We start from the raw sequence: 72,089 nt of genomic DNA, 5'->3' as shown, positions 1-72,089 counted from the left end.
ACATACAGGGTGGGTAATTTATAGCCACTCAGATTCTATAAACGGCACCTAAGCTGCCTACATTGTACACACCGCTCTGCCCAGTTGTCAATCAACCGCTAGGCATCCTTTATATAATCCCACCTAGTGGCACCCAGGCATCCTAGAAGTATGCATTAAACCAGGATTTACTTGGCCTTATTTACTGGTGCCTAAGCCAGCCAAGTCTATTCACCATCCCTAACAACAACAACTTTTCAGGTAGGCATCGGAAGATGACTTGACTTAGGCATCGTTAGGCACCAATCTGAGTTCTGTGTAGACTACTTAATTTTTAAAAAATTTATCAATTAACTTCAATGGCGCAGTCAATTTCCATGCCATTTAAGCTATTTAAAACAATTTGGGTTGCGCACAGATTTTAGTTAGGTGTTGCTACATAGGTGACTACCATTAGGGCCCCTAGCAGTGCCTAATGTTGGTGTCCTTTATAGAATCTGGCCCTCAAAGAATAGTTAAGCTCTGTAACTCATTGCTGGAGGATGTGGTAACAGTGGTTAGCGTAGTTGGGTTAAAAAAAAAAAAGGTTTGTACAAGTTCCTGGAGGAAAAATCCAAAGTCTGCTATTGAGACAGACATAGGGGAAGCCAATGCTTACCCTGGGATCAATAGCATGGAATCTTGCTATTATAGACAGAATACATTCTGCCCCCACTCTTCAATCGGCTCCAGCTACCGCAAGGGAAGGAGTTGGCCAGGCGTGGGAGACCAACTCCACCCCCAACAACCCTTGCTGAGCCGCCTCATCCTTTTAAAATAAATAAATAAATAAACCAAACAGTTCCTTTCAGCAGGGCAGGTGTGGGAGACCAACTCCGCCCCCCAAAGTGACCTTGTGACGCTGCCTTTTCAAAGACTTCTTCCGCAAAGCTACTCCACTGCTAGACAAGCCTCAACACCATCTTTATCCTCCAGCACCACTACCACACATAACATGCCTCCAACATTCCGGGCCACCCCATTCCCCACCCCCCTTCCCACTACATCCCCAACCCTCCTCACAACACTATACCTCACTATTCCCATCATCACTGGCCAAGACAGACACGGTGATCTCGCCTACCAACACAAAAACAACCGTACCAGGAACCTTGCCAACCTCAACCTCATCCCCATCCTACCCTCCCCACCAGCCCCCACCAACAATACTCTCAAATTTGCACTCATCAATGCAAGATCAGTTAACAACAAGACCATCCTCCTCCACGACCTCATCTGTGACAACACTTGGGACGCCCTCATGATCACTGAAACCTGGCTTCAAGACAATGATGGGATTGCACTATGCGAATTATGCCCTCCTGGCTACCAGGCACTAACCTGCTCACGCACCTCTGGGAAATAAGGTGGAGTGACCACCATCGTCAAGACCACCACCACACCAAAACTGATAAGCTCTATTAACATTCCCACCCTAGAGGCTCTAGCCTTCACCATAGGCCACAAACACAAAGTCACCTTCATACTACTTTACAGAGCCCCCAACTCCCCAGCAGAAGCCCTAGAGTCCCTCCTCCAATTCATCACCGAATTATCCATCTCCTACAAACGCGTGACCATCCTGGGAGACTTCAACTTCCCATACTACCCCATTACCTCAGGACAGAGTGACAACTTCCTCTCCTCCCTCTCCGACCTGGGATTTCACCAAGCTGTAACTACCCCTACTCACTCAGCAGGTAACATCCTAGACTTAATCTTCACCCTAAAAGACCCGACTGCAGAGCCTCAACAACCAATCTGCACCACTACACCTGTCCCATGGTCATACTACCACCTCATTGAATTCCAACTCCCATACGAAACTACCCCAGTCCTGCGGAAAGACCCTATCCCACCCACACAATGTCAGCTCTCTAATTCAGTCAACCCTTCAGTCATGGCTGCAGACATTCGCAATCTAAATAAAACCTGCACCCAACATCCCCACTCCATTGACCAAGCAGCCTCCACCTGGCACTCCAGCATCCAAGCCCTCTATAACAGCCTTACTCAGACAAAAACAACACGAATAACCACTAACAAAACACCTGTTCCCTGGTATATCAGCGACCTCCGATACATAAAAAGATCACTGAGGAAAGCAGAAAGAAATTGGATCAAACACCCAAACTCAGAAACCAAAGCTCACTGGGAAAACACATTTGTAACCTACAAAGCTGCCATCCTAGAAGCAAAGAAAGCCTACTACTCTCACATTCTACAGATAGTCCCAGCTAGATCCAAACAACTGTTCGCCCTCACAAACCAACTCTTCACCAACGCCCAAGAAAAAAACCACAACAACCCAATAGAACTTGATAGTGAGATCCTCTCGGACTTCTTCCAATCCAAGGTACAAACAATTCACGATAATCTTGACGCCACCACCAGCACCAAACCCCCACCGGCACATCCCCAACCTAACCAAAATACCCCATCCTCTACCACTCTCCCCCAACTTCATCTGGCCACCCAAGCTGAGGTTCTCGACACCCTGAGAGAACTCAAGCCCTCCAACACCATCCTCGACCCCTGCCCATCCAGCATCCTACTGTCCACAGAAGACGCCATGGCAGAATCTATCCTCCCCATCATTAACTCTTCCCTCTCCACAGGGACAGTTCCTCTCAGCTGGAAGTTGGCTATTATCAAACCCACTCTCAAAAAAACCACCCTCGACCCTAATGAACCCAACAACTATCGCCCAGTCTCCAACCTCCCATTTGTCTTCAAGCTCCTAGAACAAATAATGTTCCGCCGACTACACCCTTTCATTGAAGAACAAGCTGCCCTGTCCCCTGCACAATCTGGCTTTCGAACAGGCCACAACACAGAGTCAGTACTCCTGGATATCATTGATGACAGCTGGTCGATACTCGACAAAGGCCCTACTAGTCCTACTTGACCTCAGCACTGCCTTTGACACTGTTGACCACCACCTCCTCCTATCCAGACTCTATGCCCCACAATGGTTCACCTCCTTCCTTCACCATAGAACCCAAACAGTCATACTAGGGCTGCACAAATCTAACCTGTAAATACAGCGTTCCCCAAGGCGCCCTTCTATCCCCCCTCCTATTTAACCTCTACATCAGATTTGTCATTGATATAGCCCAGAAATACAACATTAAAATCCACTCCTACATCGATGACATCCAGCTGCTCCTCCCACTAGGCGAAAACCGATCATCCCAAATCGCCAACCTCCAACACTGCCTCTCTGAAATGAAAACCTAGATGACTAACAACAAACTACAACTAAACACCCCCAAGACTGAACTTTTATGGATCAGGAAAAAAAGCCTAACACTATCATGGGTCTCAACCTTACTAACAGCAGCAGATCAGGTACGCAGCCTAGGAGTAACATTAGATGGCCACCTGTCCCTGTCCGCCCACATTTCGTAAGTAGTCTCCACCTCCTTCTACTACCTCCGCCAACTGAGAAGGATCAAACCCTACATCTCCACACCTGAACTGACCCAACTCCTCTACGCCTATGTCCTCTCCAGGATGGATTACTGCAACTCCCTATTTAATGGAGTAGCCAGAAAAGATCTCAAGCGCCTCCAGCGGGTACAAAATACAGCAATCCGCCTCCTGCACAGCCTCAACTACCATGACCCCATCTCCCCAGCCCTCCGCAAAGCGCACTGGCTTCCGATTAGCCAACGCTGCACATTCAAGGCCCTAGTAATAGCACATAAAATAATTTATGCCACCACTCCAGCCCATATAGAATCCAGGCTAACCCTGTACACTCCCACCCGCCCCCTCTGCTCAAAAACGGAGAAACGCTTATGCATCCTCCCCAGGAAGGTCTCGCCTGTCTACTCTAACATATCACTTACCAGCCATATCTCTCAAGTGGTCTCCTCTTCTTTCTACTATCGCCAACAACTCTGAAAAATAAGAAACTACTTCTCCAAACCTTTTTCTAATTTCTCTATACCTTTACCCTCTCCCGCTGAACTACTATAGTGCATTATTCAACAGACAACAAAAAATCTTCAGAATCTCCATATCCAAAATGCAGCAATTAGACTTCTGAAGAACCTTTGTGCCCTTGATCCAGTATCCCAAACACTAGCGTCAGCCCACTGGCTACCCATAGCCAAATGCTGCATCTTCAAAAGCTTAGTGCTTGCATTTGAATCCTTACACAACATGATGCCCTGCAACATATCAGCCAAACTCCCACTGTACATCCAGAACAGGCTCACAGGAGGAAACATGTCTACAATTACCCCCTGGTTGGAGCCTCTGACTAGAAACTGCCAAACACAGATCTTACTCCCACTTCTTACCAAAGTATTGGAACCAACTGCCTCCATACATCAAATCCCTCAAAGAACTTTTGAGCTTTAGGAAAGCAATAAAAACCTACCTCTTCTCCTAATTCCCTTAGCCAAGTATCCGTATGGTATAACAACTAGACTCCAACATCCTCCGCTCATCAGCATTGTTGAACTGTGTACCAGAGCATTCAACCCCTTTCCTCCTCCACCTGCCATACAGTACATTTTGTAACACACAAATTGTCTATATTCCGTGTTTAATTACTATGGGAGTCTTTTACTAAGGCATGCTAGCTAATTTAGCGCACTAAATGCTAACTCGCCCATTATATGCTATAGACGCGTTAGCATTTAGCGCATGCTAAATCGGCTAGCACGCCTTAGTAAAATACCCCCTATGTATTGTACATTGTTTGTATTTTATTTAATTATTATGTATGTTATATTGTAATCCGTTCTGTGCTCTCTGGGGAGGACAGGATATAAAACTAACTAAATAAATATTTGGGTTTCTTCCATGTACTTGTAATCTACATTGGTCAGTGTGGAAACACTGTGGGCTAGATGGACCATTGGTCTAACTCAGTATAACTATTCTTATGTTTTTATGTTTATTTCCATTAGTAAATGGCTGTGGAAAATTGCCTTCTAAAGACTGAAGACTCAGAAGTATGACTTTGGAAATTTTACTGGTGGTCATCAGAGCTATGAAAACAAATCTCTGTAGAAAACTTGATAGAATCATAGAAATAGAGAAAAATGAAGGCAGATAAAGACCATGTGGACTATCTAGGCTGCCCAATCATGCCATCCACTATCCCCTCCTCTTTCTTAGAGATCCAATGTTCATGTCCCAAGCTGTCTTGAATTCAGATATATTCTTCATCTCCACCATCTTCTCCGGGAGGCCGTTCCAAGCATTCACCACCCTTTCTGTGAAAAAAAATATTTTTTGAGGTTACTTCTGAATCTATCCCCTTTCACCTTCATCTTATGCCCCCTTATTCCAGAGCTTCCTCTCAATTGAGACTCACCTCATGCACATTTATGCCACATAGGTAGTTAAACATCTCTTTCATATCTCCCCTCTCCTGCCTTTACTCCAAAGTATACATATTGAGATCTTTTTTTTTTTTTTTTTTTTTTATTCTTTATTCATTTTCAAAATTACATAAAGTGTATATATATATTCAATCACATTAACAATAAATATATCACTTACAGTCTATCATTTGTACATTACATAAATTCTTATCCCTCCCCCTTCCCACCCCTCCCTACCATATATTCCATAATCATATAAATACATGTTAATAAAATATCCCCCACCCTACCCAATTGAACTGATACATTTAAGGGAAACAGTTTCAACTAATCCGTACAATATTTTGTTAATGGTTTCCACACATCCTGAAATTTCTTGAAATATCCCCTTTGCAATGCAATAAATCTTTCCATTTTATAGATATGGCATAAAGAGTTCCACCAAAAGTTGTAATTTAATCTTTAAGTCTGTCTCCATATACCTTATGTTGAAGACCACCAACCATTTTAATAGTCTTCCTTTGGACCAACCATCCTCTTTGAAGGTGCGGTTTCCAGAATTGTACACAATATTTTAAATGAGGTCTTTACCAGGGACAGAGTGAGTATTCAGGATTAGCTACAAAGGTTAACATTTTGGACCAGGAAGTACAAACAATTAAACAGCAGTCCAATTTTTTTAAAAAAGGTATCGCCTATCACAATTTTATTTAATAAACACAAAATGAAGAAGATAGTGGTGGTTCATGATTCGAAAACTTGCAGAGCTGCCAAGTTACCCAGTTGGCCAGTCCTAGTTTTTAATCTAGAGTATATTTATGTAATTGAGGCAGTGGAACTAAATTTATGTCCCAAAAGGAGTGAATCAGATTCTAACCACTGAAATCCATATTGCAGATCCCAGAACAGAGCTGTAAGAAACTCAAGTTTGATTTAAAATCTCTCCTGCAATTAGTTTGGCAGCTTTGAAATTGGAGGCACAACTTTCACCTCCATTTTCTCACCCAGTTCCCTTCTCGTGCCACCTAAAAAGTACTATTTTGGGTCAAATTAATAATCCATGAAACCCAATGATGTCTCCAACAGTGGGTAACCTTAGTCACATGGGAATTCCCAGCAAATCCTGAGACCAAATACGCCTTACTGCTTATTCCCAGCAGTAAACTGTAATAATTCCTAAATCTACCTTGACAATAACTATTAATGGGCCTGCCCTGTCCTCGTCTGCTTTCCTATTGTAAGTCATCTCCGTTACCTTGTAATCTCTTCATTTCTGATAGTGTAAGCCTGATCAGATTCAGAAAACTTTATTGGTAGGACAACTGCTATATGTGCTGCCATACATAAAATGATTGTCGGGAGAAGGAGGAGGTTCCTGTACCTAGATGCATGGACACATTGAGGGCTGCTGGGGAAGTCAATTTGTTCAGCGTTCCATCTTCTGCCCACTTTGCTGTGGTCATTGTGTAGGCTGTTTGTCCAGTTAAAAGCCAGCAGCTGCCTGCGGTGCAGCCACAGGGTGTGGGAGTTTCTTTGGAGCCACAGTGAGTCGGAGACGCTACCTCTCTAGGTACTATTTTTTAAGATATGGGAAAGCTATGAAGACAAGAATATAACTGTGACTTTAGGATCAATTGAAAAACATTTGGTCCCTTTGAAACAATTGGGGACCTCCCCTTCCTGTGTGGGTAATAATTTTGGTGCCTCCTTGAATTCAGGGGAAAGGCTTACCCCCTGTTCCACCCACAGCTTCCCTTCTTTCCCTTGTTGAGGGTTTGTCCCAAGTAGGTTTTTCCCTTGAAGGGGGAAGCACAACAAGTAATATGAGTAGCAGGTTTCCAAATAGGTTGTTTCAGCCCCTCCCTCCCCTGTCCCGATGAGACTGCCACCTAGGTTTTACGCCAGGGGTGCTCAACCTTTTGGCTTCCCTGGGCCGCATTGGCCCTCCCAAAATTTTCTGGGGCCGCACAAACGCTGCAGCAAGACAAAGGAGGGAGCCAGCAAGACGGTAAACACCCGGGGGCAGAAGAGGAAAACACTGCATTGCCCTCGACCTGGGCTGCACAAAATACTTCACAGGGCCACATGCGGCCCTCGAGCCGCAGGTTGGACACCCTTGTTTAACGCCTTGATGTTTGAAAGGTAGTACAGAGAACTGAGGTTATGCTACAAGGATCAATGTGATAGCTGTGTGATTCTTCTCAAGTGATGGTAAAAAAGAAATTGAAATAATGAAACAGGATATTAATTATTTGGCTGTAATTACAAAAAAGGTTGAATCTCAGGTTGGGACATTGCAGCAAGCTAATGCATTGGCTATTAAAGACAATTTTCATCTCTATACACAGTTTGAGTACCTGGAAAATGTGATTAGATCATCTAATTTAAGATTTTTTTTTTTTTTAATCTTTATTCATTTTTAAACTTATAATAAGTGTGATAACATATCCATACAAATAACCATAAATATATCACTTAATAATCAACAATGATACATATAATATTCTCTTATCTCCCCCCTCCCCACTCTTATCTATCATATAATCAATACTTATACAACATGTAACAATAAAAATACCCTCCCTCCCACCCCATAATTGAACTTGTAAATTTAAGGGAAACAAGATTTTTCTAATCATTACAATACTTTGTTAATGGCTCCCAAATATCTTGAAATTTCCTGAAACAACCCTGTTGTATTGCAATAAGTCTCTCCATTTTATAAATATGACATAATTTAAGATTTTTTAACTTTTCTGTATATTCATTACTTTCCCCAGAGATTTTGTTGAGAAAATATTAGAAGGAAGTATTATCTATAACTAATGCGGACTCAATTGGAATCTCTAATTGTTATTATTTGCCTAAAAAAAATCATATAGGCTGCCCAAGGAAGATCACCGGATTCCTATCCTCTAAGGATGAAGTTATGGCTAATCTGATGGCTTTTTAGAGACCATACAAGATGAGATAACTGAATGCTCAACTCTGTTGGCATCTTTTTCCTCAGAAGTTGACAAGGCTTTGCTTTGGAAAAACTATTTTAGAAAGAAGGATCTTTGGTTTTGCAGAGGAAAATTGAAGATATTTCCTGATGTTTCTAGGCCAATGCAAGCTAGATGTAAGAAGTTTTTACAGTTTAAGCCTGACTTGCTTGTGTTGGGGGGACCTTTTTCTTCAAATTCCCTGCTAAATGTATAATTACCTATAAAAATGTTCAGTATTTATTTTTTGAACCTGATCAGCTGGAAAGTTTTCTATTAGATAGGGAAGCTAAATAATATGTAATCATTTACATGGACTAATAATGTCTGAAAAGTCTTAGGATATTAGGCAGATATAATTTGTACTTGATTAATTTGTTTTCCTGTAAGCACTGTTTCTTCTCCCGTGATGTGAACTTGTTATTTCCTGAATGTAAGTGTATACATTTGCATGACGCTGAAATAAAAATAAAATGCAATGATTATAAAATGACAGAAGAATTCAAAGTACACTCTATAGAATGAAAGCTGGCCTGCGCTGTTCAGCTTTATAAAAGAAGTCCTCTCGAGCAGGGATTGTTTTCTTACTCTTTGTGACTCTGTACAGCACTGCGTGTGTCTGGTAGCGCAATAGAAATAATTAATAGTAGTATACACGAAAGTAACAAGCAACGAGCACCAAGGGCCATCAAGTATGGGACAATCAAAAAGGTTTTCTGTTGAACCCAATGCGGTCCCAAGCTGGAAGCTTTTCAAAACCCAAAGTGTCAGGTTTAGAAAAGTCATCTGGACGCCCTGACAGTCTCACGTCCAGGTAAATCTGGGCATCTGGTAACCCTACTTTTAGAGAGCAGATCTTTGTCGGCTTGACCGATACACATTGCTTGCACCGGCCCCACAACCTTCCCTCTGATGCAATTTCCTGTTCCGCACAGGTGGAGTATGTCAGAAGGAAGGCTATGTGGTTGGCATGCGTTTGTATCAGTCATACACTGGCAAAGATCAGCTAAAAGGTATGCAGCAGAGGGTTTGAGATACCAAAGTGCTCGGGGGAGGGCGAATTGCCCAGGTGGTATAGTGGCAGCTTGAGACACAGAGTGCCAGGGGCAAGAGCTGGATCGCCAGGGCAGGAGATATGCCCACCCAAATTGGGTCCGGACTCATCCAAAATTGTGCTAAATGCTAAAAGCCCATTTTATTCCTATGGGTTTCTTAGCATTTAGCATGGACTAATTGTTGTTTTTAGGTGCCATCGACTTGTGCTCGAATCCTAGTGACTTAATGAATTGCAGATCAAAAATAAGAAATCAGTTTTGTGCTTGGCTGGCCCGGACCTTCTCTCCGATGTCAGAATGGACGTCGGGGAAAAGGCTTGTGGGCCGGCGGCGTGCAATCGCACGCGCTGGTCCTTCCTGTAGTTGCGCCACCTGGGCTGTAATTTAGTGTAGCGGCGGGCAGCGGTCAGAAACCGTGTGTTAAAGCATGAGAAACATTTTATATCAGCTCTCAGCTACCGCGGGCTCTGAAGGAAGCCTTTCCCTCACAGCAGAGGAGGGAAGGCAGGACGGAGTCAGACCTGACAATTTTGGCGCTTTTTAAAAAAATTTGCTTCCCCTCCCCCGGGAGCGGAACAGATGAGAAATAGGAAACCTGTACGCTGGGGTTTTCGGATGCTGGAGTGTTTCTCGCCATGGCAGCTCCAGGGGAGAGGGAGAGGGGAAGGAGATGGTCTCAGTCTGCCCCCTCGGAAACGAAAAGGCCGCCAGAGGTTGTCAAGCTCAGCTCTCAGACGCAGGTACATCTGCAGTGACAGCAAGACCGGGAACATGCCTGCCCTGGACATTTTGCCCCTACCTCCCCCCCTCCCTCTCCAAATCCCGGAGCCTAGATGTTCCAAGTCACACGCATTGGATTTGGTTCCCTTCCCCCTTGTGGTATGGCAGCTCAGTCCAGCGCTCTTCCTCCCCCCCTTTCCTTTAAGCGTCTCATCCTAGAAAGATAATCGGCAGCAGTGCTGAAGATGGGCTACATCTTCTTGTTTCCAAAGGGGACAGATGGAAGGTGCAAGGGAAAGGAGAGTGGGTGCTACCTAATGCAATGGGAGCAGGAGTGGAAAAGGACTGATCTATCTACTACCGAAGGGAGGGGCCAAAAAATCCATTATTGGGGGCTCCCAAAAATGGACGGGGGATTCATACACAGTGACAAAATTCATCACTGTTCCCGTCCCCATTGATAACTGCGGGGAATCATCTCCATGTCATTCTTTAAGGAGAGAGGGAAGAATCAGAGTATGAATGAGCTCAGCCACTGACCCTCAAGCCATGCATTAAAGAATGCTGGTGTAGAAGGACCGAGATTTAAATAGTCACCAAAGAATGACAAGGGATGGTTTCCTACGGTTATCCGCGGGGGAAAGGAATGGTGATGAATCTTGTCATCATGTCATTCTCTATTAATTCTCCCCTTCTCCCCACTGCCCGCTTGCCCAGTGGTGTAGAAAGGGTGAGCGGCACCTGAGGTGGTGGCGCACCTTTTCCATCCCCCCCCCACTGCGTGTGCACCCCTTTCCTGTACCTTTTTAACTTTGGCAGGAGCAGCCACCAACTTATTGCCCACGTCAGCTTTGTGTTCTCTCTGCCGCCACTTCTTAGGCGTGAGACCCGGAAGTGACATCAGAGAGAGTGCCAAAGTCAACTTGGACAGCAAGTTGGAGGTTGCTCGCGCCAAAGTTAAAAAGGTACAGGGGAAGGGAAGGGGCATATGCGCGGCAGGGGGAGGAGTGGGAAGGGGGGCGGAGAGGAGGAGGGGCTTCTGCTAATAGTAGCTCTCCAAGGCTATGTTCTCTCTAAGCATGAGCAATTACTGATACATTCTAGGAGTGTCACTCATAGATTTTCCATGGTTGCTCACAAAAGTATTGCAAGTCTGGAAAATTGTTGGTTTTTAGAACTTGTGCTCACACAAAAAATTTTTTTTAGAACTTGACGCTCACATGAGAAAAAATATGCGCACACCTGGCCAGTCCTTAAAGGAGTATTGCTTAGTTAGACTGCCTTGAGAAAGTTGGCATTAGCAACTGAACTGCACCTAAGTGAAGGCAAGGGGATTCTGAATCTGAGCCCCCTGTGGCTATGCCACTGTACTAGGGGGAAGATTCTCAAAACTTAATGTTGCCTTTAACACGATAGCTAAAATGGTACCAACCAGTTTAGCGTGCATGTATTTTAGTGGCTCTGACTTGTTTATCCTTATAGGACATTTAAAATGCTGCTACATGCCTTAGCATTCAAGGAATAAATATAGGGATCTGAAAGAACAGTTTTTTTTAACGCTTTGGGGTAAGTTTGGCCATTCCAAGCTCTAATAATAACAAAGCATGAAGATGATTCCGCTATGCCCAGTAAGAAGGAGCCCTATCTCCAACCTATTGCAGTGAGCGTATTTCTTTCCCTCCCAATATTCCCATTTTCCTCATTAAAAAATGAGATCCCCGTGTAGGTAGATGGAAAGCCTCATATATATCTAGCAAGAGCCCTGCTACCGATAAAAGAATGGGGCACCGCAGGAGGTGTTCAACATATGTATGGACTTATAATATTGTTGAATTCTCACAGGACCAAAACGCATGAAAAAATGTATTTCCCGCTGAGAGCATTTATGGCAAATAGTAGTAGTAATATACCCCGATTTATAAAATAGACCTGATGGATCAGTCGAAATTGAAATTCCCTGAGATCTGCACTAACTGAGATCCCTTGTATTTCCGCTTGATCAAAGTGAGCAAAGGTCAGCATTTCTTTAAACCAGTATCTCTCAAACTGTGTGCCACAAAAAATTCCAGAATTTTTTTTTATTTTTTATTTAATTCCCTTCATAAGTATACTAAAATAGATGACATGTATGTCACGTACACAAGAATGTGAATGTTATGAGTGTCTGTGTGTAAGAACGGAACTACCCAGACAAGCATTATTCTTTGACGTGATTGGTCCTTGAAAACTAACAAGTAATTTTATTTTTTATGCAGTAGTTATTCTGACTTGAGCAATAAAGCAATCAAGGTTTTGTTACTCTTTGGATCTTCTTATCTTTGCAAACTTGGATTTTAAGCTCTGACAGAAATTAAATTGAAAAAAGAGAATGACTGCAGATGGATGATGAAATGTTTGCTTGTTGACTATCGAGCTGCGTTTTTGATTAGCAATTCTATGTTCTTTAGTTTCACCGTTGTTACAATTATATATACATAGCTTAAAGAATTTAAATAAATAACTCTCAAATTTAATATTTTGTTGGCTTTGGAATTTTATAATTTCAATAATAATATGCTGTGAAAAACATTTGCTCCGTTTAGTGTGCTACGCAACACATTTGCTCTTTTTAGTGTGCCGGAGCTAAAAAAGTTTGAGAGCTACTGCTTTAAACGTTGACTACTAGCTAAATTAGACCCAAATATTCCCTACCAGGTCTTATCCAGGCACCATCACTAAATATCTGGGTGTTTGGTAGCACCCAGAATATATTTACCCCCCCCCCCCCTTTTACAAAACCATAGAGCATGGAGCTCTTACCACTGCAGCCGATGCAAAAAAAACACACTACGGTTTTGTAAAATGGGGGGGGGGGAGGGGGTTAATGTTGTATCCACACAATCAGGCATAATTAGGACTACTTTTTTATGTGAACAAAGATACCCAGTTAGCTACGTGCACACAGTTACCTAACATTGCCTATGCCTGCAGAACTCTCAGCTCTGCCCTGATTCTACTCTCAGACTGGTCTGGCACTATTCAGAGAGTGCCACTGCCATCAAAGTGAATTTCATTGGCATTGTCTGGTTAAATGGCACTGAATTCACTGGACAACAAAGTTTTTGATTCTTCAACACTTTCGGGTGTATCTTACAGATTTTTGGCTGCTGATCATTAAAATTACGTATCAATTACCATTTTAACTAAAAAGTACATTTTTACAATTTCTTGTTATACTTTCAGGCTAATGCAGTTAATTCTTAGCCTAATTCTTAATAAGGAAACATGATGCAAATAAAGGCCAAATGGCTCATCTAGTCTGCCCATCTGCAGTAACCATTATCTCTTTCTCTCTCTCAGAGATACCACATGCCTATCCCAGGCCCTCTTGAATTCAGACACAGTCTCTGTCTCCACCACCTTGCTGGATATAGTGTGGTCATGTCCAGGAGTACATTCAGATTGCATAACATCCATGGAAATGATGCAGTCTGGGCATGCTTGTACATGGGCTTGACGGATGCTGCCTGAAAAGGCTATATAAAAGCAGTTCGCATACAGTGATAATCTTCATTACATGTCTGTCAGTTTGAGTGCATTTTGATACTTCAAGGCATAGTGTTGTCTATGTATGTAACTTAATTAGTAAGCCAGTTAATTATTAATTGCTATAGGACAATTTGTGACATCAGAAATGTCTTGCCGATGTTGCAACAGCTGTGATACATTCTGCTACCTTTGTGGCAAGTACACGCTTAAGCCTCAAAGACGCACAGTGACTAGACTTGTTAAGAAAGTATATGAGCTATACTTCAGTTGCAAGATTGATGATCAAGACAAACCATGGGCTCCTCACATTTGTGCAAGATGTGCCGTTCATCTTAAAGTTTGGCTCCAAGGTACTTGGAAGTCAATGCCATTTGCTATCCCAATGATATGGCGAGAACAGAAAGATCACTAGACAAACTGTTACTTCTGTCTGACAAATGTATCTGGTTTCTGTGGTAAAAATAAGAAATCAATTGAATGCCCCAATCTTCATTCAGCCATGAGATCAGAGCCTCATGATGACACTCTTCCAGTACTGAAGCCACCAGAGAAATGGAGCTTAAATGAAACCAACAAAGAATCTGCAATGCAGCAGCCAAGCACTGACAGTAACATTGATCCTGATTTTGAACCATGTATGTCTGATGAGCCTCATCTTATAACACAGTCAGAATTAAATGACCTAGTCAGGGACTTAGACTTGTCAAAAGCAAAAAGCAGACTTATTTGATTCAAGACTGCAGGGATGGTGTTTGCTCTCGCCAGGTATGAAAATTTCTGACTTTCAAAGCTGCCAAGACGATTTAACCAATTTATTTGCACAGGTTGAAAACCTCTGTATCTGCACTGACATTGAAAGGTTGTTCACAGCTTTGGGTTAAGAACATAAGAATTGCCGCTGCTGGGTCAGACCAGTGGTCCATCGTGCCCAGCAGTCTGCGCCCGTGGGGCCCTTAGGTCAAAGACCGTTGCCCTAAAAGACTAGCCTTACCTGTGTACGTTCAGGTTCACAGGAACTTGTCTAACTTTGTCTTGAATCCCTGTAGGGTGTTTTCCCCTATAACAGCATCCGGAAGAGCGTTCCAGTTTTCCATCACTCTGAATGAAGAAGAACTTCCTTACATTTGTATGGAATCTATCCCCTTTTAACTTTAGAGAACGCCCTCTCGTTCTCTCCACCTTGGAGAGGGTGAACAACCTGTCTCTATCTACTAAGTCTATTCCCTTCATTATCTTGAATGTTTCAGTCAGTCCCCTCTCAGTCTCCTCTTTTCAAGGGAGAAGAGGCCTAGTTTCTCTAACCTCTCACTGTACGGCAACTCCTCCAGCTCCTTAACCATTTTAGTCACTCTTCTCTGGACCCTTTCGAGTAGAACCGTGTCCTTTATATACAGTGATGCAGTATTCCATGTGGGGGGCGTACCATGGCCCGGTATAGCTGCATAATAACCTTTGATCTGTTTGTGATCCCCTTCTTAATCATTCCTAGCATTCTGTTCGTCTTTTTTGCCGCCGCATATTACGCAGACGGCTTCATTGACTTGTCAACCAGTACTACCAAGTCTCTTTCCTTGGGGTCTCTCCGAGTACTGCACCAGACATCCTGTATTTGTGTATAAGATTTTTCTTACCGACATGCATCACCGTACACTTAGCCACATTAAACCTCATTTGCTATGTTGTGGCCCATTTCTCGAGTGTGTTTATGTCACGTTGCAGGTCTTCTCAATCCTTCTGCATCTTCACTACTCTGAATAGCTTCGTATCGTCCATAAATTTAATCACCTTGCTCGTTGTACCAATTTTCAGGTCATTTATAAATATGTTGAAAAGCATGGGCCCAAGCACCAAACCCTGCGGCACTCCACTCGTGACTCTCCAGTCCGAGTATTGTTCATTTATCCCCACTCTCTGTTTCCTATCCGCCAACCAGTTTTAATCCACATGAGTATTTCACCTTCGATTCCTTGGCTCACAATTTTTCGAAGTAGTCGTTCATGTGGGACCTTGTCAAACGCCTTCTGAAAATCCAGATATACAATGTTGACCAGCTTTCCCTTGTCTATCTGCTTGTTTACTCCCTTGAAGAAGTGCAGTAAGTTCGTCAAGTAAGATCTTCCCTTGCTGAAGCCGTGCTGGCTGGTCCTCATCAGATTGTGTCCATCAAGGTGATCAATGATGCGGTCCTTTATCAGCGCCTCTACCATCTTTCCTGGTACCGAGGTCAGACTCACTGGTCTGTAGTTTTCTGGATCTCCCCTCGAACCTTTCTTGAAGATCGGCATAACATTCGCCACTTTACAGTCTTCCAGAATCCTTCCCAATTTGCTCGACAGATTGGCTATTAGTTGAAGCAGTTCAGCTATAGCCCCTTTCAGTTCCTTGATTACCCTTGGATGGATGCCATCCGGTCCTGGGGATTTATAATTTTTAAGCCTATCAATCTGCCTGCATACATCTTCTAGACTGACCATCAACCCTGTTAGTGTCCCGTCTTTTTATTGATTTGCCAGTGTTAAGCCTCAAGGCTGTTTTGTTACACAATGGCAATGTCTACCCATCGATACCTATTGTTATTCTTCACACATGAAAGAAACATATGAAAACATGGAACTGCTGTTAAAGCATATCCAAAGTTCAACTGGAACTTCTGCGGTGATCTTAAAGTAGTAGCTCTGCTACTTGGAATGTAGCTTGGATGTACTGTACCAAGTACTGTTGTTTTATTTGTGGATGGTAACTCCAAAAGTAGAGATGCAAAAAATACCAATCTCGAATAATCGCATCTGCAGTATTAGAAATATCATTAAACTGTAAACTATACACTATGGGGCTCATAATTGAAACTTAAGCATGTCTAAAAACCCGCCCAAGTCAGCACTTGGATGACCTAAAAGACAGGTCATCCAAGTACCAATAATCAAACCTATTTTTTGGTTGTATCCAGGGACTTTTTAGGCCTCTGAATGCCACTGTGTGCCCAAAGCTAAAAGGTGCATATCTGGAGGAGTGGTTAGGGCGGGATGTGGACCGACCTAGACTTAGTCATCATGCAGGGATAATCAAAGGTTTTACGAGACTTCCTGGACAGAACTTATATGTTATGACTTAGACAATATAAAAACAGGTACAAGTCCCCACAAGGTATCCAAAGTGACCAGATAACCACTTCAGAGACAAATTAAAGACCCCACACACTCCCCCAGTGTTCACTGATCCCCTCAATGATCGGAATAAAAATGTACATACCTGTCTCCAGAACATCAGCACCTGGTATAGGAAAGCCTAGTAGAGCTGCACACAGGTCTCTTAAATAGCCTGGGGAGTGGGCTAGTGAACCATAGAGAGGAGGACCCAGGCCCATAAGCCAATCTAACCACTACATTTATAGTGGAACATCTGCACCCACCAAACTCCCCCTAAACCCTACTGTACTGCCATTTAGGTGCCACCTGCAGCCATAAGGGCTATTGGGGTTGTAGAAAAGTGGGTTTGGGGGGTGTTCTGGAGGGGGGGGGGCTTAGGGAGTTCTGGTGAGATCTTTGTGTGGCACCCTTTTTGTGAAGTTCACAAGGTGTAAGGTGCCTCACTGCTATGTTGCCATGCCTGGGTGGCTTGTCCATCACAATGCTGGCCCCTTCGAGGCAAGCATTATCGATAATCTAATCTAGTCTTCGATTTATATACCGGGTCATCTCCCAACAGAGCTCGACTCAGTTTACAAGTAATTAAAGACCAAAAAAATAAGACTAAGGGCATAAGAGGAAAAAATGTTATAAAGCTATCAGTTCGGTTCGTTGAATCTTTAGGTATACTATTCAGGTATTGTGTAAATAATAAAGTTTTAAGACTTTATGAAATTGTTGTAACTGACCTATCAAAATGACAGAGTCAGGAAGCCCATTCCAAGTTTCTACCAGTTTGTAAGCGAAAGATTGAAAGGTAAAGGTCTGTGTTTGCGTTGAGGCCAGACCCACACCATTCCATCACTTTAGACGAAGCTTGATGTGATTGGTAATGGACTGAGGAATTAGTTTTGATACCAGTCTCCAGGTTTAAATACTGTCATGGATCCCCTGAAGAAGCCTAGAGTGAAATGAGTCCCATTGGGATCAGGACTTTTCCAACCAAGCTAAGGGGCTCCTTTTACTAAGCTGCGCTAGCGTTTTTAGCGCGCGCGCTAGACGCTAACGCCTCCATTGAGCTGGCATTAGTTTTTCCACGTAGCGCACGGGCAGTGCGTGCTAATCTTCAGCATGCACTAAAAACGCTACCGCAGCTTAGTAAAAGGAGCCTCAAGTCTTTTTGATTTTGAATGTATATTTCAATTTGTCATATACAGTAAAAAATGAAAAAGAGGATTTTTTGAGACCGATGATTAAATAGATGTCCCATTCAATTCATCAGCTTTTGCTGTTTGACATGATTTGAAGGGTGTCTGAGGTCCTTTTCCCTCTTTTTACACATAAACCTGCAACTGGTTTACAGCAGGGGTGTCCAACTTTTTGGCTTCCCTGGGCTGCATTAGCCGAAAAATATGTTTCTGGTGCCGCACAAACGCTGCAGCAAAACAGAGGAGGGAGCTGGCAAGACGGTAAACACCCGGAGGCAGCACAGGAAAACACTGCATCGCCCTCGACTGGGGCCGCACAAAATACTTCACGGGGCCGCATGCAGCCCTTGGGCCGTATTATAAATACAGTGGTGCCTCGCATAACGGACGCCTCGCACAGCGAACGCTGCGCACAACGAACTTCAGGTCTTGCTTCCCACAACGAACTTCGTTTCACACAACGAAGTCGCCCGAGCTGCATCGCTTAACTGCCCTCTCTCCGCCTGGCTCCCTGTGCAGTGGCGCTACATATTTTAAACCCCCCTGCCGCCGCTGCTGCATATTTTTAAGCCTCTGCCGCCACCGCATATTTTTAAACCTCCCCCCGCCGCCACATATTTTTTTTAAAAAGCCATCACTGCTGCAACTTTAATCTCACCCGCTCACTCGAACTGGTGGTCTAGCAAATTTCCCAGCCAGAAGCGCAGACAGAGATCAAGAGCAAGCCTTCTGTGCTACTGCCTGGGCCTGCGCTGATCTCTGAATGGCTGCAGTTAGCTCTCGCGGGACTCACAAGAACTAACTGCAGCCAGCTCTCACGGGACTCACAAGAACTAACTGCAGCCATTCGGAGATCGGCATGGGCCCACACAGGCGTGCAGAGGAATTGCTCCTGATCTCTGCGCTTCTGGCCTGTACGCCACTGGCTGGGAAAGATGGGAGGAATTAAAAAAGGTACTGGGGAGTATGTGGGGGGTGATTATAATACACAGCAAGGATCAACAAAACCCCTGTCTCCCCTCCCCTTCACATATATCCCCTCTATATCATGCTAACAGAATACCACAGTCACACATAGCAGGAATAGGGTTAGGGTAGTGCAACTAGGGCAACTGTCCCCCCTGGTCAAAGAGAGCCGTAAGCCTCTGCCTGGACTTTGCAGTCCCCAGTTGTGTCTAACACCAGCTCTAACAAGATAAATTTATCTTTTTTTATGTCATCTTAGCATATTTTATGCTACAGAACAAATTATTTTTTTTAACATGTATTGTTATGGGAAAACGCGTTTCACATAACGAACTTTTCGCATAACAAACTTGCTCCTGGAACGAATTAAGTTCGTTGTGTGAGGCACCACTGTATCAGTAAACTGGTTTACAGTTTACTGATATTTATAATACTGCAGATGTGATTATTTGACATTGGGATTTTTTGCAGCTCTACATATGGTATTATTTTTGTGAATGGGACAGCCGTGCTAAGACGTTGCATTACATTCAAAAGAACTGGTACATGAACCACTTGTTGACCTGACAAAGATATTTTTTTGCCTCCTCTTCACATAAAACTTGGACTGATAAAAAATTTCGTAAAAGCAATGAACAAGGAAGGCAAAGGTTTTCTTTATCTAAGACAGATGTTTCCAAGAATAACTGACGCCAAGATTAAGGAACTAACAAATTATTCAAATTATCCAACCCACAAAATATCATCAATCAAGAAAGAAGGGGGTAAAGAGGATAATTAATACAAAAAAATTTTTTCTTCTTTATTTAGTGCCTAACTTCCTGTTTATAAAAGCTATTATTACTAATAACCCACATATGAAAACTTATTTAGAGCACACACTTTTACCCTAATATAAATATTTTGATTTAAATTTTAGAGGCTGAAGTATCATAGAGGATGCATAATTCTCAGTAAAGAGACCTCTTATAACTTAGATGTTATTTCAAGTCCTCATCCTGAATGCATATGATGTAATCATTTACTTCAAACCTCCTTCCTACCTAAAAAATTTTTTTTATTTATTTGTTTATTTATCTAAATTAGTAAATTTATTTAAATAGAAACTATCAATTAACTTAACTAAGGATGCAAATTAGAGAATGACACGGTGACAAAATTCATCACCGTTCCCGTCCCCACGGATAACCGCAGTAAACCATCTTCATGTCATTCTTTAAGGAGAGAGGGAAGAATCAGAGTATGAATGGCCACAACCACTGACCCACAAGCTTTGCTTTGAAGAATGCTGGTGTAGAAGGACTGAGGCTGAAATAGACACTAAAAAATGACATGGGATTATTTCCCGCGGTTATCCGTGGGGACAGGAACGGTGATGAATTTTGTCACTGTGTCATTCTCTAATGCAAATTCTGAATCTGTTGACTAAAAAAACTTCATGAATTTATCAAAAATATGTGATATAGTGTAACAAGAAAAAAGGAAAAAAGAGAACAGCAACAATTATCTTAATGGCTTCCCAGCCAGGACCAACGTTGGTGGGTTGTGAACTGCCCAACGCTCAAATTATTTTAGAGCATTTCAGCTATTAAACTAGCCTTCATTGGGGGATAATGTAGTTGCTGTGCTACTGTGGAAACAAATCAAATGAAATAAATGAATAAATGTAAGTATCAAACATGGGTAACTTCAAATGATTATTTGTGAGACATTCTTGTAGTTAAAAATACTTGTTTGCATTTTAAACCAAAACTTAAATAAAGACCCTACCTATTTATTTGAGAAACATTATATTAAAAGCACCCTTATTACAAAAAAATAGCTACTACAAGGAAACGTGCTTTTAATATAAGGTTTCTTAAACAATATATAGAATTTTTATTAAGCTTTGGCTTAAAATGTGAACAAGTAATTTTGAACACAAGTATGTAATATGTTAAATTGTAACGTTTCCTTGTAGTAGAGCTCGGGGTCTTCCAAACCCGGACAAGCTTAGGGTGGGGGAAAAATATATGAGGTTAACACTCATTTTCAGCATTAGGGCCCTCTTTTATCAAGCCATGATAGCGAGTGCATGCGGTAAATGCACTAAAGCCTATTCACACGCCGTCCTGTGTTATTTTGCTTGATAAAAGACCTTAGGTTCATAAATATGGGCAAATGATTGGTAGGTCTAAATTTAAAATTTTAAGCTCCTACATGAAGATGAGTTTTTAGCTTTAAAATTATGTTCCTAAGTTTGGCTGAAATAAGGCACAAATTTGGGAGGCTAACCTAGGAGCATAAATTTAGGAGCTCAACTTTTTTTTTTAATATTTGGCCCTATATTTTCAAAAATTCCATTGCTAAAGCTTTTAATAAGAACATAAGAACATAAGAAGTTGCCTCCACTGTGTCAGACCAGAGGTCCATCCTGCCCAGCGGTCCGCTCCCGCGGCGGCCCATCAGGTCCGCGACCTGTGAAGTGGTTTCTGACCATTTCTTTAACCTACCTCAAGTTCTATCTGTACCCCTCTATCCCCTTTTCCTTCAGGAACCTATCCAAACCCTCCTTGAACCTCTGTACAGATTTCTGGCCTATCACATCCTCCGGAAGCGCGTTCCATGTGTCCACCACCCTCTGGGTAAAAAAGAACTTCCTAGCATTTGTTCTAAACCTATCCCCCTTCAATTTCTCCGAGTGGCCCCTAGTGTTTGTGGCTCCCCTCAGTTTGAAGAATCTGTCCCTATTCACTTTCTCTATGCCCTTTAGGATTTTGAAGGTTTCTATCATGTCCCCTCTAAGTCTCCTTTTCTCCAGGGAGAACAGCCCCAGCATTTTTAACCTGTCAGCGTATGAAAAATTTTCCATACCTTTTATCAGTTTAGTCGCTCTCCTCTGCACTCCCTCTAGTACCGCCATGTCCTTCTTTAGGTACGGCGACCAGTATTGAACACAGTACTCCAGGTGCGGGCGCACCATTGCGCGATACAGCGGCATGATGACTTCCTCCATCCTGGTTGTGATACCTTTTTTGATGATGCCCAGCATTCTGTTTGCCTTCTTTGAGGCTGTCGCACACTGCACCGATGGTTTCAGTGATGTGTCGACCATCACCCCCAGGTCCCTCTCAAGGTTACTCACCCCTAGAAGTGTTCCCCCCATTTTGTAGCTGAACATCGGGTTCTTTTTCCCTACATGCATGACCTTGCATTTCTCCACGTTAAAACTCATTTGCCACTTTTTTGCCCAGTCTTCCAGTCTCGTTAGGTCCCTTTGCAGGTCTTCACAGTCTTCCGTGTTTCTAACCCTGCTGCAGAGTTTGGTGTCATCAGCAAATTTGATAACCTCACATTTTGTCCCCGTCTCCAGATCGTTAATAAATATATTGAATAGTAGAGGTCCCAGCACCGACCCCTGTGGAACTCCGCTCGTGACCCATTGCCAGTCTGAGTATTGGCCCTTTACTCCAACCCTCTGTTTCCTGCCTGCCAACCAGTGTTTGATCCATCGGTGTCTGCTAATAATTTTGTACACAGAAAAGTTGCCAGTGAAATGGAAGCAAAATTTTATCTGATTGAAAATCCACACTTAGACTATCCCATTTTAGTGTCCATTTCAATAAAATTGTATCTATTGTAAACCTTGGCATTCTGGATTGCTTCTTTCAGATCTTTCTCCAAGGAAGCATTTACCTCAGCAGTATTTTTGAAAATGAACAAGTCTCCCTATTGCCGATTCAATCACATGCAGTCATTTGGTTATTTCTTACAAGATCTATTTATTTTTAAAGTCCAATACTCACTTGTGAGCAAAGGAGTAGGGTCAAGGCAGAATGACCAGGCCTCACAATTTGGTGGCACACTTCTCAAATGACAGAACAAATTTGGCTTTGAAGTTCTGTAATTTGTAATAGTAAAGGTGGCTCCTGAACCATGGCAGCAGGAAACCCTTTATAGTACAGTAACCAGCCTATTGTCTGTCCTTTTTGTGCTCAACTTCATCACTATTACCATGAGAAAGGCAGCACTGTTTTCCATTTCCTCTGGCATCCCAAGTTTCTGTCTGCTGCATTTCACTTTGGTCCTTTTTCACACCTTGCTCTTCTCCCAGACAGGATAATCACAATGGGCCAAATAAACTTTTTTTTCCTTATTATTCTTGATGAACCTTGTATCTATCTATTTATTTTTAAAGCATTTTGGAAGAACCCCATCTTGATTTAAGTTTTCTTAACTTGGCCTCTATCTGCAATTCAGAAAGCCATGAAATGGCCTGCAAGGAAAAGCATCCAACACCCACATTCAACTTGAAGTGAGAATGACCATACTAATAAAGGAAAGCCACCTCCTGACAGAGGTGAGAAACTAGCATGCAACATTATTTATAAAGTCCAATTATTTCCAAGGACCAAATGGTGAACAAAAAAGGTTTTTGCATGGCCATACTAAGGAAATGGTTATACTATAACCCTTCGTTTTCTGTTAATGTTTACACACTGAGAGCACTTGTATTTAACCTGAACTTCAGATGACATCTATGGCTTTGCAGGTTACATCACAGATCTAAAGAGATCAAAAACAAAGTTAACCTTTCCATGGATTTTTGAAGCTTGAATCCATTCCCATGTGGTCTGTGACATTCAAAGAACTGGTGCTGATTTAGGCTGATGCACTAAAGTCAGCGATCATCTAATGATCATCGCTAAACCAATTTTGACTAGTTTAGCGACAATCGGATTTACCGACCCAATGCACAAAATGGCTTACCGTGTGCTTTTGTGCTCAATCGCTCATTCTCCGAACCTACCATGCAAATAAGGTAATTAATACTGAAATGCATGTAAACTAGCAGAGCGATTGATGTTCTAACATGGCTCCCCAATGTATAAAAAAAGTGATCACTTTTAACGATCCTACTGATAGTTCAACCCTGAAATTAATATATTTATAACATACAATACTTTTTTTTTATGGGTACAGATATGTGTAGCTGCCCCTCCCCTTTTTGTGACCTGCCGCAAACCCCAATGACAACCACAGGTCCCCAAACTCCCAGATGATTATGGCCATGACAGTGATGCACCCAGAGAGGCAGTAGGGATGCCCACTCCCTCTTGCCACTGCGAAAAAACCCCATACTAACCAAAATTGGCAGGAGGGATGCCCATTCTATTCCATGAGGGATGCACCCCCTCATGCCAGGACCCCACTAGAGCCATTGCAAGCAACCAACAGCAATCCAGTGCTGGTATGGAATACCTCAGGATTTGTTGGATGCAACAAGAATAAATCACCATTGCACAAATCAACCAAGCAGATTATCTGAATATCACAGACTGGAAGCTGTATCAGATCATATAGAACACTGCAAGAGATAAGATCTTACATGTTCTGAAGTCTGTAGTTCTGGTTGGATGGTCAGACTCAAATCAGCTAAATTAGGGAATACTAAAACTTAGAAATATGACCAGTCTGCCCAGCCGCAGCATCCACTAGCTCCTCTTCTCCCTAAGAGATCCCAAGTTCCTGTCCTATGCTTTCTTGAATTCAGACACAGTCTTTGTCTCCACACCTCTACCAGGAGATTACTCCACACATTTACCACCCTTTCTTTAAAAAAAGTATTTCCTTAGATTACTCCTGAGTCTATCACCTCTTAATCTCATTCTATGTCCTCTGGAGTTTCCTTTCAATTGAAAGAAACTCACCTAGTGTATTTATGCCACATAGGTTTTTAAATGTCTCTATCATATCTCCCCTCATCTGCTTTTCCTCCAAAGTATACATATTGGCCTTTTTGCATTGATAGGATTTGAATTCAGTACTTCAACCTGCATTGTTTTATTTTTATTTTGTATATTTAGATTTCCAAAAAGCCTTTGACAAGGTACCCCATGACACCTACTTCGGAAACTGAAGAACCATGGAGTGGAAGGAGACGTACACAGATGGATCAGAAATTGGTTGGCGGATAGGAAACAGAGGGTAGGAGTGAAGGGCCACTACTCAGACTGGAGGAGGGTCACGAATGGTGTTCTACAGGGATTGGTGCTCGGACCGTTGCTATTCAATATATTTATAAATGATATAGAAACAGGGACGAAGTGCAAAATAATAAAATTTGCAGACGACACCAAACTATTTAGTGGGGCTTGGATTAAAGAGGACTGTGAAGAATTACAAAGGGACCTGAATGAGCTAGGAGAGTGGGCGATGAGATGGCAGATGAAGTTCAACGTAGAGAAATGTAAAGTATTGCATGTAGGAAGCAAAAACCCGAGGTACAGCTATACGATGGGAGGGAGGTTATTAAGTGAGAGTACCCAAGAAAGGGACTTGGGGGTAATAGTGGATAAGACAATGAAGCCGTCTGAAGTGCACAGCAGCCGCTAAGAGAGCGAATAGAATGCTAGGTATAATCAAGAAGGGTATTACAACCAGAATGAAAGAAGTTATCCTGCTGTTATATCGGGCGATGGTGCGTCCGCATCTAGAGTACTGCGTCCAATATTGGTTGCCGTACCTTAAGAAGGATATGGCGATACTCGAGAGGGTTCAGAGGACAGCGATGCGTTTGATAAAAGGTATAGAAAACCTTTCATACACCGAGAAATTGGAGAAACTGGGGCTCTTTTCCCTGGAGAAGAGAAGAATTAGAGGGGATATGATAGAGATTTACAAGATCATGAAGGACATAGAGAAAGTGGAGAGGGACAGATTCTTCAGACTTTCGAAAACTACAAGAACGAAAGGGCATTCGGAAAAGTTGAAAGGGGACAGATTCAAAACCAATGCTAGGAAGTTTTTCTTCACCCAACGGGTGGTGGACACCTGGAATGCGCTTCCAGAGGGCGTGATAGGGTTCAAGAAGGGATTGGACAATTTTCTGGAGGAAAAGGAGATAGAGGGGTATAGATAGAGGATACTACACAGGACCTGGACCTGTTGGGCCGCCACGCGAGTGGCCACTGGGCACGATGGACCTCTGGTCTGACCCAGCAGAGGCACTTCTTATGTTCTTATGTTCTTTTCTTTTCTATTTTCTTTACTTAGTTTTTTTTTTTAAGAATGTATTAAATATTTTGTATGTTAGATGTATGATACTAAACCCCTCTTTTACAAAACTGCAATAGCAGTTTCTAGCACAGGGAGCTGTGCTGAATGGCCCACGCTGCTCCCGACGCTCATAGGAACTCAATGAGCATCGGGAGTAGTGCAGGCCATTCAACGCGGCTCCCCGCGCTAGAAACTGCTATCGCAGTTTCGTAAAAGAAGGCCTTAGTTTATTTTGCTTTGTCTTTTCTATTTTTAAATGAAGCTCTTTTCATTACTTTGATTGGATTGGATTGTTAATCACTTTGATCCTTTTTGCAAATTGAGCGGTATATAAAGATTTTAATAAACATAAACATATACGCTTTATGATGTAGACCATTAACTATTTTAGTTGCCTTCCTCTGGACCAACACCATCCTGTTTATATCTTTTTGAAGGTATGGTCTCCAGAATTGTACACAATATTCTAAGTGAAGTCTCACCAGAGTTTTATACAGGGGCATCAATACCTCCTTTTCCTATTGGCCATTTCACTCCCTATGCACCCAGGCATTCTTCTAGCTTTCACTGTCATCTTTTCAACCTGTTTGGCCACCTTAAGATTATCACATAGGGCTCCTTTTACAAAGGTGAGTTAGGGCCTTAATGCGCGGAATAATGAGCGCTAAAATTCCATGTGCGCTAGCCGTTATCGCCTCCTTTTATGCAGGTGGTAATTTTTCAGCTAGCGTACGCTAATCTTGTGCATGCACTAAAAAATGCTAGTGCACCTTAGTAAAAGGAGCCCATAGTGTCACACCCTAGTCCTATTCCTCTTTCACGCACAAGTTCTCCACCTCCTAAACTTTACCACTCCTTTGGGTTTCTGCAGCCCAAATGCATAACCTTGCATTTCTTAGCATTAAATCTTAGCTGCCAAATTTCAGACCCATTCCTCAAGCTTTGCTGGGTCTTTCCTCATATTTTCCACACCATCAGGGGTGTCTACTCTTTTGCAGATTTTGGTATCATCCGCAGAGGCAAATCTTATCCGACAACCCTTCAGCAATATCGCTTACAAAAATGTTAAAAAGAATAAGCCCAAGAACAGGACCTTGAGGCACACCACTGGTAACATCCTTTACCTCAAAGCGATCTCCATTGACCACTACCCTCTGCGGTCTTCCACTCAACCAGTAATCCTAATCCTAATCCTAATTTACCAACTGGCATATTCTTTGTGACCTGGCAGCAAAATTGCTTCTGTTTGCAATCATTGTGCATTGAGCATGAGGTCAGAATGCTATCTTCCTCATTCTATAACTTGGCACCTATATTTATGCACCATGGACTAGATTCAGTAAAGGGCGCTAAAAATGCACGCTAAGTGCTATTCTATAAATGAGGCTCCAAATTGAGATCCGCGCCCAACTTTGGGTGTGAGGATTTATATCCACTGAAACCTAGGGCTCCTTTTACAAAGGTGCATTAGGGCCTTAACGTGCGGAATAGCGCACGCTAAATTGCCGTACACGCTAGACCTTAATGCCAGCATTGAGCTGGCATCAGTTCTAGACGTGAAGCGCGGGTTTAGCGCACGCTAAAATCCTACGTGCGTTAAAAACGCTAGCGCACCTTAGTAAAAGGAGCCCCTAGTGTAAGTCTTCACATGTAAATTAGGCATGGATCCCCCCCCCAAATTCTGTAATACTTTAGTGAATGCCCCTGATCCATCCATGCCCCCGTTTCAGCCTTACATGCTGAAAGATTTGCATGCTCATCTTGTTTGAACCCACAACCTTAAACTGCTGAGGCTGTAGCTTAACCACTATGCCACACTTTCCCCCATGTGCATTTTGCTAAGCCCTGTTGTAACACACACTGATCCTTGTGACCCTGGACAAATCACATAATCCCCCATTGCCCCAGGGAAATTAGATAGCTTCTGAGCTCACCAAGACAGACAGGGAAAAATGCTTGAATATCTAAATAAATTCGTGTAAATCATTGTGAGCTCCCCTGGGAGAACAATACAGAAAATTAAATAATTAAAAAACAATCCAAATTGTTACCAATAATTTCTAGCACCCAATTAAGAATTGCCCACTATGTTCATGTTTCTAAGTTTATTAAAAGTTTGATTTTAATGCATTATAAAAAGATTTCAAAGCGATGTACAATTAAAATATAAAATAGAATATGACAAAACAATACGTTTTGGTGGACAAAAAAACTTAACAATAGACAAACGCGCTCCCGGAGGCTGTGATAGGCCAGAGCACGTTACAGGGGTTCAAGGAGGGTCTAGATAGGTTCCTAAAAGAAAAGAGGATTGAGGGGTACAGATAGAAGTGGAAGTAGGTTACAGGAGTAGTCAGAAACCACTTCACAGGACATGGACCTGATGGGCCGCCGCGGGAGCGGACCGCTGGGCACGATGGACCTCTGGTCTGCCCCAGTGGAGGCAACTTCTTATGTTCTTAAACGAGATATAACATGAAATGATTGGGGTAGTGGGAGGAACTACAATATGTAAAGAAAAAGAAACATGGAGGGAAATAGCAATAGGAAAGGTCAAATCTAAAATTAATGGTCTCATAGCTTTTGTAAATCAAATGCATCCTTGAAGAGAAAACATTTTAGTTTTCCTTAAATATGTCAAGGTTGGTTTCCTCTCTTACATACATTGCCATGAGTTCCAAGTTTGAGGGGCTGTCACCAAGAAGATAGTGTCCCACCGAGTATTAATAGCTCTTAAGGAGGGAACTGAAAGAAGATGTTTATCCTCTGATCATAATGCTCTCGAGGGCACATAAGGAGTAAGTATTCTTTCAAGGAATAGAGGGACTTTGCACATTTTGATTTTAAAGGTTATTAAGGCTGTTTTGTAAGTTATTCTAGGTTTATTGGCAGCCAGTGGGTGTTCTTTAAGAGTGGTGTGACGTGATCAAATTTCTTCTTTTTTGGTGATGATTTTTATTACAGTATTTCGTATAATTTGAAGGTGTCTTAGTTCTTTAAGTGTAATTCCTTTGTATAATGAATTGCAGTAGTCAATTTTCGATATGATCAAAGAGTGGATTAGGGTATTTATAGAAGATTGGTCAAGAAAGTTAGTGAGTGATCGGATCATCCGCAACTTGCACCAGTCCTATCTGTTAGTTTCATGCAATTTTGCTCAGAATGAAGGAATATTCCTCTCAGCTTCGAGGTCAAATCTCATCTAATTGCACCTACTAAAGCACAATGGCACTTCAAACAGGGGAGATTGTGGCATAGTGGTTAAAGCTACAGTATCAGCACTCTTGTGATCATGGGCAAGTCACTCAATCCCCCCCATTTCTCCAGGTACATTAGATAGATTGTGAGCCCACCAGGACAGATGGGGAAAAATGCTTGAGTACCTCAATAAGTTCATATAAGCTATTCTGAGTTCCCCTGGGAGAACAATATAGAAAATTGAATAAATAAATAAAAGTCTGCCTCACTATATAGCATCTACAAAGCAGCTATGCTATCTTCCTTTTGGTAATGCCTTTGGTCAACTGGTACTGGTCTATCAATCCTAACAACTAAGAATTCTTGCAATCAGCTATGTGGGCTGATCTAAAGACTAATATAATATGAAACAGAGCAATCCTGTGCTTGGAAGTCACCTAATTGTGTGACTATGTTCTGCTTCTCAACACTTGCTAACCTGTAACGGATGTTTTTCACAGATAAGGCCCACAGATCCTCTCACCGCCCAAAGAGTGTTTTGAGCTTTGGAACTGATTGAAAAGCTGAGGAGACCACTGCCATATTAGTTGTTTGACCACTAGTGATAGTACCGCAAGACTACCTCTAGGGGTCACTGGTGCCATTTTGAAATGATGCCAACAGGTACAGCAGTCACTGAATACTGTTTCTTCTCCTTAACCTCTAGACCAGTGTATCGCAAACTGTGTACTGTGGCACACTAGTATGCTGCAGCGAGATTCAGGGTGTGCCACAAGATGTTGGCAAGGAGGAAAAGCACTGGCATCATAGTGAAAAGCACATCCTGTAGGCAGTCAGCCGGCACCTCTCCTCCTTGCCAGCATCTCTCCTCCTCTCCGCACCTCTCCTCCCAGGGTTAGCAAGCTCAGGGCTGCGGCTGGATGTCAATGTGATGATGTCACACATGCACGTGATGTCATTATGTCGACGTCCACATATGTCCGGATGTCCTCCAGCTGTGGCCCCGATATTAGTGTGTCTTGGCTTCAAAAAGTTTTTGACACTGTTCTAGACTCTAGTGATATCTTCAGGTAGGTTCAAGGAAGCCTTCAAGAGGATGGAGTCCTTAGTGGGGAGGGGGGAGGGATTTATGATGGAGGGTCTTCAGGAGGGAGGTTTGTGAAGGAGGGGTCTTCAGTAGAAAATTGTGATGGGGTTATGGTGAGGGGGTTTGTGAAGGGGTCTTTAGGGGGGAATTGTTATGAGCAGTCTTCATAAGGAGGGACGTGTATGCAGGAGGAGGACTTCAGAGGGAAAGACGTGATTATTGTATTAATGGCTAGCCCCTTTAAGTTGTGGCTGAGGAGTGCTGGCTGCTGATTAGTGGCCCAACACTCTCAGGCAATATGAATAATACAGCTTGTGAGGTTGATGGCAAGCTGCATTATTCATGCACAGTGAGAGTGACTAACCTGTGGTATACAGGTGCAATGAAAGTCTGAATTTGCCACACCTTTATAACTAGCCCCCTTAGTGTGCAGTTGGCCTTGGGCAGGGTCTCAAAGTCCCTCCTTGAGAGCCACAATCCAGTCGGGTTTTCAGGATTTCCCCAATGAATATGCATGAGATCTATGCGCATGCACTACTTTCAATGCATATTCATTGGGGAAATCCTGAAAACCCAACTGGATTGCGGCCCTCAAGGAGGGACTTTGAGATTCCTGGCCTAGGGCTACCAGATGTCCAGATTTACCCAGGCATGTCCTTTTTTTAGAGACCTGTCCAGATGTCCGGACGGCTTTTCAAAACCCGGCCCTTTGAGATCGGGGCCATGTCTGGAAGGCATGTGTGTATGTGACGCTGTGACCATCACATGCATGGATGCATGTCTTGTTATTGCATCGCATCTACACATGTGCAGATGCCCTCCAGATGCAGCCTCAAAGAGACAGGGTTTCTGTGGGGGTGGAATTGGGGGCAGAATGAAACAGAGCTGGGGGCAGAATGGGGTGGGGATTGAACAGGGTGGGGCCACACGTCCTCTTTTTCTCAACCAAAAGTTTGGTAACCCTAAATTAACCCGGTATGATTCATATGAGTTTTAAAACTACACAGGCAAGATATGCATTTAATATCTGCTGGCGAATGTATAACTTGCTCTGAATATTGGGTGGGGGAGGGAGGCAGGGTTCAGCTTTTTTAGACCCATAATTTAAATGTAGTCATAAATATTCTAAATTAATCTCTAAGGGCTCTGTTCTAATGATGTACTTTTTCATGTTTACAGAAAGATTACATTTTAAAAATTATCAGCAAGCTTTTAGAAAGACAAAGCTGCTTGATTTTTCACAATTGCAACACAAATTTGGTCGTAATAAATCACAAAATTATAGATGGTTGCAGCTGATGCAGGCCATTTAGGAGGGGTTCCCTGAATGGAAAAATCTAACTAATCAGCATAGTTTGCTGGTCTTATGTTTTCAGGTGGACTTCCTGGGACATCAGGCCGCTCAGTGGTATAAATTAATATCTGGATTTATGAATAAAAAATCAAAGACTGGTCTTCGGGACATTTGGAGCATTGAGATCAAGCATCAAATTATTGCATCTCAATGGCCACATATTTGGGCTTGGAGGATGAGATGTACAGTGTCTTCATCTATGAGACAAACTTGGTTTTTTTCTGTTACATAGCTCTAAATCTAATAGATGCTGGCACTGTCATCTTGAAGCTGGGACATTAGATCATTTGTTATTCTACTGTCCATTCATACTTGCTTTTTGGAAATCAATATGGGGGTCAAATAAATAGTTTGTTAGATAATCAGGTGGCATTATCCTATCACACCATATTGTTTGGCATGTCAATGAGGGCTAAAAGCCAAATATCCTCTAATAATAATAAGCTTCTACTCATTATGACAGGGGTTGCCATACAACAGATTACGAATAATTGGAAAAATTGGGATAGGCTGAATTATAGCTTTTGGTGGAACTCTTTGTGTCACATATTCAAAATGGAAAGGATAATTGCCATGCAGCAGGGAAATTTAAATAAATTTCAGGTTATTTGAAATTACTGCATAGAATAAATATAAATTTTTTCCCTTTTGTTCATACACGTCCAGGGTGGGGTGGGAATATGTTATGATTTATTTTGCTTATGAATAACTGTTGGGTATAAGGGAGGGGAATATTTGATGCGAGTTAGAATTTGAAGATTTATTAAGTGACGTTAAAGTATAAATGATTGTATTATTTGTTACACTTATTGTGAACTTTAAAAATGAATAAAGATTAACAAAAAAAAAGAAAGAAAGACAAAGGCTGCTTTTACTAAGGAGTGCTAATGGATTTAGCGTGCACTAACAATTAATACACACTGAACACTAAAAGATCCTTTTACTAAGCTGCACTAATCAGTCAGCCAATGCTCACGTTAATCAATTAATGCAGAGCACTCCTACTTTCTGCCCCTCAATCATGCTCCCACATTAAAATATAACATGTATGGCACATAGGAAGCATGCACCAAGCCCGTAGTTAGCACATGGCTCCTGAGAGTGTGCCACTTGCGCCATGTTTGGTGGTGGTAAACACACATTAGTACTAATATTGCTTAGTAAAAGGGCCTCTAAGAAGCCCAAAGTATAAAATGGGCTTCTTAACATTCAGGCCTAGGTTCTATATTATTCAGGCCTAACATAATTATTCAATTAGGCTTAAACGACAGTGATAACTGAAAAGCACCATTAAAAGTAATCAAAAAATAATTTGAAATAAATAATTAGCTGGTAGGCATATTACTCGGTGTATGCCTACCACTTCAAGGTAGACATGGTTAGGGGCGAATTCTGGGTAGATTTTGGGTGTAGTTTGACTTAGGCACACTCATTTAGGCCAATAAAACCCTGGCCTAAATGGGAGTACGCCTGAGGTTTCTAAGATTGCTTAGGTGCTGCTGCTAAGTGCAATTCTATAAATGGTGCATAGTGGATGATTGACAATTGTGTTCAAAGGCACCTACAAGACAGGCGTCATTTATAGAAGCAGGGCCTTAGTGCATGCTAATTGTTAACTTGCTAAATCCATTAGTACACCTTAGTAAAAGGAGCCCAAAGTCAAATAAAAGTTGATAGCAAGTGAAGCACCTTTTTCAAAGCTGCGGTAGAGGATTCTACTGCAGGCCGACAAGGTAAATGCTCCGATGCTCATAGGAATTCTATGAGCGTCGGAGCATTTACCTCGCCAGCCTGTGGTAGGGTAGAAACTTCTACCGCAGCTTTGTAAAAGCCAGCATTAATAAACCATAATATATAAATACAAGTGCACAGAATATATTGTTTTTATTTATTAGGATTTATTTACTAACTTTTTGAAGAAATTCACCTAAGGTGGTGTATAGCAATATTTATTTTTAATATTTATATGCCAATTATAGCCTAAGTGGTTATACACTCAGGTACTGAAACATTTTTCCCTATCTGTCCTGATAGGCTCATACTCTACCTCAGGGTTCTTCAACCGCCGGTCCATGGACCGGTGCTGGTCCGCAGAAATTTCCTGCCAGTTCACAGGCACGTGCATTGGGCCCCAGACAGTGCTCTTCAGCCGTCGGTCCACGGTGCGATCAATGTGGCGTTGTTTTCGGGCGACTACCTCTTCCTTAGTACTGCAGTGCACAAAGCCGTGGGTAGAGGCTCCTACGCGCATCCTGTGCCTGAATCGGAAGCCTTCTCTCTGACATCGTGCCTCTCATCCTTTCTTGATAAACTCATTATCCTTTATTGCTCTTCCCAGACCCTTAGACCAGAATTTATTGACCATACCTTCTATCAAGGAATTCTACTTCACTAGAAATACTAATTTTTCCGTTGTAGCTCCAACTTTATGGAACGCCATGCCACCTCAACTCCGCCACGAAAACTCACTCGACAAATTCAAGACTAAACTAAAAACATTCTTAATCCAAGACGCATACCATAGCATCTAAATATTTCCTTTTCTAACAGCATAACAGTATATTATACGAACCGCTTTTAAAAAGCGACCCCCCTTCCTGGTGTCTTATCCTGTCCCCCCCTCTTCCCCTTAATTAATTTGTTTTAACAATGTAATTATTAACTTTCCTCCCTCTTTACCCTCAAACTCATGTTTGTATTTGTAATCTGTCTATTTAATGTTCACATTTCCTCCTCCCCTATTCTAAAATTTATTTTAACATTTTTTTTTAGCTTTGTAAACCGGCCAGGTGCAATTCGATGGTTGGTATATCAAAATTTAATTAAACTTGAAACTTGATCTCAGCTAGAGTAAGAGCGGGTAAGCAAGTCCTGCTTCACTAGCTGAAACATGGGCCCTGACAGGTCAGTTCAATAAACCTCCAACAAGTTGGTCCTCTTTAGGTCAATCGTGCTGTTTGGTTTGGTTTGCTGCATTCTGTGCTTTTGAATCCCTTTCACTGATATTCTGTACCTGGTGTTAGAGATGTATGACAAAATTGCTGAGGTATTACATGACATATTCAAGGCTTTAATTCTTGCCTTTGTTTCATTCATTATGGTGATTTTCAGTTAAAAATGTACTGTTAAACACCTGTATTTGATCATTTTACTCAATTTTAGCATGGGTTATAATTAATTTTTTGGTTTGTTATATTAGTTTTTATATAAGTGGTGTCATATTACCTCAATGTACCTGTGTATCTCTTTGGAAAATACAAAGGAAATGGTCACAGTCCTATTTTTTATTTGCTTGGATTTTTTTTTTTTTTTTATAAACTTCAAAGGTGATCCCTTTCATCTTCCTTTTTTCCATTTTACTGTCTGAAGGGCTGTGCTAGTCTGCAGCTGTTGGCTGGCCCTGTGTTTCAGGGCGTCAAACCTGCCTCCTCACACTCCATAAAGTTGCAGTGGGGACTGGTGATATGCAGGTGTGGAAAATGGAAAAGTGCAGGATAGGGCTGTTTAAAGAGATTTCTGTCACCCCATGCTGAGCTTCTGAAAAAGACAACAGCCTTCTGGAAGGTAAATCTGCTTTGTTTGCAAAGGTGCTCTGAGGCATGGTACTGCTCCACCGCCAAGGTGTTAGTTTATTCCTTTAAAGGGGGCTACTTACTGAAAGGATACCCTTTTAGGCAGCTCTTAAAAAATGCTTGGAGGCTTTAATTACAAAAAGAAAGCACTTACACTAATATGGAGTCTTTCTTCTTTCTGGGTAAGTTTCCATAAGTTCCTTATGCAATGATAAATGGGAGAGAATTTGCACAGGCCACTTGGGCACGCAAAGCACAGGATAATGTACATTATCAATGACCTCAGACTACAAATTGCCCTTCCTGAAAAAAAGCATAGTTCAAGGGTAAGACCATTATATAAGAATCCATCCATTGGCATAAATAATAACATGCTTCATGATCAATTCCAAAGTATCATCAGTGCAGCTTAATTGCAGTCTATTTTTTCATCTAATATACATTATTTATTCAAGAAGTCTTCACTTATCAATTATCTCAAAAAAGAAATCATATCACAAAGACAATAAGGTTAATTTTTAAAGGGGTCTTTTTACTAAGCTGGGTTAAGTCCTTGCGTGCACTTACCACAGATTAAAATGGCTTACAACAAGACACATTCAGGAATCCTATAGTAGTTTTGTGATCTGCATGTGAAAACCATGCACTAAAAAATATTTTTTATTTTATCGCAGAGGGGATGTGTCTGAGGGAGGTTGCTGCATTAATCAGTTAGTGCAGTTACATTGTTGTTGTTAGCTGCCGTCGACTCGTGTTTGAGTCCTAGCGACTTGATGAATTCTGGATATAAAAAGAAATTGGTTTTGTGCTTGTCCGGAAAGGTCCCCCAGCGTCATCCCCATGGTTGTCTTCAATGTGTCCAGCCATCTGATTGCAGGTTGCCCTCATCGCCTGGTTCCTTCGATCTTCCCAAAAATGATGTCCTTCTCCAATGATCTTTCTCTTCTCACAGTTTGACAGTAAGACAGTCGTAACTTCATCATTTGGGCTTCAAGTGACATAGCCAGTTTGATCTCGTTCAGAATCAATTTGTTAGTTCTTCTGGCGGTCCACAGCATGCCTAAAATCCTTCTCCAGTACTAAAGCTCAAATGAGTCAATCTTCTTTCTGTCTTTTTTCCATAGTGTCCAGCTTTTGCATCCGTAACTGACCACTGAAAAAATGAGTGTGTTGGCAAGTCTGATCTTCATTTGGAGTGTTACCTCCTTGCCTTTGAATTCTTTGTCAAGAGCCTTCATTGAAGAGCAACCAAGTGCTATTCTGCAGAGTATTTCTTCCCTGCTAGTTGTTTCTTTGTATAAAAAGAGCCCAGAATATTGAAATCCTTTACAACTTCTATTCTATCACCTTCAAGCTCAGAATCTTCATCATTTTCCGTGTTCATGATATTTGTCTTGTTTATGTTTAGTTAGATTACCGCATGATAAATAATTAACACAGGATCAGTGTATGAGCGCCTACAGGCAAAGGCCTGGATTCTATAAACGGCGTCCCGATTGTGGGTGGCCAACTACAATCGAAAGAGTTGGCGTTCATGAAATATAAAAAAACCCAAGAAGAGGAGAGCAGAAAGGACTACAGGGTGAAACTGAAAGAAGCCAAGAGAGAGATACGTTTGGCGAAGGCACAGGCGGAAGAACAAATGGTTAAAAATGTAAAAAAGGGAGATAAAAATTTTTTCAGATATATTAGTGAAAGGAGGAAGATAAAAAATGGAATTGCTAGGCTAAAAGATGCTGGGAACAAATATGTGGAGAATGATGAAGAGAAAGCAAATGTGCTAAACAAATACTTCTGTTCTGTGTTCACAGAAGAAAATCCTGGAGAAGGACCGAGATTGTCTGGCAAAGTTACACGAGAAAATGGAGTAGATTCTGCGCCGTTCACGGAGGAGGGTGTTTATGAGCAACTTGAAAAACTGAAGGTGGACAAAGCGATGGGACCAGACGGGATCCATCCCAGGATACTAAGGGAGCTCAGAGAGGTTCTGGCGAGTCCTATTAAAGACTTGTTCAACAAATCTCTGGAGACGGGAGTGATTCCTGGGGATTGGAGGAGAGCAGATGTGGTCCCTATTCATAAAAGTGGTCACAGGGATGAAGCAGGAAACTACAGGCCGGTGAGCCTCACTTCAGTTGTTGGAAAAATAATGGAAGTGTTGCTAAAAGAAAGGATAGTGTACTTCCTTGAATCTAATGGGTTACAGGATCCGAGGCAGCATGGCTTTACAAAAGGTAAATCGTGCCAAATGAACCTGATTGAATTTTTTGATTGGGTGACCAGAGAGCTGGATCGAGGACATATGCTAGATGTAATTTACTTGGATTTCAGCAAAGCCTTTGATACAGTTCCTCATAGGAGGCTGTTGAACAAACTTGAAGGGCTGAAGTTAGGACCCAAAGTGGTGAACTGGGTCAGAAACTGGCTGTCGGACAGACGCCAGAGGGTGGTGGTTAATGGAAGTCGCTCGAAGGAAGGAAAGGTGACTAGTGGAGTCCCTCAGGGTTCGGTGCTGGGGCCAATCCTGTTCAATATGTATGTGAGTGACATTGCTGAAGGGTTAGAAGGAAAAGTGTGCCTTTTTGCAGATGATACCAAGATTTGTAACAGAGTAGACACCGAAGAGGGAGTGGAAAATATGAAAAAGGATCTGCAAAAGTTAGAGGAATGGTCTAATGCCTGGCAACTAAAATTCAATGCAAAGAAATGCAGAGTAATGCATTTGGGGATTAATAATAGGAAGGAACCATATATGCTGGGAGGAGAGAAGCTGATATGCACGGACGGGGAGAGGGACCTTGGGGTGATAGTGTCCGAAGATCTAAAGGCGAAAAAACAGTGTGACAAGGCAGTGGCTGCTGCCAGAAGGATGCTGGGCTGTATAAAGAGAGGCGTAGTCAGTAGAAGGAAGAAGGTGTTGATGCCCCTGTACAGGTCATTGGTGAGGCCCCACTTGGAGTATTGTGTTCAGTTTTGGAGACCGTATCTGGCGAAAGACGTAAGAAGACTTGAGGCGGTCCAGAGGAGGGCAACGAAAATGATAGGAGGCTTGCGCCAGAAGACGTATGAGGAGAGACTGGAAGCCCTGAATATGTATACCCTAGAGGAAAGGAGAGAAAGGGGAGATATGATTCAGACGTTCAAATACTTAAAGGGTATTAACGTAGAACAAAATCTTTTCCAGAGAAAGGAAAATGGTAAAACCAGAGGACATAATTTGAGGTTGAGAGGTGGTAGATTCAGGGGCAATGTTAGGAAATTCTACTTTACGGAGAGGGTAGTGGATGCCTGGAATGCGCTCCCGAGAGAGGTGGTGGAGAGTAAAACTGTGACTGAGTTCAAAGAAGCGTGGGATGAACACAGAAGATTTAGAATCAGAAAATAATATTAAATATTGAACTAGGCCAGTTACTGGGCAGACTTGCACGGTCTGTGTCTGTGTATGGCCGTTTGGTGGAGGATGGGCAGGGGAGGGCTTCAATGGCTGGGAGGGTGTAGATGGGCTGGAGTAAGTCTTAACAGAGATTTTGGCAGTTGGAACCCAAGCACAGTACCAGGTAAAGCTTTGGATTCTTGCCCAGAAATAGCTAAGTAGAAAAAATAAAAAAAATAAAAAAAAATTTAAATTGAATCAGATTGGGCAGACTGGATGGACCATTCGGGTCTTTATCTGCCGTCATCTACTATGTTACTAACCAGCCAATCGGGACACATGTTTCCTAAAAAAAAAAAAACCTCCTGAGTCAGGCTGCCTACATTGGAGGTGCCTCCGTGAGCCTAGGGAGGTGTGCGAACGCACCTAAGCTCGCCTAAGGCTAGATGTAGGCGTGGTTTGGCCCAGAAGTAGCCTTAGGTGGACCTAGGCGGCTGTACGCATCTCCCTAGGCCAGTGGGAGATGCATACAATGTAAGCTCAGTGGCCGCATCTACTTACAAGGTAAGTCAGCATTTTGCTGGCCAATCGTGGCAAGGGATCTCCTTGCCACAATATGTTTAGCGGCCGCCCATACACCCTGAACGATCGTGGCAGGCGGGATACCCAGTTCCTCCTGCCCAGCACCCCCCTAACGATCCTGCCGGAAACCCTCCCCCACACACACACACACCGTAGATCACCGGCAGTAGGGATGCCCAGTCCCTCCTGCCAGACCCTCCAGCCCACCTCCCGGGCGATAGGCACCTATCTTCTTAGGCGTGATTCTACAAAAGATAGACATTTAGGCCTGGATTCTCTATATGGCGTGATTGTCGGCAGCTGCCTTAAAACCGTTTAGAGAATCGCGCCTGCATCAAAGGTAGGTGCTGGAAATGTAGGTCAGGGTTTTCAAGGCCTACATTTCTAGCGCCTACCTTTGAGGTAAATCGCGCCTCCATAGGTGAGCTAAATTTGAGGGAGCTTAGACGGATGTTTGAACTACAAACGATGGCCCCTAATGGACTGAATGAAACCTCGGACTGGATGGCGCAGGTGGATTATTGATAGTGATGGTTTTCTAACTTTTAATTTGCAGTGTATGTGAGTGGTTGCTAGGTGCTATGACACTGGTTGACGTCAGGGGAGGGGTCTATTTAAATGCTCTGTGGAAACGCCGCAGCCATCTTTGGATCGCCAGCAGCAGATACAGATGGGAAAATTTAACTTTTAGTAAAGGTAAGTCAGAATAAATTTTAAATGAATGAATATATGGAATGGTTTTTTAGGAAAGAGGATCAATTGATTTCTTCTGCTTTGTTTTGTAGTTCCCCTGACCTTGAGAAAGATAGGCGAAACGCGTCGGGAAGGGGAACCAGCAATGACAAAAGCTAAGTTATATTGAAATAATAAGTTATTCTGTAATAATAAGTTAAAAAGAAAATATATATATTAAAAAAACTGACAAAAATATGAAATAAATAGCAGCAAAGCTATTAAGGGAATAATGAAGAATACCACCGTTACCAATTTCCGGAGCAGGTGGCCAAGGCCAACAGCGTGCTTGACTTTAAGAATAAATGGGACATCTACGTGGGATCCCTACAGAGGCCTAGTAAGACACTCAGACTTGATAGGGCGGGTCAGTAGAGTGGGCAGACTTGGTGGGCTATAGCCCTTTTCTGCCGTCACCTTTCTATGTTTCTATGTTTCTATGTTTCTAATCTGAACTCCAGTATAGCTTCTTAAAGCTGACTTTGAGCATTGTTTGATTGGATAATAATTTTGTAATACAAGTGAGTTAGAAAAGTTTGGAAGACATCTGGCATTAGCCATGCATAATTAACATTAAGCGCCAGTTTTTTAGGTGCTGGTAGATGTCTTGAAAATCAGTTTAAAACACCATTTAAACAGCATTTTTCACTTAGCTTGGTCATCTGCTGGTGCCTAAAATACCAGCACATTTTATAGAATATGGACCTTATTGCAAGTTTCTAAGTTTATTGGTTAAACAGTTTACAATAAGTTTCATAAAATATCACTTAAAATAAGCATAAAATTAAGGGGTCCTTTTACTAAGGCACAATAACTGATTTAGTGTTGCGCTAAATGCTAATTCGCCCATTATATTCTATGGGTGCATTAGCATTTAGCGCACACTAAATTGAATAGCGTGTGCTAAATTGATTAGCTCGCCTTAGTAAAAGGACCCCTAAATGCATCCTCTATAATAAAACCCTAAGCGCGCATGCGCACTTAGGAGGCCGTGATCTCTGCCGCTGTGATGTGTGCCTCCGTGCCGAATTCCATTTGCGGCGCAGATTGAGCGGCGGTTTGTCTCTACAAAGGCAGGAGTATGTCGTGTGGGTGCTGCAAGGTGTCTCATGCTGGTAAGAAGTGGAGGGGGAGAGGGAAAAGGAGCTGCTTTGGGGGGAGGAGTGTGCTGGGGCAGACAGCAATCATGCTTTGCTCTGGGAGAGGGGGGAAACAGAAGGGGGCCATGGAGAGACAGGCAGGCAGGGGGCCAGGGAGAGAGACAGACAGACAGGGGGCCAGGTTAAATGAAGGGAGAAAGGCTGCTGCTGGACAGGGGGAGCAGGCAAGGGGTGGTGGTGGACAGTCAAGGAAAGAGAGAGAGAAAAAAAAAGAAAGACACAGCGGCCAAGGAGAGAGAGAGAAAGAAAGAAAGACAGACACATACATCTATTCTAGCACCTGTTAATGTAACGGGCTTAAAGACTAGTTGTATTATAAGACCCCTAAATGCATTGTGTTATAAGACAGACATAATGCACGTGAGTAATGTGGAAGAACAATAAGGAGCAAAAATTACATCGAGATGGAAAATAAAAGTGGGTGGAGCGGGAGATACAAAAAAAGAGGGGGGGGGTCGCTTCTTAGGAAGTATTTGTGGTTCTCTGCCAAAATGTTTATGCATATCAGAAGAAGAAAAAGTTTTCAGGTGTTGAAGGTGTCCTCGAATAGAAATGCTTTAACTTTGGACTGGAATTTGCATAGTGCCTAGCGACACCTAACGACAAAGAAGGAGAAGGGTGGAGAAGGAGTTAGGTGCCATTAGGCACAATTCTCTAAAGCAGTGTTCTTCAACCTTTTTACACCTGTGGACTGGCGGAAATAAAATAATTATTTCGTGGACCGGCAAACTACTAAGACTGAAATTTTTTTTAAAAACCATCGCCGCCCCATCCCCGCGAGCTCGGTCCCACAAACCATCTGATCCCATCTGCACAAGCCTCAAATAGTTATGATTTTATATTGAATATATTTTATTAAAGTATAAAAAGAAACAATATTCTATGCAATTGTCATTTTATAAATACAAATAATACAGTGCAAAGATCAACAAAACCCCTGTCTCCCCTCCCCTTCACATATATCCCCTCTACTATCAAGAAAACTGAATAAGCTAAATTATTACAGAATGCTACACAAATATCATGTAACAGAATACCACAGTCACACATGACAGGAATGGTGTTAGGGGAGTGGAACTAGGGCAACTGCCCCCTGGTCAGAGAGAGCCCTAAGCCAGCTGGAAGCTAAAGAAGCAGTGCCTGGGCTTTGCACTCCCCAGTTATGTCTAGCAAGATACATACTTCAAATCTGATATATTTGATTCACAAGATAGAAATAAAATTATTTTTTTCTAACTTTTGTCGTCTCTGGTTTCTGCTTTCATTGCCTTATCACTCTCTTCCATCCAGCGTCTGCCCTAAGAACATGAGAACATAAGAATTGCCACTGCTGGGTCAGACCAGTGGTCTATCATGCCCAGCAGTCTGCTCACGCGGCGGTCCTCTGGTCTAAGACCAGCACCCTAACTGAGACTAGCCCTACCAGCGCACGTTCTTGTTCAGCAGGAACTTGTCTAACTTTGTCTTGAATCCTTGGAGGGTGTTTTCCCCTATAACAGCCTCTGGAAGAGCATTCCAGCTTTCTACCACTCTCTGGGTGAAGAAGAACTTCCTTACGTTTGTACGTAATCTACCCCCTTTCAACTTTAGAGAGTGCCCTCTCGTTCTCCCTACCTTGGAGAGGGTGAATAGTGTTTTTCTCTACTAAGTCTATTCCCTTCAGTATCTTGAATGTTTCGATCATGTCCCCTCTTAATCTCCTCTGTTCGAGGGAGAAGAGGCTCAGTTTCTCTAATCTTTCGCTGTACGGCAGCTCCTCCAACTCCTTAACCATCTTAGTCGCTCTTCTCTGGACCCTTTCGAGTAGTACCGTGTCCTTCTTCATGTACGGTGGCCAGTGCTGGACACAGTACTCCAGATGAGGGCATACCATGGCCCGGTACAGCGGCATGATAACCTTCTCTGTCTCTTCAGTCCAGCATCTGCCCCTTCCATCTCTCCTCCTGCCCCCCCCCCCCATTTGGTCTGGTATCCATCATCTTCCTTCTGTTCCCCTCATGGTCTGGCATCTCTGTCCTTCCCTCCCCCCTGTGGTTTTTAGCATCTCTCTCTTCTCATTTCCTCCACTCAGATCTGATATCGTTCTCTGCTCTCTCTTCCCTTTTCTTCTCTGGTCTTCATTCTCTATTTTCTGCCTCCATCTAAATTAAATTCTTTCTTACTATTTAGTCCTGTTTCCCTGTTTTCACTGTGTCTACCCACAGCTTGTCACCCCTTTCCCTCACCCCTCCATTATCTTACTATTTTCTTCCCCCTTTATTTATCTCCTCCTTCCATCCAGTATGTGTTCTTTCCCCACTTCCATTCAGCATCTGCTCTCCCCTCTCAACTGACATCCATCTGCCTTCTGCTCTCTCTCCCTTCTTCTCACTTCCATCATCTGCCCTTTCTCTCTCCCCCCCTCCAACTTCCATCATCTTCCCCCCTTCCCCTCACCTTTGCAGGTCACTTTCTTTCCCCTGAGGGTGGCTCATGTCAGAGGGGAAGCTTTGGCCGAGCAGAACCGCTTGCAAGGAACAGTTGAACTTACTTGATTGATGTCGATGCTGGGGCCCGTTGCCGTTTGAAGAAGAAAAAAAAAAAAAGGTGGAAAAAAGGGACCTGCAAAGGCGAGAGGAAGGGAAACCTCCAGGACAGCTGCTCTTTGCCCTCCTTCAGAGGCCCAAGAGTCCAGACCAACAGCGGCAGCTCTGTGTACTTTTAACTTCGGCACAGAACTGCCCCTAAGCACTAGTTTAGCGCGGTTTCATGAGGCAGCCTCGGGGCCTTTGCTAGGCCGGCCCGCTTCGATGATACGATGTGGGCCGGCTTAGCAAAGGCCCCGAGGCTGCCTCATGAAACCGCGCTAAACTACTGCTTAGGGGCAGCTCTGTGCCGAAGTTAAAAATACACAGAGCTGCCGCTGCTGGTCTGGAGGTGCGGAGACAAGGCAGGAGGCAATCGCGGTGGAAGGCAGGAGTCCCGGCACAGCGACTGCAACAGGAAGTTGCAAGTCAGCTGACGCCGGCCTTTCGTTGCGGCGGGGACCGAATCCTTTGCGGACCGGCAAGATTTTTTTGCGGACCGGCGGTTGAAGAACTGTGCTCTAAAGGACTTAGGTGCCTATAATGTAGGTCTTTAAAATCCTGGCCTGCGATTCTGTAAATGGCACATAAGCATGATTGACCATCGATAGGCGCCTACATTATAGGCACCTATCTTTGTAGGCGTCATTTACAGAATTTGCTCCTTAATGTTTACCAAACAGATGTCGATAAATGCTCACATACTAGGTTTGTTTGGTTTTTAATGGCCACACACTAATAGCAACATTAGCAACTACTGCTACTACTTATCACTTATATAGCGCTGAAAGGCATACGCAGCACTGTATATTTTGACATTTATAGACAGTCCCTTCTCGGAAGAGCTTACAATCTAACTTGGACAGACAGACATGACATATAGGGTTGGGGATGCAGAACCCAAGGTGAAAGGAGTTAGGAGTCAAAAGCACTCTCACAGAGGTGGGCTTTTAAATGGGCCTTCCTTGAACACTCAGAGATGGAGCCCGCCATAGGGATTTGGGTAGCTTGTTCCAAGCATATGGCACAACAAGGCAGAAGGGATGGAGTCTGGAGTTGGCAGTTGAAGAAAAGGGCACAGATAAGAGGGACTTACCAACTGAGTGGAGATCATGGGGGGGGGGAAGCATAGGGGGAGATAAGCGAAGAGAGATAGGGAGGGGCAGCTGAGTGAGTGCATTTTTAGGTCAGTAAGAGGAGTTTGAATTGTATTCGGAAATGGATGGGAAGCCAATGAAGTGACTTTAAGAGAGGGGTAATGTGAGTATATAGGCTCTCACAGAATGTTATGAAGCTGAATTCTGGATGGCACATGGGCACATGACCATTAATTTGAAAAATAGAAAATCAGCCATCTTATTGCTGTGATAAATATTATCTTAGTACACAAGTACACAACCATTTTAGTTACAGATCCACATAATTGGTGTCTCTGTGCTTTGGTCCTGCTCATTGTCCAGACTCTTGTCAGTGCTGCTCTACACTTGAGTACCTGATTGTAAAACCGCTTAGAAAACCTTGATAGGCGGTATATAAAATCCTAATAAACTTAAACTTAAACTTCAAAAAATGTAGTTGAAGGTTAGACAGCTCCAGTTCGAAAAACATTTTGGATCGCCAAAAGAAATATTAAGGTTGTCCTCTACCTCCGATGCCAAGCCACTAAAACCATCTTCAGCATTGAAGCTGGCTCCGACATCAACATTTCGGTTGATGTTGATGTCCTTGCTGTTGCCACCATCAGGAACACCTGGTAAATAGGCTAAGAAGCCTAAATATTCTCCTTCCAGGCATGCATTGGTATCGTCTCAAGCATCCACACCATCAATGCATTCTAAATGTCAGTGCACAAGATGCTCACTATTTATAAGTGGTATCTCATCATGCCTCATCATGCTTCATCATTGAGGTCACTAATGCCTAGACACCCTATAGCGTCTTCTGTACCGATGACATCCATGGTACTGGTGTCCTCTCTTCAGGAGCAGAGAGCTTGTACAAAGGGAGTTAGCTAGCATGCTGCAAACCCAGACAGCTCAAGTCCCTGCTGTGACACAACCAGTACTTGCCCAGTCCAAACAAAACTCTAAGCAGTCCTCAAGAGCCAGGTCTCACACTCCACCGACATCACTCGTAGTCGAGAAGAGGAACATCATCTAGGCATTGAAATACTTCTCATTCTATGTCGGATTGACATCATAGTCAATACTAATCCCTGCCTTGACATCACATGTCTTGACATTCCCCACCTCCAAGACAGGGCATTGAAGAATATAACTCTGATCTGTCTAATCATTCTTCCACTGAATGTCCAGAGCTTTCAGCTAAGGAATCATATGGGATCTCCTCATACCCATCTCCTCTACCACCTCACAGGAGATCACTACCAGAGAATCTGTCATTTATAAAATTTAATCTACAGATAAGTCAAACCCTGCCGATCAAGATGGGAGTCAACCTAGGACAGAACTCTTTGATGCATTGGCCTACGAACAGATACCAAAAGATTATCTAAAGCTCCCTTTTCACAACCTGATGAAGGATACCATGTTTAAGAATTGGGAAGCATCATTGTTGGTTCCTGTTGCCCTAAGGAAGTTGGATTCTTTATAAAGGGTTCAATAATGCCCAGGATTTGACAAACTGCAGCTCCAGTATCAATCACTTCTGGTAGAGTCTACATTGATAAAAGCTAGCAGCTTCGGAACCTAAGCTAGCACCCCTCCAGGCAGAGAGGGAAGGACATTGGATAAATTTAGTTGCAGACTGTTTCAAAACTCAATGCTGAACAGCAGGATTTTGAGTTACAATTTTTATGTGATTTTATACATGAATGTATTTATTTATTCAGTTTTCTATACTTTTCTCCCCAGGGAGCTCAGAACAGTTTACATAAATGTATTCAAGTACTCAAGCATTTCTCCCAGTGGGCTCCCAATCTATCTAATATACCTGGGGCTTTGAGGGGATTAAGTGACTTACCCAGGGTCACAAGAAGCAGAGTGAGTTTGAACCCACAACCTCAGGGTGCTGAGACTGTAGCTCTAACCACTGTCAAGTTTAAGTTTATTCGTTATTTGATTAATCGCCTATCACAATTACTAAGCGATTTACATATACAAGAAATACATGATAAAATAATAACAATAATATAAAAAAATAAAAATCATTTAAAAACTAGACAAATTACAACAGGAAACACTGGGATAGAGGGGAAAGAAATACAATTTATAATAGGAAAGGAGGAACCGCTAAGGGTAAAATACAAGAGGAAAGGGAAAACAAAATAATTTTTGGAAATAGTATACATAGCTGACTAGAATGAAAGGGAGTTATAAAGAGCAATTGGCATTTCAATTAAATATTGAAAGCGTCTTTAAAAAGAAAGCTCTTAAGTTGGCTTTTGAATTTATCAAGATTTTTCTCCTCCCTTAAATAAAGTGGGAGAGAGTTCCATGTTTGTGGCGCTGTAACAGTGAAGATATATTGTCTTCGGGTATTTATGAATTTGAGAGTGGGGATGACCAATAAAAGTTGTGCCACACTCAGTTCAAAAACTAACCTTAAATGAACAGTACATTCCAGATGACCAGCTAAATAATTTTCAACATATCACCAATGACCTTCTGAAAACAAGAAAGTAGCATAACATAATAACATATTCACTTATATACCACAGTAACCTTTCAGTTAAACATGATTAGCAACAATCAAGAGACTATACAAGCACTGCTTTTTTACTTCAAAGCTACTTCTCTCTTAAGAAATCCTCTCAATTATTTGTGTTTTACATGTGGTCATCCTGCAACTAAGAGAGCGCTTTCAGCTTGGATCTCATGTTGCATACATTTTTGCTACACAAGAGCTCATCTACAGCCTTCTGATTCCATTGGGGCCCATAGACTGCATGCTGCAGCAACTTTCATTGCAAACTTGAGGTCCATACAAATCCAGGACATTTGCAGAGCAGCTACCTGGTCATCTGTACATACTTTTACCAAGCATTATTGCTTAGACCAAGGCTTGGCTCAAGATGTTAGCTTTGGATAATCAGTTTTCATAACTTCTTCGCATTATAACCTGTTTCCACCTCCCTTATGCTTCTTCAGCTTGGGACTCACCAATCAAGTGGGGCTGCATATCCCCTGCCTGTCTCTGGAGAATGCAAAGTTGCTTACCTGTAACAGGTGTCCTCCGTAGACAGCAGGGGAATGCAACCACACTTGCCCTCCCACCATCCCCTCATCTCTTTTTCTAGAGAATAAACTGACAGTTGGAGGGGAAGGGGCTCGAGAAGTAGGCAATCCTGCACATGCTCAGTAAGCTCAAAAGCTTACTATAGCTATAGGAGAGAGTACCAACATCATTGGCTTAGTCAGAGACTTCACCAATCAAATGTGTCTGCATTCCCCTGCTGTCTACGGAGAACACCTGTTAAAGGTAAGCAACTTTGCTATCTTCCTCTCTTAAACATCTCACCTGGAAAATTGTTTTCTTAATTTGAATCACATCTGCACGCCGAATCAGTGAACTTCAAGTGCTTGTGTCAGACCCTCCTTATACAACATTCTACCACGATAAGGTAGTTCTTTGCACATATCCCAAGTTCCTTCTGAAAGTCGTCTCAGAATTTCATTTGAACCAGTTCTATTTACCTGTCTTTTTTCCAAGACCATATTCTCACCCTGGAGAGGCTGCACTCCACACATTGGACTATACACGTGCAGTGGCTTACTACCTGGATCGAGCCAAGCCTCACAGAACTTCCACTCAATTGTTCCTCTCATTCGATCCTAACAGACTTGGAACTCCTGTCACCAAAAGAACCATCTCCAATTGGCTGGTAGACTGTATCACTTTTTGCTATGGTCGGGCTGGGCTGCTGCTGGAAGATCAAGTCACAGCATATAAAGTTAGAGCAATAGCAACCTCAGTAGCTTATCTACGTTCCACTCCCATTGAGGACATTTGTAAAGCAGTCACCTGGTCCTCATTTCATACCTTCACGTCCCACTACTATTTGGAGAATCATTCCAGATGGGATAGTCAGTTCAGCAAAGCAGTTCTACAAAATTTATTCTCTATTTAGATGCCAACTACCCTCCAACCTTTTCAGTTTCAGTTAGGAAGACCCCTTGTGAGAATATGCTGCTTGCTTGTCCTGGGATAAAGCACAGTTATTTACCTGTAATAGGTGTTATCCAGGTTTGGCAGGAAGATATTTTCACATCCCTCCCACTTCCCACTTATTAGCTTTTTTACTGAACTGATGGCTTCGCAAGCTGACGTCGGGCAGGTGGGCACCGGCGCATATACAGTAGTCAGTCTCGAGACCTTCAAAAGATTTAAAGTTACAGTACACTTTTTGCACTGGGCTCCATGGATGATGTCATCCACATCTGAGAATATCTGCCTGCTGTCTCTGGATAACACCTTTTACAGGTTGGTAACTGTGCTTTAGGCTGTCTTACCTTCTTTTGTTCACATCCATTCCATATTAAATTTGCGCTCTATCCCTGTTTATAACAGGGATGATTAATGATGTTGTTTAGACATGTCTAAATGTGATAATCGTAGGGAAACAAATTTTTTAATAAATAAATATCTCAAAACTAGAATATCTGATTCCACAATTATCATCGTCTGCAGCACAATTTGGTATGTTTTATGGAATTTGAATTATAGTGGCTCACCCCCAAATTCTGTATGTGGCACCTTAAGTTGTGCACACAAATTGGTGCACACAGCTGATTTGCACACCCAACTTAATTGATTGATTGGCCTAATTGATGCTGATAAATAATTAACACCTCATAATTGGCACTAATTGCCAGTAATTAGACGTTACATGCACAGCTTGGTAAGCGCAATTCTGTAAAAAGTTTGCACCAGTTCTAGTGCACAAATTATAAAAGGGAGCATTGTCAGGGGAGGGGAATAGGCGGATCGTGGGTGTTTGTAAAGGTGTATGCTTTGTTATAGAATATGCCCAACCTGTGCACAGCTTAGGTGTAGACATTTAGACCTGGTTGTAGCTGGCCTAAATGAGTCCATTAGAAGAACTACCAAATCGATTGTGGAAGAGATCAAACCGGCTATGTTACTTGAAGCCCAAATGATGAAGGAATTTTTGAAATTATCATTGATACAGAACACAGCAGTTAGATTGATTTACGTATTGAAGAAATACGATCATGTTACGTTATTTTATTGCGAATTGCATTGGTTGCCTGTGGAAGCTTGGATATTGTTCAAGTTGGGCTGTTTTTGTTACAAGGTTTTATATGGTGCAGCCCCTACTTATCTGGCTCTGTTCAATTTCCCTTCTGTAAAAGGTTGTAAAAGCAAGAAATTCCTAAATCACTCTTTAGCATCTCAGGCAGCTTCTCATGAAAAAGAATTTCGATCATTGTTGCTCACAGCTGTTTCTTACAAATATTTTAGAAAACAGCTAAAAACCTGTTTATGTTTAATATTTATAATCTTTTATAAACCGCGTAGAACTTTATGGTAAAGCGGTCTATAAGTATAATGTTATGTTATGTTATCTTTGGAGAAGGACATCATGTTTGGGAAGGTCGAAGGAACCAGGCGAAGAGGGCAACCTGCAATCAGATGGCTGGACACAATGAAAATTACCATGGGGATGACCTTACCAGACTAGCACAAAGCTGATTTCTCTTTAGATCTATAATTCATCAAGTCGCTAGGACTTGAACACAAGTCAATGGCACCTAACAAAAAGTTATGCAATGCTTAGGTGCTTAATGCGATTCTATAAAAAGTACGCACACATTGTAGAATCATGCTAAGCACCATTCTAGTCAGTGCCAATCTTTTGGGTACTACAGGGAAACTCACAGGGGTTATGTTCTTGGAGTGACCACGAATGTTGAAAAACCGTGAATATCAGAAGAGTACTGTAATCAGCACTCCCCCTCCTCCTCCTCTCTTGCTCTGGCCCCGCCCACTTACCAGCACCAGAACACAGACCCAACGGTACCCTCAAGTCACAGCAGCAATAGCCTTTTCACCCCAGCCCCCTCACCTCCCTCTTCCCTGCGCCAGCCTCTGGCGTGAAACCAAAAACTCCTCTTTCCGCAGTGCATGTGCCCCGCCTCTTCCTTCACACCTGTGCAGTTTAGTGAAATGCTGTTGGAACCGCATGAGCTCAAAACCTCACTGTCCGGAAGAGTTTGACTTCAAAGTGTGCCTGCATCATGGAAGGAGCACCGGCTGGAGACGAGCGTCAGATAGACAGGCGGAGGGAGGAGGGTTTTAAAGGAAAAAAAATGCAAATTACTTAATCCGTGATTTCGGAACTGTGAATCCAAGCGAGGGTATACTGTATATATAGAATTAGACCCTCACTGTTTAGGATAGCTTAAGTATCAGAAAATAATATATATATCTAACCTGGAGCAAACAGTTTTCACAAAAATACATAATAATATGTATATTCTGAGCATTAAGACAACCACTGAAACATGTAATCATCGCACATCCATTTAAAAAAAGAACACCAAAAACATAAAGCCAACAAATATCCAAACTAGGATATTTTAAGCCCAGTTTTGCATAGGTTGGCCATCTTTTGTAAAGAACCTATGAGGCAACAGGAAATACACCTGTTGTTCGTAGCACTTACAGCAGGAGCAGTCATTTTACAAAGAAACACATAAAAAAGAGTGTCGTGGCTCAGGGGGCTTTGAATGTGTAAGTAGCTACACTTACACTTGTAAGTGGCTGGTTTAGCAGCCTACACTTGTAGGTGCTAGATTTTGCACATGGATATCCACGGGGAGCCAGTTAAGAAGTCGAGCTCTATTACCCAATGCCACAATATATATATATATATATATATTTTTTATAAACCTTTATTCATTTTCAAACTTACAATAAGTGTGTCAATATGTTAAAACAGATTAACCATAAATATATCACTTAATAATCATCAATAGTACAAATGATATGCTGTTATCTCCCACCTTTCCCACCCCTTCCTATTATATAATCAAATACCTTGTACAATGTATAATAATAAAATTACCCCCTCATAATTGAACCTGTAAAATTTAAGGGAAAAAATGTCATCTAATCAGTACAATACTTTGTTAATGGCTCCCACACATCTTGAAATTTCCTGAAACATCCTCGCTGTATTGAAATACATCTTTCCATTTTATAAATATGACATAAGGAATTCCACCAGAAATTATAATTTAATCTACTCCAATTTTTCCAATTATACGTAATTTGTTGAATGGCAACCCCAGTCATTATAAGTAATAATTTGTTATTATTTGAAGAAATCTGACTTTTTGCTCTCATTGCCATACCATACAGCACAGTATCATATGATAATGCCACTAGGTTTTCTAATAAACAATTAATTTGGTCCCAAATTGAATTCCAAAAGTTCATAATAAATGGACAATAGAATAATAAATGATCTAAATTCCCTGTTTCGAGATGACAGCGCCAACATTTATTAGACTTAGAGCTATCCAATTTTTGTAAACGAACAGGGGTCCATAATGTTCTATGGAACAGAAAAAAACAAGTTTGTCTCATAGATGCTGACACTGTGCATCTCATTTTTTTAGAAAACTATTTATGCTGCTAAATTAGGGGTCCTTTTACTAAGGCACGCTAACTGATTTATTCTATGGGCGCATTAGCATTTAGCGCACGCTACATTGGTTTGCATGCCTTAGTAAATGGACCCCTTAGGTTGTTATATTTGTGCCCTAGTCTCAGTGAAACCAGAGAACCTAACTTTTCTGCCATGCGCCTCATCTTTGGCCTAAAGAAATGGGAACACATCACCCCATTCTACCACCAACTTCACTGGCTGCCATTCGAGTCTAGAGTCCTTTTCAAATTCGCATGCTTCTGCTACAAGGCTGTAAATGGTTCCTCACCAAGTTACATCAACCCCCACTTCAACCTCTATCGCACCAACAAGAAATTCCGTTGTATTCAGTTGTTCGCCTTCCCTTCGCTCAAACTTTGTCACCTCAAAAGATTCCTGGACAAAACTTTCGCCTTCCAAGCAGCTAAGCTGAACCCATGGCTAGCACAAATGATACTCGAGGCCCCCACTTACCTCGGCTTTAGAAAATTACTTAAAACCTACCTATTCAGCAAACAAGACCCGAAGTGACCCTCCCCCTGACAATAACTCCCCCCCTCCCCACTCCGCCTCCCTCATGAGGCCTTCCCCTTTTCCCCTACTTTCCACATCCTCTGTGTAGTTCGATTAAAGCTGTAATTCTGATAAATAATTGTAAATCTGCCTGTCTATGCAGATCCTAATCTAATTCGATGTAAACCGCCTTGAACTCGCTGGGTATGGCGGTATATAAGAATAAACTATTATTATTATTATTATTATTATTAATTTAGGAGCTTAAAATTGTTTGTTTATTGGGATTTATTAACCCACCTAAGTTGGCACTTAGACATCCTAATTGCCAGGACATCCAAGTGCCAATAATTAAAACCATTTTCCTGGACATCTAATGAGACACTTCACCCACTGTGCATCCAGAGTTCCAGGGAGCGTGCTGGAGGGCATGTTATGGGCGTGTTTTAGACGGGCTTAACGTGGACTTCTTGCAGCGATTACTGAACCTTTTCCAAGATGGCCTGGACAGAATTTAGACATTCAGAGTTAGACCTGTTTTAGAAACATCTAAGTGCCAAAAAGGTACCCAAACTGATCAGATGACCACTGGATACATTAAGGTATGACCCCCTCCCTTTATGAAGAAATTCACCCAAGGTGGTGTACAGCAGATATAATTCAACATAAAACTTACAATTTTGTTAGCAACATAACAGTGGTAAAAAGACCAAATATAAACATATATACAATGAACAAGGTAAAGTTAAACTCAGTAAACTGAAACTTAATAATAAGACTACTATGAAATATTTTTAAAAATACACTTAACAGCAATGAAGTTCAAATGAGAGAGATATAATACATACTAAAAGGGAGACAATACTTATGCAGCATCTAATAAGCACAAATCAAAGCATTCAAATACTGTGTTTCCCCAAAAATAAGACAGTGTCTTATATTCATTTGGGGCCCAAAAAAGGCACTAGGTCTTATTTTTGGGTAGGGCTTATTTTTTTCATGCACATGATCATCTCTCCCTTCCTCTCCCTCACCCCAATTCTTCTTTACTTTCCCCCACATATGCAACATCTTTCCTCCCTCTCACCCATCCCCTTGTGCCTTCCCTCTGCAGCAACTTTCTATCCCTCCCATCCCCCTGTGCAGCAGAACCCTTGCCCAGCTTCCATCCATCTCTCACTCCCATCCCCATGTGCAGCAGAACCCTTGCCCAGCTTCCATCCTTCCCTCCCTCCCTCACATCCACCTGTGCAGAACCCTTGCCCAGTTTCCATCCTTCCTTCCCTCCCTCACATCCACCTGTGCAGAACCCTTGCCCAGCTTCCATCCATCTCTCACTCCCATCCCCATGTGCAGCAGAACCCTTTGCCCAGCTTCCACCCCTCCCATTCCTCATGAAGCAGAACTCTTGAGCACCTGCTGCCGCACCCGCTGCGCAGCCAAACCGCCGATGACCCTTCATCCTTCCCTCCCAACCAATCCCCGCTGACCGTGACCATAAATACCTTGCTGCAGAGGATCGTCGGGCCAGGAGCACTCACAGGCTGCTTCGAAGCCTTCTCGCTGGGGCCATCTGTGCACTGATGATGGTCGTGGTCAGCGGGGATCGGTTGGGAGGGAAGGATGGAGGGTCAGCGGGGGTTCAGCTGCTCGGTGGGGGGCAGGGGAAGCACGGCTGCCTACAACTAGGGTTTATTTTCAGGGGTAGGGTTTTTATTAAGACCTATCCCTGAAAATCATGCTAGGGCTTATTTTCGGGGTAGGTCTTATTTTCGGGGAAACACGGTAGCATAGATATGATGCTAATGCTTTTCTATAATAAAAAGGTATGCTTAGAAATTTAGACCTGCCATTCAATTGGCTAGATTTTTAAGCCTTATGCTGAAAATCACTAAGCTCATAAGTTTTTCCCCATCCTAAGTCTACCCTTGTCGCACCTACTTGTTATGTTCCTAAATTTAGGTGTTTAGGGAAATTTTGAACATAAATTTAGGCACCCAGCCTTAGAAAATTTCCCAAGAGGCCAATTTAGGGGCATAACTCTCTTATATCTTTTGAACATCAGACCCAAATTATTAGCTTTTACGAGGTGTTTTTCTGAGGTGTTTTTAAACACCAGAAAAGTAACCATGTTTGCCCCATCAGGCGCACTTCCAAAACCTAATTTATTTATTTACCCTGCACTCCTCTTTTACAAAATCATAGTATGGTTTTTAGCGCCAGCCGTGGTGGTAACAGCTCCACGCTCATAGGAATTTTATGAGCGTCCGAGCTGTTACCTCTGCAGCCGGCGCTAAAAACTGTGCTATGGTTTTGTAAAAACAAGGGGGGGGTATTTATTTATTCATTCAATTTTCTATACTGTTCTCCCAGGGAAGCTCAGAACGGTTTACATGAATTTATTCAGATACTCAAGCATTTTTCCCTGTCTATCCCAGTAGGCATATAATCTATCTAATGTACCTGAGGCAATGAGGGATCTGACAACCCGCCCAGGATCACAGGGAGCCATGTGGGTTGGAATCTATAACCCACAGTTCTAACACAGTGCCACATTTTCAGATGTGTAGGGGCATAATGAAAACATATGTCTAAGTCTGATTTGGACATATGGTGCTTGTCACCCAAAGTCAGTAGTGGAAAAATGCCCATTTTTGAAAAAGACGTCTAGAATATATATATATTTTTAAATCATCTATCTTGACATCCAGGCCATTGGTCACCCAAACCTCCAGGACCACATTTTTGATCAAAATTTTGTCCAAGTCCCAAATACCCAGAACAAGACCATTTGAACGTGGGAGGCGCCAATCTTGTAATGCCAGACATGGCAACAAAGCAGTGGGGCACCTTACAGGGCACTTCTGTGAACTTCACATAAAGGGTGCCACATAAACATCTCACCAGAACTTCCTTATAGGTTATGTTGAGCCTCCCAAACATCCCCAAAACCCACTATACCCACCTGCCTCCAACGCCCAATAGCTCTTATGGCTGCAGGTGGCACCTATATGGCAGTAGAGTAGGGTTTTGGAAGGGTTTGGTGGGCTCACATATTCCACCATAAATGTAGTGGTTAGAATGGCTTATGGGATTTGCTATTCCTCTTTATGGTTCACTAGCCAACCCCCAGGCTATTTAAGACACCTGTGTGTAGCTTTCCTATAGCAGGTGCTGATGTTCTGGAGACAGGTATGTACTTTTTTATTCTGATCTTTGTGAGGGTGTGAGGGGGGGAGGCAGTGAACACTGGGGGAGTGTGTGGGTGGGGGTCTTTACTTTGTCTCTGCAGTGGTTATCTGGTCACTTTGGATACATTTTTAGCACTTATACCTGTTTTCACATCGTCTTACTCACAACATCTAAATTTCATCCAGGATGTCTAATAAAAGATTCAATTATCCCTGCAGGACATATAGGTCTAAGTCGGCCCACATCCTGTCCAAAAACTGCCCTGACCACTCCTCAAGATACGCCCCTTTCAGCTCTTGGTGCACCGTGGCATTCAGAGGCATAAGAAATCCCGCTACACGTCCAGAAAGTCAGTTTGGTTATCAGTACTTGGATGACCTATCTATTAGGACGTCAAAGTGCTGACTTGGGTGGGTTTTTAGACATTTTAATATTTTGATTATAAGCCCCTTAGTATGGTAAAAGATAGCATAGCAAATATTGTCTGACAAGGATGGCAAACCAAAGTTTACAAAGCATCAAAGCATGGTAAAAATATAATATGACAAAACATGGTATGGTGAGACATAGCAAGGTCAGCAAAACATAGCACGGAAAACATAGTATTACAAAGCATGGCTAACATAGAAAAAATGGTTAGGCAAGTGTGCATGATGAAGCATAGCATGGAAGACAAGCAGTTAGCTGGCACTTGGATGTGACTCGGAGCAAGGTGTATGAGTGCTTGAAGGCAAAGTGAGATTTCTCATTGCAAAATAGGATATATTGTAATCCATACTTTTCAGGTTTGCCCAAAACAGGGTCCTTTCAAAACTGTGCATGCTGTGCCTACTAACATGTAAACAGCAACTTTTGTAAAAGTGCTACTTAGATGGGGAGAGTGTGGTGCAGTGGCTAAAGCTACAGCCTCAGCACCCTGAGGTTGTGGGTTCAAACCTATGCTGCTCCTTGTGACCCTGGGCAAGCAACTTAATTACCCCATTCCCCCAGGTACATTAGATAGATTGTGAGCCCACTGGGATAGACAGGGAAAAATGCTTGAGTACCTGAATAAATTAATGTAAAACCATTCTGAGCTCCCTTGGTAGAATGGTATAGATAAATAACTAACATGTTTAGGGCCATTACCCTGCTATTCAGACATATTGTACAAATGCCATGTAAACCTTCTAAAATGACTGGCACTACATATTATGATTTTATGTTAACTCTGGCCCTGCTTAAAGTCCATGGGCACTGTCTAAGCTCTTTGGGACAGGTACCTGGGACCAGGATGTACAAAACGGAGTTTTGGGTTTCTGCTAGGTTCTTGTGACCTGAATTGACCACTGTGGAAACAGGATATTGGGTTAGATGGACCATTGTTCTGACCCAGCATGGTTATTATGTTCTTCAATGTAAGTATTGTATTCATTTAAGTGCATAGTTGGCATTTTCCCCCTCCCCAAGTCCATCTCTCTTTCTCTCCCCATTTTCCCCCTCCACCAAGTCCATCTCTCTCTCTCCCCCCATTTTTCACCTCCACCAAGTCCATATCTCTCTCCCCATTTTCCCCCTCCAGCAAGTCTATCTCTCTCCTCATTTTCCCCCTCTACCAAGTCCATCTCTCCCTGACCCCCTTTCACCCCTTTTGCTATCTCTCCCTTTCCTGTCCCCTCCATCCTTCTCCATCTCTTCCTCTCCTGCCCCTCCATCCTCCCTGAAGTCTATCTCTCCCCTGTGCCATCTTTCCCTGTCCCCCTTCTAGCCCCTCTGTCCTCCCCATCAATCTCCCAAATCTGACATCTATCCCTCCCTCCCTTACCCCATCCCTGAGTCTGTCTTTCCCTCCTTTTCTCACTTGAGTCCAATATCTCTCTCTTCTCTCACTCCCTCCCTAAGTCTAATATCTATCTTCAGGCAGCACTGTTTTGGGAGCTGCATCTTGCTGCCAGCCCTCTCTACTGCTCCCCTTTCCGGCATCTAATGCTTTTACCCTTCTCCTCCATTGGCATTTTTCCCATTTTATCTCCCCACCCCCATCTACCTTTAATTTTCTATAAAAGTTGTGGGCAGCAGTAGCAATTCCCTGCTGCCGGTCCCTGCATCTTCTCTCCACTGCGGCCCACCTCAGCGGAAACAGGAAATTGTCAGCAGAAACAGAAAATTGTCAGAGATGGCAGGCCGCAGTGGAGAGAAGATGCAGGGACCTTTAGCAAGGAATCGCTACCACCACTCAGCAACTTTAACGGAAAACTAAAGGTAGACATGGCAGCGATGGGGGAGGGGATCAGGGCCGCCATCAGGGCAGTACTACCAGTCCTGCATTCAGGGGCCCGGAGTTGACAGGGGGCCTGGGCCAGTAGTGTACCTAGGGGGGGCGGTGCGCTCCGGGTGCACGCCCCAAGGGGGTGCACAGGAGAGAGAGCTGAACGGGGATGATGGGGGACCCGCGGGGTTAAATATAACTCGAGCCTCGAGGCTCGTCTTCTACTCCGACTGCCCTGCCGCTCACACAGCCGATCGGGTCTGCGTCAGCGCTGAAGTCGGGGAAGACTTCTGGTCGGCTATGTGTGCGCGGGGGACAGGCAGGAAATAGAAGACAAGCCTACGCCGCTCGAGCTACATTTTGCTGAGAAAGTTGCTAAGATGGGCTGGGAGGCAAACGGGGAACACAAAAGGGGGAGGGAGTGCGTTTTGGGCACAATGCATGAACTTGGGAGAGAGGAAGGGAGGGAAAGAGATGCTGAGGTGGGGGAGGGAATGCATTATTGGACACAGAAGGCATGAACTTGGGAGAGAGGAAGGGAGAGAAAGAGATGCTGAGGTGGGGGATAGAATGGGTTTTTGGACACAGAAGGCATGGACTTGGGAGAGAGGAAGGGAGGGAAAGAGATGCTGAGGTGGGGGAGGGAATGGGTTTTTGGACACAGAAGGCATGGACTTGGGAGAGAGGAAGGGAGGGAAATAGATGCTGAGGTGGAGGAGGGAATGGGTTTTTGGACACAGAAGGCATGGACTTGGGAGAGAGGAAGGGAGGGAAAGAGATGCTGAGGTGGGGGAGGGAATGCATTTTTGGACACAGAAGACATGGACTTGGGAGAGAGGAAGGGAGGGAAAGAGATGGTTGTGTACACGGGGAATAGAAGAAAGGAGAATTTTTGGTCATAGGGAGGGAGTGAGGTACAGACAGTGGCATACCAAGGTGGGGGTGGGGGCGGTCTGCCCCGGGTTTACGCCCCAAGGGGGTGCACAGCTGGCCACCCTCCAGTGTTCTCTCTAGGCTGGCAAACTGCGTCTCTTTAGCCACTTGAGTGCTACCGCCGCCATTGGGAACAGGCCGGTGCCAAGTTCTCCCTGCTTTTCCCTGTGGGGCCGACCAACTCTAGCCACCCGCGTCAATTCTGACGTCGGAGAGGACGTTCTGGGCCAGCCAATCGCTGCCTGGCTGGCCCAGAACGTCCTCTCAGACGTTAGAATTGACGTCGAGTGGCGAGAGTTGGTCAGCCCCGCGGGGAAGAGAAGCAGGGCGAACTCGGCGCCGGCCTGTTCCCGATAGCGGCAGTGGCAGACTATTCCCCAGTGGCGGTGGCAGCATTTTCCCAATGGTGGTGGCATAGGGGAGGGCAAGGAGAAAGAAAGAAAGGGGGGACAGGGAGCCAGAAAAAAAAAAAGAAAGGAGGCTGGGTCAAACAAAGAAAAATGGGGCACGGAGAGAGAGAGAAAGACAGACATACAGAATGAAAGGGGGTATGGAGAGAGAAAAAGAAAGAAGGGGGCAGGGTGAAACAAAGAAAAAGTTTGGGGAGGGAATGAGGTCTGGAGGAGAGGAAGCATACAGGAGGCTGAAAGAAGGGAAGAAATATTGGATGCACAATCAGAAGAATAAAGTGCAACAAGAGACTGATAAAATTACCAAAGGTAGGAAAATAAATTTATTTTCAATTTAGTGATCAAAATGTCTCCGTTTTGAGAATTTATATATGCTGTCTATATTTTGCACTATGGCCCCCTTTTACTAAACCGTAATAGCGTTTTTTAGCGCAGGGAGCCTATGAGCTTCAAGAGCAGCGTGGGGCATTCAGCGCAGGTCCATGCGCTAAAAACCGCTATCGCGGTCTAGTAAAAAGGGAGGGGGAATATTTGTCTATTTTTGTATAGTTGTTACTGTGGTGACATTGCATAAAGTCCTCTGCCTTGATCTCTTTGAAAACCCGCGGAATATAAATGATAATTAACATTTTCTCTGCGTACAGCGTGCTTTGTGTTTTTAAAATTTTATTGTTGGTAGATCATTTTGACTTGGCCACAAAGATAAGGGGGAGGGAGGGGAGCTGCTGAAAGAGTCTACCTTGACGTGGTTGCAGGCTTACAAATCTTTTGGTCAAAGAGTGCGGCGACAGAGAAAAGTATGTGTGTATTCGGCCCATGGAAGAAGGGGGGGAGGGTCAGGGGGGGAAGGGGTGCATGGGGGGCCCAATAGGATTGCTCAGTAAGGGGCCCAGAAATTTCTGATGGCGGCCCTGGAGGAGATAGAATGGGGAAAAATGCTGATTGTGGGGAGAAGGGTGAAAGGTGTGTTAGGTGGTTTTGGGGTTGTTGTTTTTTTTTTTTTTTTGTTACTTTTTCATTGCACATTCTAGGTACTTTTCAGACCACAGTGATAGCGTCAGAACTCAATGGTTTTGGAAAAGCTACTTTCAGATACGTGCATTAAGCCAGTGATTCCCAACCCTGTCCTGGAGGAACACCAGGCCAATCGGGTTTTCAGGCTAGCCCTAATGAATATGCATGAGAGAGATTAGCATATGATGGAAGTGATAGGCATGCAAATTTGCTTCATGCAAATTCATTAGGGCTAGCCTGAAAACCCTATTGGCCTGGTGTTCCTCCAGGACAGGGTTGGGAACCACTGCATTAAGCAATAATATACATACATACACAGATGGACTATGCTTGCAATATAAGGTGAGATTAAAGTGCTATGATTGATTGTAAGAGGCGCAACTTTTGGGGACATGATCTCATTTGTGGTCTCTTTACCAAAAAGATCCTGAGCACTTTATTACACGTTCTGAATTAGTTATAAGTAGCAAGTTGGGTGTTTGTATTTTTGACTTTAGTAATTCCTGTCAGAGGGCTCTCTCAGCTTCCCCTTTCCCAGAAATGTTAATGCACGAAGTGTCTGAGAGCTACATTTTTTTTTTTTTTTTTTACAGAGTCCAAAAATACCTTGAAGTACAGGATAGAGAAACAGAAAAATACCAGAGAAAGGGGTGTCATTTCTTGCATGTATCTTCCTGCTTCTCAGTGGTGAGAAGAAAGAGTTTAATGCTGCCCATGAATTATGGTCATTCCTTTCCCTCTACTTCTGTACTGTGTTTTGTTTACCTCTCTAGCATAAGTCAGTAATGATCTCTTTTTTTTTCTGTTTGCTCCAGATAAATTTAACAGTGAAGTGTGAGAAAATCTACTCTCAGTCCCAGCATAACTCTGTCAACTCTCTGGCACCCCTGTACTCCCTAATGTGATAGTCAGATCCTCCTTTGCTGATCGTGCTGTGTTTGTGACCAAAAGGTGTGTTTTTTTTAACAAATACTTTTTGCTACTTTCATTAGAATAGCAATTTTGAACGTGTTTCTCTGTTTAACAACACCAACGACAAAAAAAATGACTCCTAAAGCCAGCATCATATCTGTTTTATTGTAGCAAATGACTCTCATCAGATTTGGGCAGCTTTATTTTTCAGACTTCTTTAAATAGCCATCAGATAATGTAAGAATATGACAGAAGCCATGCAGAGTCAAACCGAGATCCATTGAGCCCAGCATCCTCTCAAAAAGTAGATTTCAGTGTTGTTTGAAAGGTTAAACATCTCTTTCCTATATAATCATTCCATCTCACTCATGATTTTATAAATTTCAATCATATCTGCTCTCAGCTGCCTCTGTTTCAAGAGAAATAGCTCTAATCTGTTAGCTTTTCTTTAGGGGGGAGTTGTTCCATCTCCTGTATCAGTGAATCGCAAACTGTGTGCCGTGGCGAGATTCCGGGTGTGCCGCCAGGGTTTGAAGGGCACACGGCATATACCGAGTGTCACTTCCGGCGTTGGCACATCTCTTCCTCTCCGCCCCCACACGAGCCTCGTCTCATTTCCCTGAGCTCGGGGCCATATCTGGATGGCTTCCAAGCATGCATGGATGTTGACGTGATTACATCATGCGCATGCGTGTGACATTATTATGTCAAAATCTGCGCATGCTCGGAGGCCCTCCACACATGGCCTTATACTCAGGGAAAACGAGACACGGTTCATGTGGGGCGGGGCTGAGGGTGGAGTAGGGCAGAGTGGAGCGGGGCTGGGGCATGGTTGTAGGTGTACCACAGAAAAACATTTGCTCCATTAGTGTGCCGGAGCAAAAAAAAAGTCCTTCGTTGAACCTTTTCCAGTTTTGCTATATTCTTGTTGAGATGGGGTGCTAAGAGCTACACACAGTACTCTAAGAGCAGTTACACACTTTAACTTATACTGTTTGTTTATTTATTCATTTTTAGGCAACCATAGTACACTGAGTTAAAAATTTCAATGCATCGTCTACCATGATTCCAAGATTTTTAAAAATCCCCTACATTGTACTAGTTCCTTGGAATTTACAGTCCAAATGCATGAGTCTGTATTTTTTTTTTTAATAGCAATATATTGTAACCCACAGAGATCTGCCAGCTACCTACAATTTAGGAAGTCCTAAATAAATTAAATTAAATCTTTCTTCAAGCTTCAATAGATCCCTTCTCATGTTATCTACACCTACACGTTCCAGGTGTTGCAGATTTTGGTATCATCCACAAAGAGGCAAACCTTCTCTAACAGCCCATCTGCAATATTGTTTACAAAAATGTTGGAGAATTAGACCGAGGAGACTACTGGTCTAATTACACTACCCTTATCTTCAGAGTGATTTCTACCACAATTTTTTGGGGTAACTCCGACTTAACCAGTTTCGAACCCAGTCTCAATTACTTTAGAGCCCGTACCAAGAGTCAAAGGTTTGGATGAAATCTAAGCACTCCATAGTTAGCACTCTTCCCCTGTCTGACAAGACCTATTCTCTAGTAAAACCATGCTGCCTTGGTGTCTGTAATCCAATAAGATTCCAGGAACTGTTTCCATTGACTTACTCACTATTGGAATCAGAATAATTGACCTCAGCCAGCTGGTATATTTACCAGCATCCTCTTTATTTCTGCTTTTGTGAAAAGGAACCATATCCGCCCATCTCCAGCTGAGCCACAGAACTTTCCTGAGTTTCTCTCATTCTCTGGCCCCATAACTTTCTTTACCTTTAAATATCTTTATTCATTTTAAAGCCAAAAATAAGTGCAACATATTTTACAGACATTTTACATTTTAACAACACTTAAATTCTATCAAATTATATTTATGACAAATACATATATTATCCCCTCCTTTATACATATCCAACAATTGCACTCTAATTAAAAGTAACTCCCCACCCACCCTCCCTGGATGTGTATGATCAAAGGACAAAATCAACAATCACTCCTTACAGAATTCTGTCAATGGCTTCCAAACATCCATAAATGTCTTATAATGCCCCTGTTGTGTGGCCATTATACGCTCCATTTTAAAAATGTGGCATAGAGATTCCCACCAGAAAGTATAATTTAATCGATCCCAGTTTTTCAAATTCCTCAAAATAAGCTGTATGGTAACTCCTGTCATAATACAGAGAAGTCCAAATTTGTGGCCATTGAGATGCAAAAATCTACTGCTTTATCTCAATGCTCCAAATGTGACAAAGATCAGTCCTTGGTTTCTTATTCAAAAATTCAGATATTAATTTATACCACTGAGCGGCGTGATGTCCCATGAAATCCATCTGGAAGCATAGGACTGGCAAGCTATACTGATTTTTTAGATTTCGCCAATCAGGGAACCCCTTCTGAATGGCTTGCTTCAACTGCAACCACTTATAATTTTGAGACTTTCTTTACCTTTAATTTAGCTAGCTACTTAAAGTCTTCTGGCAATTGTCTGATGTCTACCTCACTTCCATTCCTATTTGCATTTTTTTTTCTGTGATTCAACACTTGGCCTTTCCCCTGTGAACACAGAATAGATATAATTGTTAAGCTAATCCACGTTATCTATATCAGCCTCTACATATTTCTTCCTCTCACTCTTGAGTCTTACTCTGCCACTTCTGTACTTCCTGTCAGTAATATATCTAAATAAAGCCTTGTTTCCCTATTTTACTTTACTGGCTAATTTTTCTTCCACCTGCACTTTTGCTTTCCTGATTACTTTCCTAGCTTCTCTTAGCTTTTCTAGATATTGGATATTGTTTTTTTGTGTTCCCCGTTCTGTGATTTCTTGTAAATTATGGGCACTAAGTTTTTCCTTACTTTTTCAGCTTACTCTTATTTACTTTCCTAGCAGAAAGGGGTTTGCCTTTAAAATATCTCCTTACAGGTTTGCCCTCTACTTTTCTACTTCCACTATCCAACTAATCACTCACTCAGAGAGTGGTAGAAAACTAGAACGCTCTTCTAGAGTCTGTCATAGGGGAAAACACCCTCCAGAGATTCAAGACAAAGTTAGACAAGTTCCTGCTGAACCAGAACGTACGCAGGTAGGGCTAGTCTCAGTTAGGGTGCTGGTCTTGACCAGAGGGCTGCCGTGTGAGCGGAATGCTGGGCACGATGGACCACTGGTCTGACCTAGCAGCGGCAATTCTTATGTTCACTGAGATATTCCTCTGTAGCAACAGCTAATTTTCTAGTTGTTCAGCGGCCAAAACAGCAATTAGGGAGGCCAAACTTCGTGTGGAAGAAACTCTAGCAAAGAACATTAAGAAGAGGGACAAATCCTTCTTCAGGTATATTAGTGATAGGAAAAAGAACACAGACGGGATAATACGCCTTAACAAACCGAATGGGAATTACGTGGAAGCAGATTCAGATAAAGCTGAACTACTGAACGAATACTTCTGCTCGGTCTTCACTTGCGAGGCACCAGGACATGGTCCTCGGTTAGAGGCTAAGTCAAATGCGGACGACCCGTTTCAGAATTTTGAATTCACACCTGGTGAAGTTTACAGCGAACTGGCAAGACTAAAGGTAAATAAAGCCATGAGTCCAGAAAATCTGCACCCAAGAGTGCTCAAAGAGTTGTGCGATGTCCTGGCGATCCCACTAGCCGCACTCTTCAATCTCTCCCTAAACACGGGGAGAGTACCCTTGGATTGGAAAACAGCCAACGTCATTCCTCTGCACAAAAAGGGTTGCAGGGCAGAGGCTGCGAATTACAGACCGGTGAGTCTCACATCAATAGTGTGTAAACTCATGGAAACTTTAATTAAATGCAAATTAGACACGATCCTGTATGAGGGAAATCTACAGGATCCCAATCAACATGGATTCACCAAGGGTAGGTCCTGCCAATCCAATCTCATCAGCTTCTTTGACTGGGTGACAAGGAAGCTAGACTTGGGAGAGTCTATGGACATCGTGTACCTGGATTTCAGTAAAGCATTTGATAGCGTCCCACACCGCAGGCTGTTGAACAAAATGAAATCGATGGGGTTAGGAGAAACACTCACTACTTGGGTCAAGGATTGGCTAAGCGGAAGACTTCAAAGGGTAATGGTTAACGGTACCCTCTCTAAAACATCAGAGGTGACCAGCGGAGTACCGCAGGGTTCAGTCCTGGGCCCACTCCTTTTCAACATATTCATAGGGGATCTGACTCAGGGGCTTCAGGGTAAAATAACATTATTCGCCGATGATGCTAAACTATGCAATACAGTAAGTGAATGTAATTTACAGGATAGTATGACACAGGACTTGCTTACATTGGAAAGATGGTCCTCGACCTGGCAACTGAGCTTCAACGCTGGGAAATGTAAGGTTATGCACCTCGGTAACGGTAATCCATGCAGAAACTACACCTTGAATGGGGAAACTTTAACTAGTACTTCGGCGGAACGAGACCTAGGAGTAATCATCAGTGCAGACATGAAAACTGCCAATCAAGTGGAGAGGGCTTCATCTAAAGCAAGGCAAATGTTGGGATGTATCAGTAGAAGCTTTGTCAGCAAGAAGCCTGAAGTCATAATGCCATTGTACAGAACCATGGTGAGACCTCATCTGGAATACTGTGTACAATTCTGGAGACCTCATTACCGTAAAGATGTGCTCAGAATCGAGTCGGTTCAACGGATGACCACCAGGAGGATCTTGGGTCTCAAAGGTCTCTCATATGAGGAGAGACTAAACAAACTACAGCTTTACACTCTAGAGGAACGTAGGGAGAGAGGAGACATGATTGAGACATTTAAATACATCACAGGACGTATCGAGGTGGAAGATGATATCTTCATTCTCAGGGGACCCTCTGCCACCAGAGGGCATCCGCTCAAACTCAGGGGCGGGAAATTTCGTGGCGACATAAGGAAGTACTTCTTCACAGAAAGAGTGGTTGACCGTTGGAATGAGCTTCCAGCGCAGGTGATCTAGGCCAATAGCGTGTTGGACTTCAAGAATAAATGGGATACATATGTGGGATCCCTACGAGGGTCAGAGGAGGAAAGAGGGGATCCCTACGAGGGTCAGAGGAGGAAAGAGGGGATCCCTAAGAGAGTCAATCTGACTAAATAGTCACTGGGTATAGACTTAAGAGGAAGGGACAGTACGGTGGGCAGACTTGATGGGCTATAGCCCTTTTCTGCCGTCATCTTCTATGTTTCTATGTTACTTTAACCTCTAGTTGCTCTACCAGAGTAAAGGAGTTTGGACCTTTTCCATGTCCCATAGTTTCTAGAACAAGTGCTGTGTCTTCCTTGCTGATTGACAAGGATACCTACTTGGAGGGAAAATCTAGGTTTTAATAAATATCTAGATTCTTGACCACTGCACCAGTCAGCAAAGAGACCAGGTTTTGGCTCTGAGTCCCTGCCCTTAACACCAATGAAAGACAGAATTTAGATGTTAAACTCCTAGCTGCAGCAGCATCTTAACTACCGAGGGGAAGTTAGTTGATTAGTTTAGTCTCTAACCACAAAGTCTTGGGAATTGGAACCAGCTACAGAGCCTAAAAAGCTGTTGAAGTGCTTCAGACAAACACTGGAACAGGGAATCAGTCCGCTGCCACCTCCTACAGAGAGGAATAAGGGGTAAAGGAAAAGAAAAGCTACACAATTCAGCCTAAGGAGAAAGACGGGGTTAGAGAGAGTCCCAGATGATCTGTCAAAATAAAGGCTCAAATACAGAACATCCTTCTCGCTCCAAGGTATCACCGGAGTTGGAATCCTTTTACCAAGCTGCAGTAAAAAGTGGCCTTAGCACATCATGTGGATCATTCCTACATACTAAGGCCATTTTTACTGCTGGGGAAAATGGCAGTATTTTCTATTTTCTCTATTATTGGCCATGTGCTAATTTTTTAAAAAAAATCTAATCTTAAACATAGAATAGAGCCTGAAGTGGTTTAATCTAATCTAATCTGATCTAATACAGGATTTATGAATTGCACTAATACCAAATAGTTCAAGGCAATTTACAGCATAAGAAGCCATACATATTAAATTACACTAAACATATTAAATTACACTAAAATAGAATTTTAAACACTGTCGAATAAAAAAAGTTTTCAACTGGTTTTTTTGTTTGTTTGTTTGCAAAACCTTAGATCAGTGGTTCTCAACCTTCCTAATGCCGCGACCTTTTAATACGGTTCTTCATGTTGTGGTGACCCCCCCAACCATAAAATTATTTTCGTTGCTACTTCATAACTGTAATTTTGCTACTGTTATGAACTGTAATGTAAATATCTGATGTGCAGGATGTATTTTCATTGTTATAAATTGAACATAATTAAAGCACAGTGATTAATCACAAAAACAATATGTAATTATATTGTGAAATATTTATTTCTAATTACAAATAAATGTAAGTGGGTGTATCTGTATGTGGGCGGACCCGCCTAGAGACGGATAGAGGAGCGGTGTCTCAGTTCCTAAAACCATCGTAAATACAGGTTGAGAACTGCTGCCTTAGATAGTTAGATTCAGTTCTTGTGTACGCAAGCAAATTATTCCAGATAGTAAAAGCAGCATTTATAAATGAGCAGTTAACCTGACATTTAAACCATACTCCTCTAGATCAGAGGTGTCAAACTCAATCACATTAAGGGGCCGAAATCCAAAACACAGGCTAAGTTGCGGGCCAGACCCCACCCCCATAATAGTATTAATTATAACACAATTTTTTCCTTTCATTTTTCATATACACACACACAATATAATCTTATTAACACATAATGGTTAACCACAAAATTAAACTACACAAAGCACACTGTATGCTTCTCAACATTCATTCCTACCAGAACACAGATCCTATGCAAATATGTAACCAAACACTAAAAGTACTAATATATAAAAAAGAAAACCTAAGATTCAAGACTCTGCATGCAGTATAACCCCAGAGAAAAAGAAACAAATGTATTTCTTCATGATCAGTGCAAAATATAGACAACAGACTAAAATTATCAAAATTAACACTATTCAAGAACTAAATTGAAAATGAAATCATTCCCCTCTACCTTTGTTGTCTCCCTCCCTCCATGCTGTGCCTCCCTCCAGCGGGTGTCTTACCTTCTGGCCGTTTTATGCGGCCTGCGGTCCGTTACCCCCGGTGTTATCATGTGGCCGGCTCCCTCCTCCTCACAGCCACGTGCTTCGACTCCTCGCACGTTCTGTGTCTGAACTGGAAGCCTTCTCTCTGACGTCGCAATGTCAGAGGGAATGCTTCTGGATGAGGCGTGGAACGCGCGAGGAGCAGCTGGGAGGAGGAGGGAGCCAGCCACAAGATAACACCGCGGGCATCGGACCGCGGCCCCACATAAAACAGCCAAGCAGGCCAGATTTGGCCCGCAGGCCTTGAGTTTGACAACTGTGCTCTAGATCAGTGTTCTTCAACCCTTGATCCATGGACTGGTGCCGGTCCGCAGAAATTTCCTGCCAGTCTATAGGGCTGGTATGTGCTTCGGGCCTGAGACAATGTTCTTCAGCCGCCGGTCCATGGTGCGATCGATATGGCGTTATCTTCGGGCTGGCTCCCTCTTCCTCAGTACTGCAGTGCTCAAAGCCATGGGCAGCAGCTCCTATGTGTGTTCTGCGCCTGAACCAGAAGCATTCTCTCTGACGTTGCAACGTCATAGGGAAGGCTTCCAGATGAGGTGTGGGATGTGCGAGGAGCCACTGCCCACAGTTTTGTGCACTGCGGCAGTGAGGAAGAGGGAGCTGGCCCGAAGATAATACCGGGGGCGGCATAAAACAGCCAAGCAGGAGCAGGCCAGAAGTTAAGGCACAGCATGGAGGGAGGGAGACAACAAAGGTAGGGGGAATTATTTTATTTTTGAACTTACTGATTGAGTTATGTCAATTTTGAGAATTTACATTTGCTGTCTGTATTTTGCACTGTTCAGGAAGAAATGCATTTGTGATGAGTGGCTGGCTGGCAGTAAGCTCGGGGAGTGGATGCCATTTGGATAAGATGAACCGGAAAGGGGCATTGAGGTTCATGCCATCCCCCAGGCCCTAGCTGACGTTGCAGGGTCAGGGAACTATAATTGGTATTTTGTTGCTTATGGGGGTAGCTCGGGAAGTTTTCTTATATTGTTTCTGTTTGCACAAATTGTGTTTTCCAATAAACAGAACTGCAGCCTGGTTTTCCCATCAGAAAGTGTCTGTGATCTAATTGTAATAAGTTTATTAGTAATTGTAGGTAATATGTAAAGGTGACATAGTGGGAGGGTAAGAAATCTAATCTAATATTTTTATGTGGTGCACACCTAAACAGGCTTTAGGCGATTGAGGAAAGGCAGGGAAAAGGGTTAGGTTGGGAGGGAGGAGTGGAAAGGGGACAAGAAACATAAAAACTTAGACAAATTAAGTAAAGGTCAGGTGCTTATGATGATCTTAGAAGAATTAATTGTCGAAGAGTGAAGTTTTCAGTTTCTTTCAGAATAGGGTGTGGTTGGTTTCTGTATTCTGTTCTTTTAGTCTCTGCGAGATCATTCCAGATTTTTACTCCGAGGAAGGTGAACATGGACTGGAAGATTCTTTTGGTAGTGGGGGAGGGGAGAAGTTGTGGCCAACTGAGTCTTTCCAGATCCAGGTGTTATTTTATTCTACTTGATTCTATGCTTCTTTTAACTACTGCTGCCTCATAAGCAATTTGATATTTTTTTCTTATTTAAGTACATTTTGCAACCTGGTATCAGAGCAATCCATTGGTTTTCCTCTTTCTACCAAGTCTTAGAGGTAAGTATAATGGTCTCAATTCTATAAATGATGCCCAAAATTGGATGCCAAAAAAAAGTGTGCTAAATACTATTCTATAAATGGAATTCCAAGTTGGGCACTGTTTATGGAATAGTGCTTAGTGCTAGGATCTGTGCCCAGTTTGGGGCATGAGGATTTACATCCACTGAACACTGGTGTAGATCCCCCTAACCTAGATCCCCAAGATAGTATAACGGGTCTCGCTGCGTCTTTGTAAGGGATTGTTGTATTAATGACCCGACGTGGGCCTCGTCTGAGTGCAGAGTGCCTGCGTCAGGGGCCAGTGGGATTAGCCATACCTCATACAATCTCACAAAATTAATAATATAGCAGAGATGGCTGAAAACCAGTCTAGAAGTCACCAAAGTTAAAATTGCAGCGCAGCACTTTAAATCAGCATCTTGAAACTAGCGCTGAAAAAAATAGAGAATTAAAAAAAAGTGCTACGCTGCAATTTTAAGATTATTTGGTGACTTCTAGATGGGTTTTCAGCCATCTCTGCTATATTATTAATTTTGTGAGATTGTATGAGGTATGGCTAATCCCACTGGCCCATGTTGGGTCATTAATAAAGGACTCTGGTGAATTCCTTAGCATTTTTTTGCTACTTCAGCTTGTCTACGGTGTTCTTTTCTCACATGTTTACAGACAATAGACTGTTTTCAGTCCAATTCTTTGTATGTGAGTTTGCAAACCATTGGACCCCTGAGGAAGGCGTGTTTGCCGAAACACGGACCGTGTAGGGTCCGGTTGGATTTTTATCACAGTATTTTTTATCATTGTACTTTTTTAATTGAATTTTCATGGTTTTATATGTCAGTGTTTAATAAATTATCTCCAGAACATCTGTATCCACAGTTTTTGTTTTTGTTTTCATTGGTGAATTCCTTACTTGACAACCCTTGGTGCTTTCTTGGGTTCTTAAATGTTAACTGCAACATTTAAATTATTCACAGATGATCAACGCTTCTATCCGGATACTGGACAGCACTGAATATCTTACCAGAGCGGCAATTGCCACCACAGTCTGGCTAATGGCGTAATTCCAACTGCTATTCTGATCGCTAACTGGATAATGTTAGGGCAGCAATTGTTCAATCCTAACTCTGGGGTCCTTTCACTAAGGCGCACTAGCCGTTTTAGCATGTGCTAAATATTAACACGCGCTAAACGCTAACGTGTCCATAGACTGTAATGGACGTATTAGCGTTTAGCGTGTGCTAAATCGGTTAGCACCCCTCGATAAATTCTCCTCTAAATATCAATGGACAACTTTGCCTAAGCCATTTTATTTTTTATGTATTTATTATTACTTATTAGGATTTATTTACCACCTTTTTGAAGGAATTCGTTCAAGGCGATGTTTCAGCAAGAATAATAATAATAATAATAATTTTATTCTTATATACCGCCAAAGCTATATAAGTTCGAGGCGGTTTACAGCAAGAGGCGCTGGACAATCAGCGTTAGCAATACAATCTTACATAATAAAGTATATGAAAGTTAAAAGGTTCATAGGGTTACAGGATTGAATAAGAAGTGGTGAGTAGATTCTTAGTTAACAAATCGATTGAACAGACTTGTTTTTAATAGTTTTCTAAAATTGAAGTAGGATGAAGAGTGCGCAAAAACGTTACTAAGCCAGTCGTTCCATTTGCCTTCCTGGAAGGCAAGAGTTCTGTCCAAGAATCTTTTGTAGTGGCAGGCTTTTATTGTCGGATAGGTGAACTGATGAATTCTTCGTTTGGGCCTAAGATAATTTGTCAGATTGAAGTGGGAAACCAGGTAAGTGGGA

The sequence above is a fragment of the Geotrypetes seraphini genome, chromosome 3 (assembly GCF_902459505.1).
Source record: "Geotrypetes seraphini chromosome 3, aGeoSer1.1, whole genome shotgun sequence".
Classification (NCBI taxonomy): Eukaryota; Metazoa; Chordata; class Amphibia; order Gymnophiona; family Dermophiidae; genus Geotrypetes; species Geotrypetes seraphini.
Note: the sequence above shows the minus strand (reverse complement) of the source record.